General features: G+C 38.1%; 1 non-coding gene across 1 annotated transcript; it reads right to left on the bottom strand.

The window, feature by feature from the left end:
* Positions 1 to 21,653: 21,653 nt before the first annotated feature.
* On the bottom strand, positions 21,654 to 21,726 carry TRNAK-UUU (transfer RNA lysine (anticodon UUU)). The gene has a single exon. It is a non-coding gene; the product is annotated as a tRNA-Lys (tRNA).
* Between the last annotated feature and the right edge of the window lie 46,545 nt (positions 21,727 to 68,271).

Genomic DNA, 68,271 nt, shown 5'->3' with positions numbered 1-68,271 from the left:
GACTGCCACCATTTGCAACCATTCTGATTCATTTCCTGGCTTTTAAAGTTCTTTCCTGAACTAGTGCCTTCTTGGGCTGCCATCTCAGAAGCAGACCTCTCTTCCTTCTTTGGACTTACTCCAGTATCAACTACATGCAGCTCAGGCCTTTTTTGTGATGACTTGATCAACCAAGGCCCAGATCCATTTACTTTTCAGCTCTAACAGATAACCAGACAAAAGCAAGATTCCTTCTTTGGATCTCCTTTACTTTGGACTTTAAAGCATCAGTTTTTAAATTATTTTACTGACTTGTAGGGAAAACATAACTGATAGCATTGACTAAGAAGGGGAAGCATGGCAAGCACATTAATTCAGCATCGTGAGGCACTTCTGTGTCCAGTGCAGTCTCTGGTCACACATCCTGGGTCTTCTCCTTGTATCTTCCAGTAAATCCTTAATTGATTCAGAGGATTTCTGGCTTGTCTTCGTACCTCATTTCTATCCCTTGTATGAGTGAGGAAAAAATTATGGTCCCTACCATGTTTGGTAAAATAGCTATCTAGTTGTTTTGTTCTCCTTTTAAAAAATTCATCATTTGAAGATTTACTCACTATTCCTCTAAAACTTCTCAAAGTTTTAAAAATACATTTGATGTAGAGTACCAGAAGCAAAAATAATTGCAGCTATCCTATGTATCAATCTTCATTAAAACAAATTGACCTTGACTTCAAACTGCTAAGCACCTAGAAGGTTTTAGTGGAAAGAATTAATGATTTTGTTTGCTTCTTGTTTTCAGTTGGAATATAGTGACACAAAAAGTTTATTTTAAAGTTAGGGAAAATATTCATGGTTTATTTTAGTAGAAAGATTCATTTTAGAATAACTAAAGTTTGATCTATTTATGCAATATAATTACTTATATTTTTGTGCTAGTGACTGTAGAAGAACATGCTTGCATCTTATTATTATTAATATGTTTTCCCAACACATTAATGGAAACTTGATGTCCATATGGTTATGACTTTATGGTAATGATTCTTGTCCTTATGTAGGTCTTCCAAGCCTATAGAGAAAAATTCTCATTCCAAGACTACTGGTATTAACCAGCTACTATTCAGATTTGAGGTCTGGGTAAAAAGACAGAGGAGAAGAGAGAATGAGAATAGCATACAATCCAGAATGTGTAAAATATTCGTCATATAAGCAGACTGATACGTGGAACTCCTCCGAGCAAAATGATGCCTCGTGAATCTGTAGGACACTGTCGATTTTAAAAATGATTAAAGTTTCATTTCAAGGGTGGAGCACCCCACAAATAGAGGTTACAGTAGGCTGGTGGCAACGGGTGCAGTGAATTGACTCCCAAGCCTGGCTCATTGTTGGAATCTCTTGGTGTGGCCCAGCAATGCCAGAATCAGAAGTTCTATGATACATCCTGAGAATTCTATTTTAAAAGCCTTTCTAGTATGTGAGCTATCCTCCTAATGGTCAGAGAGTAGACATGGAGTCAGAGAACCAGGGTCTGAGTTTGTCAAGCCTCACTTTTCTTTCACTAAATATAGAGAAATGATACTTTTCCTGTAGAGCAGGTGTCTGCAAATCCCAATACCAGGCCATGGTCTGTTAGGAACCAGGCTGCAGAGCAGGAGGTGAGGGATGGGTGAGCCAGTGAAGCTTCATCTGTATTTGTAGCTGTTCTCCATTGCTCACATTACCACCTGAGCTCAACCATCTAGTTGCAGGAAAACAAGCTCAGGACTCCCTCTGATTCTGTATTAGTGAGCTGTGTAATTATTTCATTATATATCACAGTGTAGTAATAATATAAATAAAGTACACAATAAGTGTAATGCACTTGAATCATCTCCAAGCCACCCCTGATCCATGGAGAAATTGTCTTCCATGAAACTGATCCCTGGTGCCAAAAAGGCTGAGGACCACTGCTGTTGAGTGCTGCAATGTGAGAGTAGATCACATACAAAACACCTGCCCCAAAATTGTCTCTTAGAGGATAACCACTATTTTTAAAATTGATAATAAATGTTGTAATCCAAGGTGAAGAACTTAAACAAGGAGAACAAGATTTATTAAGTAGAACTAGAAGAGTTTGGAAGCTGAGGGTTAAGAAATAATATAACAAATTAGGAAAATGGTGCACAAGGAATTAGATGAACAATTCTGAGTGATGATGGAGCTGCTGAAGGGGAGGCATGAATAATGAAGGTCAGAACTACTGAGAAAGTAAGAACCAAGTGGTCAAATAGTGTTGAGGACTGGCCTGGAGAGGGAGCTAACCCAGAACTCATGGAGAAAGTCCCTGAACCCTAGATCAAGAACCAACACAAAAAGCCTGAACAGCAGAGATCAGAACCTTCCATGTGTGAGAATGTGGCATATGGTTCAGAGCTAAGATACTGCTAGGACAGCCTCCCTAGATTTAGGGTATAGGAACAAGGAATGAAGAGCACGTATTTATGGATCATGGGTGAGCACAGGCAGGGCTGGACCATCGTGTTTGAGGTGACAGTACAATTTTCTCCAATTGCTTTCCATTTTGTAGATATTAACAAACTGATCAAAAGACCAAGGCAGTTGACATTCTCACATTTGAACAGAATGTGAAGAAATAGATGTCTTTCATGACCATGACATGACACCAGATTATGCATTAATTATTAATTATGATAACCATCACCATCTTGTTTATTAATTAACATAGAAGATTTTTCTCTCAATGCAAAGGCCTGTTAGCTCAGATGGTAAAGAATCTGCCTGCGATGCAGGAGACCTGTGTTTGATCCCTGGGTCAGAAAGATCCTCTGGAGAAGGAAATGGCAATCCGCTCCAGTATTCTTGCCTGGAGAATTCCACAGACAGAGAAACCTGGCCAGGTTAGAGTCCATATGAGGTCACATCGGACATGACTAGGCAACTGTCACTTATCACTTGGGTCTGAGAAAGGCAAAGACTTTGCTTGTGAGAAAAATATAAACTGAGACTTGGATAAAAGAAACAGCATCCTTTCAGGGGGGAAAGTGGTCAGTCAACAGAATTACTAATAAGTTGGAAGTGTACACAATGATTGAATATAGAACAATTAGCATATTATTGCTACATTTATTTGGATGTTGTACTTAATGAAATTTTGCTACCTACTCCAGATCATAGGGTAATTTTAGATTTAAAAAAGCCAGTTTTTGTATTCTTTTTTCATATTTAATTTTGGTAAAGTCATTTTATTCCTTTGAGTTTCATGAAATTATTCACATGGTTTTAATCCTACCATTTAATTATGTAAATCCCAGACAGAACTAGAGATTAATTTCTTGCTTGAATATTGTTCACTCAAAATGTTTAACAGTGTCATTTGAATACTTTGGCTAAGGCATGACCATTTAAAAGTCTTCATAGAATCTAGGAAATTTTAGAGATCTGACTTTCTCTTATAACAAACACTAAGATGCTACCACCTTCCACACTAAATATTTATACATAATTAAATAAGTTGGGTCTCAATGCAATTGAATAGTTGATATAACATACAATTTTGTACATATGGTATTATCAGTTAATAATAATTTCAATTTATAATTTTCTTTTCATAGTTTTGAGCCCACAAAACTTTTAAAGAGTCTTAAAAATCTGCCAAGCCCAAGATGTGGTGTTTTTAAAGATTTATGGAAAAACAATTGGCTTAGGAGTAAGGATTATTTTACATATATAGGATAATTTCTTAGAAAAAGCATCTCTTAAGATTCATTACAAAGAGTCAAGAGAATGTTGATCCATTAAATATCTTATTTCTCAGAATAATAGAATTTAGTGATTAGTTTGGGGGCGGGGTTGATATATTTACATTTATGTGGCTTCTTTCCTAAAGTACTTTGTAAACTTCTTAAGGCATAGTTTTCCTTTTTAGGCCTCATTTTAGCCTCAAGATTCATCTAGTGACTTCTACTTAGTGGGAGTTTATAGATTAATTATTCCTTAAAATGTAGCCACCTCCTTTTTTTTTTTTTTAACATTGTGAGTATAGTTTCTGGCAGAAATCATGAAAATGTGTTACTAATAGATTTATTGTGCAATACTTAAGGATTTACTGTGACTTCCTATATTCTAACCAACAGAAAAAAAAAATAATGGTCAGCATTTAGGTCTTTGTATTGAAAATAACCTTCTCAAAGTTTACATCTTTGCATATTACTGAGTTAATGCCAGCACTGAACTAATACATGAGTAGAAAAAAGAATATTCATTTCACAGACTTGCTAATAAAATTGTTACAAATTAACTGGTTCATTTGCTAAGAATTTTCTAGTATGAAGAAATTTGTCTTTTTAAACAGAGTAAAATCCAATGTATATATTTATGCGAGATCTAATTTCATCTACTTTTCCTTTTCAACTGGCTGTTTAAAATCAAGTAGTGTTGAAAGGCATTGTGCCACATCTAAGTCTGAAATGCCTTAGAGCTGTAACTTGGGTGGAGGTGGGAAAACAAAACAGTTCACAGGAGGTTTATTGTGAAAAGGCCACCAGGACCACTAATTTCATGTTGTAGGGCAGATTCAGAAAGCTGCCTAAGGCTACAACACTGCCGTCTTCATATAGTCAAATCAAAAGATTGTTGTTTTTCAGTTGCTAAGTCATGTCTGACTCTTTGCAACCCTATGGACTGCAGAGTGCCAGTCTAAACTCGTGTTCATTGAGTCAGTGATGCCATCCAACCATCTCATCCTCTGTTGCCACCTTCTTTTGCCCTCAATCTTTCCCAGCATCAGGATCTTTTCTAATGAGTCATCTCTTCACATCAGGTGGCCAAAGATACAGTTGATAATATGGTGGAAGAATGGAATGAGTAACATGGGCATAAATTTCCTAAATTATTATTAAATTGTGGAACTGACTTTCATTTTGAAACTGTTTTTCTCCGTTTTTTAATTTAATAGAAAAATGATATTACTCGCTAAAACATCACTCATTTGGAAAAATACAAAAAATATACCAGATATATTATCTCTGTATGTAATTGTGAGGGAATAATTAAAAATATTATTCTACAATATGCCATTTGGGAGCAAGAAAACAATGACATCATTTAGCAGATTCTGAGTTTGTAAAAACATAATGTGACAAAAGAAGCCAACGTCTCTAGCCAACTTAAATCATCACAGATTCTTACAATATGTCTATATTCCTCGGAAAGAAACATAAACGAATGTTAGAGGATGACATATACCATCTTAGTCATAACTTTCGATATGTTTCCTTTAACAAGTTTTGGTTACATATAAATGCTTCTATATAGGAGCAAAACAACTCATTAGATTTTTGCCTGAGCATGTGCAAGAAAGTATTTATTCGCTAGAGAAAAGAGAGGGGAATGAAATAGAGTGCAAAGAGAAACAAGGAAACAGACATCTGTGTGGTGTGATAGGATAATGGGATACAGAGTCCTGAAGAGAGATCCCTATGGATTTGAGAAAAAGCTGGAACCCCTGACAAAAGCTTACTCTAAGTAAAATAAAAGCACTGCCAAATACAGAGGCCATAGATTAGGGTCCCAGAGTGTATTTACTGAACCTAATTGGATAGCTTATGATGTATTTGAATATCTGGTTCATGTTTTAAAGAAAAAGCACTGTTAAAAAAAATCTGTAGCTGCTGCTCTCCTTCCCCAAAGTTGTTACCATAGAAACCACACTCCGCTTTTAAACAAGTATGAGTGTTTTGGTCTCACATACATAGTGACACTCTTTTGGAAAAATACAAAAAATATACCAGATGTATTATCTCTGTATGTAATTGTGAGGGAATAATTAAAAATATTATTCTACAATATGCTGTTTGGGAGCAAGAAAACAGTGACATCATGTAGCAGATTTTGAGTTTGTAAAAACATAATGTGACAAAAGAAACCAACGTTTTTCTTTCCCAAACATGAAAGCCCAGATGCTGATGTAGGAGGTCCTGTGATGAAAAGACAAGGGCTCACCAACTATCCAGGATCAAAACTTAGAATTCTTCTGAGCAGAGGGGAAAGAATTTGGAACTAAGAGTTAAAGAATTTTGTTAGGCCAACAATTTCTGTTTATTTGTGTGTGGGTGCTCTGCCTGGCTAAAGAGCATTATCTCTAGCTGCAAGTTGGAATTTTCTAGTATTAGGCTGGAAAAACGATGATAGGAAAACAGGTCACATTAAAACTTTTCATGGCACTTACTTTCCAGAAGAAACTTAATTTTAGAGAACTTTTTGTTCTAAACTTTTTGTTAAGGACATCGTAATCAAGGTCTTGAAACCTTTTGTTAAATGGAGATGAAATACCTACCTTTTAGTATAGCTATGAAGATTAAGTAAAGTGATATTTTAGAACAGACTAGTATAATAATTGTGATAATAACAATAATAACAACTGTTATGATTGAACTGTGAGAAGGCAATGGCACCCCACTCCAGTACTCTTGCCTGGAAAATCCCATGGACGGAGGAGCCTGGTAGGCTGCAGTCCATGGGGTCGCTAAGAGTCGGACAGGACTAGGCAACTTCACTTTCACTTTTCACTTTCATGCATTGGAGAAGGAAATGGCAACCCACTCCAGTGTTCTTGCCTGGAGAATCCCAGGGACGGTGGAGCCTGGTAGGCTACCGTCTATGGGGTCACACAGAGTTGGACACGACTGAAGTGACTTAGCATAGCATAGCATAGCATAGCATGATTGAACTGTAGTATCTTAGAATGTGAATCTATTCAGAAATAGGGTCTTTTAAAAGGTCATTAAGTTAAAATAAGGTCAGCAGGGTGGGTCCCAATCCAGTTTGACTAATGTCCTTATAACAAGAATAAATGTGGACATGATGGAAAGACAGCAAGCATGCTCCAGAACAGAAGAGAGACCACGTGAGAACAGAGAGAGAAGGGGGCCACCTGCCAGCCCCGGAGAGAGGCCTCAGAAGAAATGAAACGTGCTGACACCTCAGTTTTGAACTTCTAGCTTGCTGTACTGTGAAAAAATGCATTTCTGTTGTTTAAGCCACTCATTCTGCAGTATTTTGTTATTGCAGACCTAGAAAACTAATATAATAACAAGGAGTGGAAACTTAGAGTGTTTAATTGTAAAAAGCGTTTACAATTAGTACTATTTCTTGGGACAGTTGCTAAATCAATGTAGAGTACAGGTGAGGCTGTGAAGGGAGTGAGCACTCCTCTGCCTTTGCCCTTCATATCCCAGCAGACCAGCTGTAGTTTAGGCAGTTAATTTTGTCTTAGTATTGCAAAAACAGAGAGAGAACCCATCTCTGACAGTACCTGACAGGGTCTATCACAGTTTATCTTTGGTGTGTCACTTAGTTCTAGATGGAATTTACCTAATTATCAGATAAAATCTGCATATTTTCTTGAAGTTTTACTCATTATTCTTCCTATGGAAATTTAAATTCATAATAGTGGCTGAGATTTTTTCCTCGCTTTCAAATTTTCTTTCTTTTAAATTTGAGCATGGAAGTAATGGAAATGAAAATCCATTCCATAGAATGTTTGCAAGGCATCCTTCATACTGGTTCAACTTGGAAGACCTATAGCTCTTTCCTCTCTCTTTAAGTATGGCCAGTTTTCTTTCTCACATTTAATATACATTTCTTTATTCTGGTGAATATGGATATGTTTATTCTTAGCAAACAGGAAGAAGTCTGAACCCCAAATCAAAACGCAAATTTAGTCTAAGTTCAAACTTGGAGGAACCACTAAATAAATGTGCCAAAGTATTATGATGCTTTGGGCTTCCCAGTGGCTTAGTGATAAAGAATCCACTTGCCAGTGCAGGAGACACGGGTTCCTTCCCTGATCTAGAAAGATCACTTTGCGTGGAGAAACTAAGCCTGTGCACCACAACTATTGAGCCTGTGCTCTGGAGCGTGGGAGCCACAGTTTTGAGCCCACATGTTGAAACTGCTGAAGCCTGTGTGCTCTAGAGCCCATGCTCTGCAACACGAGAAGCCACCACAGTGAGAAGCCCATATGCGCCTCAACTCGAGACTAGCTCCCGCACAGCAACAAAGTCCCAGCACAGCCAAAAATAAATTAATTCAAATTATTTTGTAAAAAGTATTATGATGCATTAAAAATGTTATTACAGTTTCTCTTGGTTAAGATTTCTGTATATGTGTATATTATTTATGCATATATATATGTATTATCAGTTATATATTAGAGATAACCTTTACTGTATGTTTTTCAACCCACCCATCTGTCTATTATTTTCTATCAAATTCATTTTAGCTTAGGACATATACACAGTTAATGCAGTTTTCTAGGCAGGAATACTGGAGTGGGTAGCCATTCCCTTTTCCACGGGATCTTCCCAACCCAGGGACTGAACCCAGGTCTCCTGCATTTCAGGCAGATTCTGTACTGTCTGAGTAACCAGGGAAGCCCTATATACAGATTAAGTGATAATTAAACCTTAGAAAATTAATTAAAATAGTTCTTTCTATGAGATTACACATATTTCAGGTTAATAGATACCAATCCACATGTTTTCTGTGTTGATGTTTTCCTTTAAAGACCAAATCTGATTACCATTTGTAAATTATTTTTAAGATAGTTACTTGACTAATATCTTGGTTCATTTACCTGAGAGAGAAAGCAAAATTGAGAAGATTCATTCAAAGACATATTGACTACAAATTGTGGTAATGCTAGAGTTCCTAACAAAAATCAACTATGTATGGTTTAGTTATACAAGTTACTAATTCCTTGGGGCATCTTAAATTTGCAGTATGTGTATACTAGTTTTTCTGAAATTTAATTGAATAAGGCATACTTTGTAACCGGCTTGTTTTGGTTACTGTTAGTTTATTCATGGCTCTTCAAGTTTTTATTCCATGGTCAGTTAGTTTTTCTATGTTTGTTAAAACACATGTTTAATCTCAAAATGACATCATATAAACCAAGGAACAGACGTCTTTCACAGACTATCCTAGTACTACTAAAACTGTGATAATTTTGTGTTTTCTTTGCCGTGTATTTTAAAATAAGTTTGGACAAGTCCTTACATTTATTTTTCTCTAAAACTGCATATTTGTTACTTTGAAGTAAGATAGTATTGTTTATGTACTTCGGTAAGAGAATAATTTTGGAATATTAAAGAGCAGGTGGAACGTTTAAATAGTTTTGTTTTTGCATTGGAATAACTTACTTGGAAATGTAATCAGTATAAACAAATATTTTAAGATTTCCTGGGTGCTTAATGCATAGTAGAATTCTAGTAGTTTTTGTTGTATGAATAAATGAGCAATAATAATTTTAAATGTGACTATCATAATTTAGACAAAGCCTGAATTTTTAGTTTGTATTTTTTTAAAGAATCATACCTGAGGCCTACCACTTTTATACATGTTTTAGCTAGCAGGTTCTTTTCTCAAACACTGGTTCATTTGTAGTGTGAAAGTAATGTTTTATTGAGAATAAGTTTCAATAACCCATTGATTGTAGCTGCCTCCCATACTGTGACTTGTACCCACATTCCATGTGAAAACTGATTACTGCCACTGGTACTGCAAGTACCTGCCTTTAGAACATAAAAATACCAGATACATTATTTTCCATATGTTTCTCCTGAGTCTGGCCACTGGCCAATGACAGTGCTGTGGTGGTCATAAGGAAAGGTGTGGTTTCTCTTCCACACCGTCCTCAAAAACTGAGGGCTTGCTTTCAATTACTTCTTCCCTCCATGTCCTCTTTACTCTCTCGTTCCTTCCTTTCTAGATAGTGTATATGAATATCATTTTATAGATCCATCATTGTTATAAATATGTACACAAAAATGTCTATTTATAGTAAATAATACATTGAAACCTTTCTGACCCAAGCAATTGTGTCTCATCAAGTTTTTTCTCCTACTTATATTCATTATAGGTTTTGAAATCAATAGCTTATGTTGATGGAGAAGGCAATGGCACCCCACTCCAGTACTCTTGCCTGGAAAATCCCATGGATGGAGGGGCCTGGTAGGCTGCAGACCATGTGGTCTCGAAGAGTCGGACACGACTGAGCGACTTCACTTTCACTTTTCCCTTTCCTGCATTGGAGAAGGAAATGACAACCCACTCCAGTGTTCTTCCCTGGAGAATTCCAGGGACGGGGGAGCCTGGTGGGCTGCTGTCTATGGGGTCGCACAGAGTCGGACACGACTGAAGCGACTTAGCAGCAGCTTATATTGAATATCTGGTGAATGAATGATGGGCCTGAATATCCTTCCAAGAAGCACTCCTTTATTAGCTGTGTGAGGTAATGCTTAATTTGTTTTAAATTATGCTTTCAAGTTTTAAAGCATAATCTTTTCACCCAGTATTCCAAGACAGGTGAACATACATTATAGATACCATTTGTATGTTTTTAGCAAACCTATAAACTCATATCTGGAGTCAATAAGATTAAATTTTCTCTGCTAAGAGAACTGGGCAAAGACTGAGTGGAGTTGCACAAAACTAGAATTGCTGTGTATACCCTTGAGGTTGCAATTTGAGAGAGGCGCACCCGAAGGGTAAAATGTAGTATCTGCATTCTATGAGCTTACTAAATGCTTACTAAATACTTACTAAATACCATGAAACAATAAATTACATGGGTATGAAACAGTTCTTAGACTTAGTTGATATATAGTTAAATAATCTGATAAATGGTATAGGTATTAATAGTAAGTGCCATACGAGTTCAGACACTGTGGTCTGGAGGGGTGGGAGAACAGTTTCACTGAAGGAAGTGGGACCTGAGAAAAGTTGGAAGCTGATGCAACACTATATGGTTCAAGGTCCTGGGAAGCTGCTACCACCCCGTGCTGGCATCACACTGTCTCTAGACTTGGGGGCCATTGACTATGCATGGCCTTATTAGTCCAAGTCTTGTGGGATACCTATCTAATAAGCTTCCATATCATCAAGGGTAGTGCTTTTGTACCAGATTAATAGTTCTGGTTGCCCTTCTTCCTTCAAGAGTTGAATCAATGCTGTCATATGTCATATCCCTGTTTAGCTCTATCATAACTAAAAATTTGATTACAAGAATACTCATCTTCACAAAAACTCTCACCTTTGTACCATTCTGTGCAGCACTTAATTTGATCCTCTCACTCCCAACCTATTTCCCTTTAGAGGCCTTGTTCTTGATCAGAATACTACTCTATATGTTTCAGTTCTTCTGAGAACATTCTCTTAGATTCTTGTGTTGGTGAAAACTGCCTGTGCCTTAATAGCTGTTAGCTTTAATGTGGCCCTCTCAAGTAAAAGCTGCTTGTTCTTTCTCACACTGATTAAATGAGGTATAAGATGATATAATAAAAATTCAAATTTTAAGGCAAGATAAGAATTTGAACATAAAATTTTTCTTTGCCATTTGGGCTTCCTCCCTCCCCTCCAGTGTGATTATGCATCTGCATTATGTATTAACTAGACCTTCCCAATGGCAAAAATACATGCTCAACCGTAAGGATCAATTTTTCTCTTTCTGGCACCAGCCATATAACTCCTGAGATGATAACATTCCTTAAATCCTGTAAGGGGTTGTGATGACCCAACACTCACTTTGTAGGTGCATACATCTTTTGTGAACTTTATGTATAGTGCCAATATAGCTCTTCCCTTAGAGATCGTGATTGGTGCAGAAAAGACTGGGCAGAAGACCTAGGCAGATACTGCGCTGTACCTGATGGAAGTTCTTAGATTAAACACTTATGATCTTATCAGTGTTACTAGCTGCCTTACTTGTATTCTGCCTGTTTTACAAGATTATTGTTTCTTGCATTACTAAATGTGTGATGGAGCCTCAGATAAAATTAATGATGACAAAGAAAGAAAAACAAGTATTGTATATTAACGCATATGGGATCTAGAAAAATGGCATTGATGAGCCTAGTAGAGAATGGACTTCTAGCCACAGTGGGGGAAGGTGAGGGTGGGATGAACTGAGAAAGTAACATTGACATATGTGCACTCCAATGTGTAAAATAGCTAGTTAGTGATAAGTGGCTCTGTAACCCAGGGAGCCCAGCCTGGCCCTCTGAGCTGACCTGGAAGGGTGGGATCGGGGGAGGGGAGGCTCAAGAAGGAGGGGATATATGTATAATCTGACTGATTGGCATTGTTGTATGGCAGGAAATAACATTGTAAGGCAATTTTCCACCAATTAAAAAAATTTTTTTAAAGTAATGATGATTTGAAACGATTAACTAAACATATAGTCTATAAGATCAATCAGTCACAAAATGCCTCCCAAATCTTTTTTGAAATTAAGACTGAAAAGGGAAAGGATTATAAAATGAAGACTGTTGCCCATCATCTAGCTCTACAAAAATCAAGCCATTAGCTACTACAGGCACTAGTGTATGATAGATACACCCTGAAAGGAACTGAGGGTGAGGGTCAATATGAGGCCCTTTGTGCCCTGGGAAAACTTGCAGAACTGGCCCTCAGATACTTTGAAATTTTCGGGAGAAAATTTTATGAACCCAGTTTCTTGCTCTTTCCATAATTACAAAAGCACCAAAACCAGTAACAGCAACCGTCTGCTGAGATGTGTGCTTGAATGCACACGCCTCCTTTGCCAAAATCACAGCATACTAGCTTCCCCACTTGCCTCACCAAAACAGTTCTCAGAGCTTTCTGAGAACTGTCTCTCAGGTTATAATCCTCAGGTTGACTTGAATAAAAATTTCCATTTCTTTCTCAGATTGACTGTTGATTAATTTTTCAATGACAAAAAGATTGGGTTGTTGTTTTCTTTGGTTTTTATTTCCTGTACCAGCTCTTCATTCTTTTCTTTCCTGCAGATGCCCACTACTACTTTTGAGGCTCGTGGCACTTCCATAATATCCCTCTTCCATATTTTTTGTCATAGCTGTATATTTACCTACTTATTCAAGCCCTTTTATTCAAGAATCTAGATTCCTTAATCCTGTGTATTTCTTTGTGACTTCAGAACCACGTAAATAAATCATCCAAAATGATACAGCTTTTTGGTTCTTTCTTTGGTCTTCTCATCTTTAAATTTCTCTTTATTTCTCTCGGGCAGCCTCTTTTATACAGGATCTTTTCAGAAAATATACCACTTCTGAAATCTTGGTTCTCAATAACCGAATCACCCGAATCACTGTTTTTCTAGAACATTTATTCAAGTACCTCTATTGCCAAAATTCTCCAAGCACATCAAGATTCTAACCCCTACTCACATGTTTTAGTGGTCCACTCCAAGTTTCATTTTTTCCCCTCCTATTCCACCTACTTTCTCTCTTCATTCTAATAACTTGGTTGCAATTTTTCTTCAACCCCTTGGCCCTGTGTTCTTCCATTTCAATTACCTTGCAGAATTCTGCCATTTGCTTTTGTAATTGAACTTCAGTTGGAAAACTTTGCTAGGGAAAGATCCCATGGCTCTGTGATCTAAAATCTCAAACTTCCACTCAATACCGCTCATTGACTCTGCCTTTTTCTTCTAGTGGGATCATGTTTCCACTTCAAGATAAGACTTGGCTATCTCCCCTCTTCAAGCCACCTGTAACGTCTTCTTCACTGTCACTCTCAATGGATCATTGTGCTGTTTCATTTCTTCCCCTTCCATTTTCACTGAAACCTACTATTACTAGATTTCCATACCCACCAGTCTGTGCCCAGCATTCCACTGAAATCTTAGCTGGGTCAACAATAACATACAACTGTCTGCATCTTGCTCAATTTGCCATTGATAGATAATTACTTTTTCTTCTTTTCACTCACCCTTTTCCTTTGGCTTCTGCTTCCTGACTGGTATTGATATTTTAACTTAATGGTATCATCATTGTTTCCTCTACTGGCTACTTCTCCTCTATTAGACCTTTAAATACCCAGACAGACCCACCTAGATCTTCTTTGCATCTTAAACATACTTTTTCTAAGTAATCATTTGACATAGATACTAATTCATTTTTTATTCTGATGACCTTGAAATGTTTATATTTATCCCTGAGCTCTTGACTTGTATTTCAAACTACTTATTTAAATCAAAATTGGATGCTTCCTACACTTTTCAAACATAACCTATTTTAGGAAGCAGAAATACGTGGTTTTTCCACTCTAAATCTCTTGTTTAAACTTCTCTCTTTCTTTGCCACTTTAGCAAATAACGTCAAAATCCATCTAGTTGTCTCTTCTAGAAGCAAAGAATAACTTGTTATTTCTTTCTTTTTATTGCAATACCAATCTATCAGAAAATGCTATTGATTGTGTCCCCAAATTATTCTCCAAATTTGTTTACTTCTCTTCGTCTCCACTTTCCTATATCAGATCAGATCACTATACCTTTTTTGCCTTAAATATAGATACTTCCTTTTTTTTAAAAATGTATACTATTATTCCCTTCAGATCATTCCCTACAAAGCTGTATAGTATGACTTGGAGTCTAATCATGCCATTTGTCTTCTTAAAATCCACCAATGACTTCTAATTATTCTAAGAATATAAAGCAGACTTCTTTCCATGACCTAGAGAATCACACATGCTCTGGTCTCTGCCTGCTCTTCAAATCCATTGCAAGCCACTCTCTGGATAATTTAACATGTTACTGATACTGTAGTCTTTTAAAAATTTAATTAGCCCATCAAGGTTTTTCCCATCCATATTTATTTGTAGTCCTTGCTGCATCACTGTGAAACTCTTTGCAGGCTTCAATTTTAACACCATAAAGGTTGCATCTTTGTCTTTCTCATTCCTTGTTGATTTCCCAGTGCCTAGAATGGTGCCTGTCACACAGCAGGTATTCAGTATGCATTTACTAAGTTAAATACATGAATAGATTCATCCCTAAAGGTTTAGATAGAAATTCCCCTCCTCAGATGGGCTTTTGCTAAATACTGTTTCTGAGGTAGCTCTTACCCCAAATTAAATTACATTTAATCTGTCCCTTATTACTTTAATAGTATTCCATAGCATTTTAATTTTCTTCAAAACAGTTATTTTAATCTGCAATTATCTTGCTTATTTATTTACTTGCTTGATTATTACCTGTGTCCTCTAGTAGAATATAAAATCAGCAAGGGCATTTTCTGGCTTACTTATTTATCACTGAAACTTTAGTGCCCAGCATGATATCGGCACACAATAAATCTGTACAGAAACCCCCAGTAAATACTATGAAACAAACTAATGAATAAGAGGGGCATTCCCTCATATGATATTGAATCTGTCTGCCGTGTGGGAGATCCATGTTCAATCCCTGGGTCAGGAAGATCCCCTGGAGAAGGCATCTCCAGTATTCTTGCCTGGAGAATCCCACGGACAGAGGAGCCTCGTGGGCTTCAGTCTATGGGGTCGCAAAGAGTTGGACTCGACTGAGCAACCAACACTTTCAGTGCCCAGCATGATATCTGCACACAATAAATCTGTACAAAAGCCCCCAGTAAATATTACGAAACAAACTAATGACTATGTAAAGAAACAAAAAGAGCAATGCAGAAAGATTTCTGAGGAAAAGATGAAAGACAAAGAAGGCAGACTATGGTAAACAAGTTACGTGAAAATAAATGTAAAGACTGTTGTTTACTCCCATTAAGATTACTTATAAAAATGCCACATTGCACAGGTTCTTTTATAAACTCATCCAGAGAGTACAATTTGTTCTTCCCCTTTATTTTCCTCCTTTTTCTGAGCCAATTTCTTACCCATGACAAATGTGCTCTCAACCTCTAGTCATGGTGGAAATATTTTTTTCCAGCCTTTGATGTGGAAATTTTTCAGTGGTTTTGGAAATTTAAATAGATTAGTCAGACGTAGTTTTTTCTTTTTTTTTCTTCTTTGCTAAACCAGGAACACATTCCTTCTCAGATAGGATTTTATCTGGATGTTTAGTAATCTCACTTTTTGTACATGCCTGAACTTAACTCATAGCTGTCCCAATGCTGTATTGTGGTTGTCAAGCTTTTCTACAAAAAATATTGTCTTCTGTGGTTTTGAGTTTTTAATTTAAAATATCCATTCATCAAAAAGTGCACAAAATGTGAATGTAGAACTCCACCTTCCAGATCAAGAAATAAAAAGTTGCCAGCACCACAGAAGACCTACGTCTAATGCACTCCCAATTTCTATTATTTCCCTCCTCCATTATAGTTTGGTTTGATTAAAATTCATAATTCATATAAATAGAATTATCAAATATGTATTTTTGTGCCTGGTTTATTTCATACAACATTATGTCTCAAAGATTCATTCATGCTGTTATGAATAGCAGTATTTTATTCTTTGTTATTGCTGTTTTTTGTTACACTGGACACATTATCACGATTTATCTATCAATTTCATTATTGATGGCAATTGGGCTTGTTTACAGTTTTTGGCTGTTACAACTAATGCTGAGAATTCTTCTACATGTCTCTTGAGATACATGTGTAAGCACTTCTCTAAGGGATATTCTGGTATTAGGGTTGCTATCTTATAGGGTATGTATATTATTCAGTTTTAGAGAATACTATTTAATAGATTTCCAAATTCTTGACAACAGTTGAACACTAACCAACAGAACATGAGAATTCCAGTTGTTTCATGTTTTTGCATATCTTGATACAGAAAGTCCTTTAATTTTAGCCATTGTAGTGGGTATGTGGAGAAGGCAATGGCACCCCACTCCAGTATTCTTGCCTGGAAAATCCCATGGATGGAGGAGCCTGGTGGGCTACAGTCCATGGGGTCGCTAAGAGTCGGACACGGCTGAGCGACTTCACTTTCACGTTTCACTTTCATGCACTGGGGGAGGAAATGGCAACCCACTCCAGTGTTCTTGCCTGGAGAATCCCAGGGACGGGGGAGCCTGATGGGCTGCCGTCTATGGGGTCGCCCAGAGTTGGACATGACTGAGGTGACTTAGCAGCAGCAGCAGCAGCAGTGGATATGCAGTAGTATGTAATTATGCTTTAATTTTCCCAATGACTAGTTCTGTACCACACTTTTTCATCGATTTATTGGTCATTTGGATATGTCTTTTGCCCATTTTTCTTTTGGGTTGTGTATTTCTCTGTTATGATTTTTCTAAGTATGTTTTGTTTATCCTGCTTACATGCTCCTCAGTCATATGTATAGCAATATTTTTCTCATTTTTTGGACTTGTTTTTTAACTTTCCTAATGCTATCTTTTGGTGAACACAGTTTTTACATAGTAAGGTGGTTTAATGATCTTATCTCCCCCTTATTCTTAGACCTTTTTGCTTCTTGTGTAAAAAATGAGCTACCTGGCTCAAGGTTGTGATATATGACTTTGTATTACCTTATCAAACTGTATAACTCTTTTCTTATCTAGATCTATTCTCTATCTAGAATTGTTGTTTATGCGAGAGATATGGGTAAAATTCATTTTTTTACCCATGCCTCACACATCCATATTCATTTTTCACCCATACCTCATGGATGGTGGGTATCCAATTAAACTAGCACCATTTATGGAAAAGTCCATCCTTTACTCACTGTGTTTTAGAGCTAATTTGGCATAAATCAGGTGAGTATATTTATAGTCTCTCTGTGCCGTTACATGGGTCTATTTTTCTATCCTTATGCCAACAAAACACTGCCTTCATTATTTCAACTTTATAATGTTTTGATTTTGGTAAAACAAGTCCCACCTTATTTTCCTTCAAGAGTGCTTTGGCTCTTTCTCTTTTCCTTTTTTTTTTTTGAGACTTTTTTTTTAGAGAAGTTTTAGGTTTACAAAAATATTGAGAGGAAAATACTGAGATTCTTCATATATTCTTTACCCCTATACATGCATAGCCTCTCGCATTATCAACATCACTCAGCAGAAAGGTAATTTTTTGTTTGTTTGTTTTACTAAGGATGACCTTAAAGTGACTCACCATAATCATCCCAAGTCCCTTATTTACTTAGGGTTCACTTTTGGTGTTGTACATTCCATGGGATTTAGGCAAATGTATATTGACATATAATCATCATTATTATATCATTCAAAGCATTTTCACTGCCTTAAAAATTCTCTGTGTTCTGTCTATTCACCTCTTCCTTCCCTTTTCCCCACTGGCAACAACTGATCTTTTTATCATCTCCACAGTTTTGCTTTTCAAGAATATGATATAGTTGAAATCTTACAGTATGTAGCATTCTCAGATTGGCTTCTTTAGCTTGGTAGTAAGCATTTAACATTTTTCCATGTCTTTTTATGGCTTGCGACTGATTATTTCTCTTTAACACTGAATAATATTCTATTGTCTGGATATACCAAACTTTATTTATTCATTCACCTGTTGAAGGAGGTTGCTTTTAGGTTTTGCAGTTGTGAATAAAGCTGCTATAAATATCCACGTACGGGTTTAGGTGTGGACACAAAGTTTTTCACTCCTTTCAGTAAATAGGTTCCTTCTGAGGAGAAGGAACACTGAATTGTATGGAAAGAGTGTGTTTTGTAAGAAACCATCCAACTCTTCCAAAGTGGCTGTATCATTTTGCAATCCCACTAGGAATACATAGAGAGAATTACTGTTGTCCACATTCTCACCGTCATTTGATGTTGTCTGTGTTCTGGATTTTGGTCATTCTAATTTGTGTGCAGTGATATCTTGTTTCAGTTTGCTTTACTGTAATGACATGTGATGTGGAGTATCTTTCTCATGCTTATTTGTCATCTGTATATCTTCTTTGGTGATATGTCTGTTGAGTTCTTTGGCCCATTTTTTTACTTGAGTTGTTTGAGCTTTGATTGTTCTTAAGCTTTTGTGTTTTCATATAAATTTTTGAATCAGCTTGTCTAGCTCCACAAAAGAAAACAAAGAACCTGTTGAGATTCTGATTGGGACTGCATTGATTTTATAAATCAATTATTTGGGAAAGTTAACTTCTTTATCATATTGACTCCTCCAATATATTATTACAGCATTTCATTTTTGTAGGTCTTTTAAAATTTACATGCAAGATTTATAATTTTCTATGTGGAAATGTTGCACATGTTTTGTACATTTATTTTGAGTATTGATATTCTGTGCTATGTAAATAGCATCTTTACATATATTTTAAAAATTATGTGAAAAAATCCCTTTTTTGAAAAAACAATGGTAGGCAACAGACAGACTATGTAGAATAAAGGTAATACTGAATATTTTAAAGATAAAATTCACATAGTTTTTGATGTTGCTTGTGAATCAGTCATTCATTCATTCAAACTTTAATGAATGCCTACCACTTACCAGATTCCATGAGACTCATAAGGGAGATGAAATGGTCCAAATGCAATGTAATAATTCTATAAAAGAGGCATGTATACAGAACTATATGTACATATATTCTCTCTCTACATGTACACAAGGGTATATATATAATATATATACATATTGTATATCATATAACATATTTTATACATATATACACATATAATATATACATATTGCATATTATATAATATGTACAAGTCATATGCATATATATGTATACATTATGTACATATTTTATAAATGTATTTGTAATATACATATGTAAATATATTTATATATAATTTTAAAATTTATAAATTATTTTTTCATATGTATCATCTAATTGAATCCCTTTGACAATCTTGTGAATTTAGTCTTGTTAATTATTGTGGTAGGAATAGGAACTCATACAGGTCCCACAGATTATAATTATGGGGCTGGTACTCAAACTCAGGTCTTGGACTCTGAAGGAGGAGCTCATCCCTCTGTTTCATAAACTTTCCCTGGCACTGAAGTCCTACCAACTTATAAGGTACAGGGTTCCCAGGGGAAACATTCTAATAAATAGAGATCAACGTTGAGATCAACATGCATTCTCCTGGAACGTAAACTCCATGAGAGCACATGCATAGTAAATGACATGGCAAGAGAATGCTCTGCACAAATGAAATAATTACAGACATCTCTTTGATCTTTAATGGCAAGTTTGCTTTTCTAAGTTGTTTTTTTGCAGCTTCCAAGCTAGGCTCTGAGTCATCCCACAATAAAGCAGTTGAAAGAACATTTTAGTTCAGACTTAAAGATGCTGAAAGTAATCATAACAAGTTTGAAAGCAAAGAGTGAATCGTTTTTAGATATCAGTTTATTCAAGTCATTTACTGTAACTCCTTGTAATATATGATTAGCTGGCTTATCAACTCATCTGACCCTCAATGGATTTGAGAAACTTATAAAAATATGTATTTAATCTGAAAGGAATATAGGACTGTATCCTAGTTCTCATCCACTAGTACTTTGTCAAAACCTTGGGTACATAAATTACTCTGTTTCAAATCAATGGAGTAATTTTAGAATTAAGTCTTCCCTGGTGGCTCAGTGATAAAGAACCCGACTGCCAACACAGGAGATGCAGGTTTGATCCCTGGGTTGGGAAGGTTCCCTGGAGAAGGAAATGGCAACCCACTCCAGTACTCTTGCCTGGAAAATCCCCTGGACAGAGGAGCCTGGAGGCTACAGTCCATGGGGTCACAAAAGAGTCAGACACGGCTTAGCAACTAAACAACAGCAACAACTTTAGACATAATTTACTTAATCTATTAGTTCCATATAATATGACAACAATAATCATAAATTTAATTCAGAATTTTAATTTACAAATTGTTATAGAATCATAGAAATGGATTGTTTTTCATGTGTAACTGAATTTTTCTAAGTTTTCAATTCTGTTTCCCAGGGCTGTTAATTTCCACCGCAGTGATACCAGACTACCCTCATATTTATAACTTTTTGCATTTTTAGGAATTGAGGACTTCCCTGGCGGTCCGGTAGTTTCACTGCTAGGGGCAAGGCTTTGATTTCTGGTCTGGGAGGTAGTTCTGCATCCTGTGTGGTGTGACCTCCCTCTCCTACCCCCCCCAACAAAAAAAAAGAAAAATAATTCAGGTAAAATTAACATAACATGAAATTAATAATTTTAGGACATACAAGTTACCCACATTTAGTCCATTCACAGTGTTGTGTAATCACTACCTCTATCTAGCTCCAAAACATTTTCATCATCCCCAAAGAAAATCCCATATGCATTTAATAGTTCAGTCCCAGCCCCTGTCTCTCTAGACCTTGGAACCATCAATTTGCTTTCTGCCTCTATGGATTTACCTGTTCTGTATATTTCATGTATATGGAATCATATAATAGGTGACCTTTTGTGTCTGGCTTCTTTCATTTAACTGTTTAAATGAAACTGTTTTTAAGGTTCATCCCTATTGTAGCATGTGTCAATGCTTCATTCCTTTTTATAGTTGAAAATGTTTCACTCTATGGCTATACCACATTTGTTTGGTCATTCGTTAGTTGATGGACAAGTGGATTGTTTCCACCATTTGGCTGCTGTGAAGTGCTGCTATGAATAGAATTCTCTTTAAAGGTTACTTATTTTTTTAATCTCCCACCCACTGCACTATTGCCAACATTGGTCAAATATACTCAATATGAGTCCAATGGGTTCTTTTTCTTATTTTTTAGTTGTTAAGTCTCATGAGGCTACCTCATAAAAGAAGCTATTCCAGTATTGTTGTTTAGTCACTAAGTTGTGTCTGACTCTTTTGTGACCCCATGGACTGTAGCCTGTCATTTCCTTCTCCAGGGGTTCTTCCAGATCCAGAGGTCGAACTGAAGTCTTCTGAATTGGCAGGTGGATTCTTTAGCACTGAGCCACCACCGAAGTCCTAAAACACAGAACCATAGTGTATGGATAGGGACTTGAACCCTGAACCCTCAGATTAAAAGTCTGATGCTCTACCAACTGAGCTACCCAGGCTCTATTCCAGTTTTAGTCAACAGTAATTGTTGGATAATTCTCTATATCTAGCCAAATATTTGTGTTTTCTAATTCTATTAAAATCACTGTAAAATATATATGCATATAAATCACTCAAAGAAGAAACTGAAAAAACATACTTTGCTGCATGTATTTAAAAAACAACCAATTTATCTAATATTTTTATATTTGAACTCCTTTTTGCTTTAATGAAAAATCTTTTATGTGTATGGCTCACAGCACACAGCACTGTGAACCTTGATTTCATTCACTTGGTAATTCCTATAGATTTCTTCTCAGACTATTCCCTGCATAAACAGGGGTTTTTTATTTTTGTTTTTTTACAAGAATTTTTGAAAGCTATCTTTTTACTTACAGCTGAGAATTCTGAAGTATCTTCTAAAGGATTCAGATTTGCTTGTGTGGAAAATGAGGGAGGCAGGAAGAGGGAACCAATTCTCATAATATTGCAGAAAGGCCACTGTTTAATACTCTTCTCTAAAAATGTTCCCAGCATGTTACAGGGCTTCCCTTGTGGCTCAGATGGTAAAGCGTCTGCCTACAATGCGGGAGACACGGGTTTGATCCCTGGGTCCTCTGGAGAAGGAAATGGCAACCCACTCCAGTACTCTTGCCTAGAAAATCCCATGGATGGAGGAGCCCAGTAGGCTACAGTCCATGGGGTTGCAAAGAGTCAGACAGTACTGAGCAACTTCACTTCACTTCACTTCTCTAAAAATAAATGCAAACCTCCAAACTTGCAGTTTCCCCCCCTTTAACCTTGAATGCATCACATCCCATCAGTCACTGATTGACATTATTTATCATCCTAGAATACTTTATAACAACACATACGTCTGAGCCACTTCCCCTAATAAGGGCTTTAGATGGACATGGACACGTAATAAATCTAAGCTTTATTTTCAGGAGCATTTACATTTTCTTGGGTTGAGACAAGCAGTAATTGAAGTGCAAAGCTGTCTCTTCTTTCCCTCTTTGGATATTAATGCCCATGTAAGTGTCTCTTTGCCACCTTTGTGCTATTGACAGTGTCATTAGCTCAGTCTCAACAGGGACAAAGCATTTTATACATGGAGCAGAATGCTTTTATACTGCTTGATGAGTTTTCTGGGATTTTAAACACTGCCAGTTTTATTAAAGGTGGATGCCTACACTGTGTAGGAACAGTAATTGCAGTTGGTTCAAAGCAACCATTGTGAGAAGCTTGATTTTTAAAGAATAACTATATTTTCTCTTACTAAACTTCATTATCGGAGAAGGCAATGGCACCCCACTCCAGTACTCTTGCCTGGAAAATCCCATGGATGGAGGAGCCTGGTGGGCTGCAGTCCATGGGGTCGCTAAGGGTCGGAGACGACTGAGCGACTTCACTTGTACTTTTCACTTTCATGCATTGGAGAAGGAAATGGCAACCCACTCCAGTGTTCTTGCCTGGAGAATCCCAGGGACAGGGGAGCCTGGTGGGCTGCTGTCTCTGGGGTCGCCCAGAGTCAAACACGACTGAAGCGGCTTAGCTGTAGCAAACTTCATCATGGAGGTTTCTTGCTTTATCACCATTACTTTTCTAGGGTTGTCTACATTTGCAGCCTGGCCAAAGAAAAGTTCCAAGTTGTATGCAAATATCCAACAAGCAGTGCTAAAACTATTTGCAAGATGGCCTTTTGGAAAATAGTGCTTTCTATTACAAGCTGTTTGTGTACCCCAAACTCATGTTGAAACCCTACCCTCTCTCCTCATGTCATGGTATTCCAAGGTAGGGCCTTATGGAGGCAATTAGGATTAGATGAGATCATGAGGATAGAGCCCTCATGAGTGGGATTAACACCCTTGTACAAGAGTTTACTCTCTTTTTCTGCTCTGCCATATGAGGATACCAGGAGAAGATGGCTGTCTACAGCCCAGAAGACAGTTCCCACCACAACCTGACCATGCTGTCTCCCTGATCCCAGACTTTCAGCCTCCAAGACTGCAAGAAATAAACTTGTGTTGTTCATAAATCACTCCATGTATAGTACGTTTGTTATAGCAACCTGAATGAAATAAGACTTTGCTTTCCACTTAGAGTCTCTATTTCATTATGGTTGCTAAAACAAAAAGAATGTTCTTAATAAGCCATTTAGTACATTTTGTTTTTATTTAATGTCTATTTACTGAATGTCTACAACTTAACAGGCACATGTGTTAACCTTTTTTTTTTAAAAATAAATTTATTCATTTTAATTGGAGGCTAATTACAGTATTGTATTGGTTTTGCCATACATCGACATGAATCCACCACGGGTGCACATGTGTTCCCCATCCTGAGCCTCCCTCCTACCTCCCTCCACGTCCCCTCCTTCTGGGTCATCCCAGTGCACAAGCCCCGAGTACCCTGTATCATGCATTGAACCTGGACTGGTGATTCATTTCACATATGATAATATACATGTTTCAATGCCATTCGCCCAAATCATCTCACCCTTGCCCTCTCGCACAGAGTCCAAAAGACCGTTCTATACATCTGTGTCTCTTTTGCTGTCTTGCATACAGGGTTATTGTTACCTTCTTTCTAAATTCCATATATATGCATTAATGTACTGTATTGGTGTTTTTCTTTCTGGCTTAAATCACTCTGTGTAATAGCCTCCAGTTTCATCCACCTCATTAGAACAAATTCAAATGTATTCTTTTCAATGGCTGAGTAATACTCCATTGTGTGTATGTACCACAGCTTTCTTATCCATTCATCTGCTGATGGACATCTAGGTTGCTTCCATGACTTGGCTATTATAAACAGTGCTGCGAGGAACATTGGGGTAAACGTGTCTCTTTCAATTCTGGTTTCCTCAGTGTGTATGCCTAGCAGTGGGATTCCTGGGTCATATTGCAGTTCTATTTCCAGTTTTTTTAAGGAGTTTCCACACTGTTCTCCATAGTGGCTGTACTAGTTTGCATTCCCACCAACAGTGTAAGAGGGTTCCCTTTTCTCCACACCCTCTCTAGAATTTATTGCTTGTAGACTTTTGGATAGCAGCCATTCTGACTGGCGTGAAATGGTACCTCACTGTGGTTTTGATTTGCATTTCTCTAATAATGAGTGATGTTGAGCATCTTTTCATGTGTTTGTTAGCCATCTGTATGTCTATTTGGAGAAATGTCTGTTTAGTTCTTTGGCCCATTTTTTGATTGGGTCATTTATTTTTCTGGAATTGAGCTGCAGGAGTTGCTTGTATATTTTTGAGATAAATTCTTTGTCCATTGCTTTGTTTGCTATTATTTTCTCCCATTCTGAAGGCTGTCTTTTCACCTTGCTTATAGTTTCCTTTGTTGTGCAGAAGCTTTTAATTTTAATTAGGTCCCATTTGTTTATTTTTGCTTTTATTTCCAGTATTCTGGGGGGTAGGTCATAGAGGACCCTGCTGTGATTTATGTCAGAGAGTGTTTTGCCTATGTTCTCCTCTAGGAGTTTTATAGTTTCTGGTCTTACGTTTAGATCTTTAATCCATTTTGAGTTTATTTTTGTGTATGGTGTTAGAAAGTGTTCTAGTTTCATTCTTTTACAACTGGTTGACCAATTTCCCCAGCACCACTTGCTAAAGAGATTGTCTTTTCTCCATTGTATATTCTTTCCTCCTTTGTCTAAGATAAATGTCCATAAGTGTGTGAATTTATCTCTGGGCTTTCTGTTTTGTTCCATTGATCTATAGTTCTGTCTTTGTGCCAGTACCATACTGTCTTGATGACTGTGGCTTTGTAGTAGAGCCTGAAGCCAGGCAGGTTGATTCCTCCAGTTCCATTCTTTCTCAAGATTGCTTTGGCTATTCGAGGTTTTTTGTTTTTCCATACAAGTTGTGAAATTATTTGTTCTAGCTCTGTGAAGAATACTGTTGGTAGCTTGATGGGAATTGCATTGAATCTATAGATTGCTTTGGGTAGCATACTCATTTTCACTATATTGATTCTTCTGATCCGTGAACACGGTATATTTCTCCATCTATTAGTGTCCTCTTTGATTTCTTTCACCAGTGTTTTATAGTTTTCTATATATAGGTCTTTTGTTTCTTTAGGTAGATATATTCCTAAGTATTTTATTCTTTCCGTTGCAATGGTGAATGGAATTGTTTCCTTAATTTCTCGATTTTCTCATTATTAGTGTATAGGAATGCAAAGGATTTCTGTGTGTTGATTTTATATCCTGCAACTTTGCTATATTCATTGATTAGCTCTAGTAATTTTCTGGTGGAGTCTTTAGGATTTTCTATGTAGAGGATCATGTCATCTGCAAAGAGTGAGAGTTTTACTCCTTCTTTTTGCATCTGGATTCTTTTTATTTCTTTTTCTGCTCTGATTGTTCTGGCCAAAACTTCCAAAACTATGAATAGTAATGGTGAGAGTGGTCACCCTTGTCTTGTTCCTGATTTTAGGGGAAATTCTTTCAGTTTTTCACCATTGAGGATAATGTTTGCTGTGGGTTTGTCATATATAGCTTTTATTATGTTGAGGTATGTTCCTTTTATTCCTGCTTTCTGGAGGGTTTTTTTTTTATCATAAATGAATGTTGAATTTTGTCAAAGGATTTCTCTGCATCTATTGAGATAATCATATGGTTTTTATTTTTCAATTTGTTAATGAGGTGTATTACATTGACTGATTTGCAGATATTGAAGAATCTTTGCATCCCTGGGATAAAGCCCACTTGGTCTTGATGTATGTATGATCTTTTAAATATGTTGTTGGATTCTGTTTGCTAGAACTTTGTTAAGGATTTTTCCATCTATGTTCATCAGTGATATTGGCCTATAGTTTTCTTTTTTGGGGGCATCTTTGTCAGGTGTTGGTATTAGGGTGATAGTGGCCTCATAAAATGAGTTTGGAAGTTTACCTTCCTCTGCAATTTTCTGGAAGAGTTTGAGTAGAATAGGTGTTAGCTCTTCTCTAAATTTTTGGTAGAATTCAGCTGTGAAGCCGTCTGGTCCTTTTGTTTGGTTTGTTTGCTGGAATATTTCTGATTACAGTTTCAATTTCTGTGCTTGTGATGGGTATGTTAAGATTTTCTATTTTTTCCTGGTTCCGTTTTGGAAAGTTGTACTTTTCTAAGAATTTTTCCATTTATTCCAAATTGTCCATTTTATTGGCATATAGTTGCTGATTGTAGTCTCTTATGATCCTTTGTATTTCTGTGTTGTCTGTTGTGATCTCTCCATTTTCATTTCTAATTTTATTGATTTGATTTTTCTCCCTTTGTTCCTTGATGAGTCTGGCTAATGGTTCGTCAATTTTATTTATCTCCTCAAAGAACCAGCTTTTGGCTTAGTTGATTTTTGCTATGGTCTCTTTTGTTTCTTTTGCATTTATTTCTGCCCTAATTTTTAAGATTTCTTTCCTTTTACTAACCCTGGGGTTCTTGTTTCTTCCTTTTCTAGTTGCTTTAAGTGTAGAGTTAGGTTATTTATTTGACTTTTTTTCTTGTTTCTTGAAGTATGCCTGTATTGCTGTGAACCTTCCCTTTAGCACTGATTTTACAGGTCCCACAGGTTTTGGGTTGTTGTGTTTTCATTTTCATTCATTTCTATGCATATTTTGATTTCTTCTGTGATTTATTGGTTATTCAGCAGCGTGTTGTTCAGCCTCCATATGTTGGAATTTTTAATAGTTTTTCTCCTGTAATTGAGATCTAATCTTACTGCATTGGGGTCAGAAAAGATTCTTGGAATGATTTCAGTTTTTTGAATTTACCAAGGCTGGATTTATGGCCCAGGATGTGATCTATGCTGGAGAAGGTTCCGTGTGCACTTGAGAAAAAGGTGAAATTCATTGTTTTGGGATGAAATGTCCTATAGATATCAATTACGTCTGTCTGGTCTATTGTATCATTTAAAATTTGTGTTTCCTTGTTAATTTTCTGTTTAGTTGATCTATCCATAGGTGTGAGTGGGGTATTAAAGTCTCCCACTATTATTGTGTTATTGTTAATTTCCCCTTTCATACTTGTTAGCATTTGTCTTACATATTGCGGTGCTCCCATGTTGGGTGCATATATATTTATAATTGTTATATCTTCTTGGATTGATCCTTTGATCATTATGTAGTATCCTTCTTTGTCTCTTTTCACAGCTTTTGTTTTAAAGTCTATTTTATCTGATATGAGTATTGCTACTCCTGCTTTCTTTTGATCTCTATTTGCATGGAATATCTTTTTCCAGCCCTTCACTTTCAGTCTATATGTGTCCCCTGTTTTGAGGTGGGTCTCTTAGAGACAACATATATAGTGGTCTTGTTTTTGTATCCATTCAGCCAGTCTTTGTCTTTTGGTTGGAGCATTCAACCCATTTATGTTTAAGGTAATTACTGATAAGTATGATCCCATTGGCATTTACTTTATTGTTTTGGGTTCGAGCTTATACACCCTTTCTGTGCTTCCTGTCTAGAGAAGATCCTTTAGCATTTGTTGGAGAGCTGGTTTGGTGGTGCTGAATTCTCTCAGCTTTTGCTTGTCTGTAAAGCTTTTGATTTCTCCTTCATATTTGAATGAGATCCTTGCTGGGTACAGTAATCTGGGCTGTAGGTTATTTTCTTTCATTACTTTAAGTATGTCCTGCCATTCCCTCCTGGTCTGAAGAGTTTCTATTGAAAGATCAGCTGTTATCCTTATGGGAATTCCCTTGTGTGTTATTTGTTGTTTTTCCCTTTGCTGCTTTTAATAGTTGTCTTTTGTGTTTGATCTTTGTTAATTTGATTAATATGTGTCTTGTGGTGTTTTGCCTTGGGTTTCTTGGACTTGGGTGATTATTTCCTTCCCCATTTTAGGGAAGTTTTCAAGTATTATCTCCTCAAGTATTTTCTCATGGTCTTTCTTTTTGGCGTCTTCTTCTGGGACTCCTAGGATTCGAATGTTGGGGCGTTTAACATTGTCCCAGAAATCTCTGCGATTGTCCTCATTTCTTTTAATTCATTTTTCCTTTTTCCTCTCTGATTCATTTATTTCTACGATTCTATCTTCTACCTCACTTATCCTGTCTTCTGCTTCTGTTATTCTAGTTAGTTCCCTCCAGAGTGTTTTTGATATCATTTATTGCATTATTCATTATATTTTGACTCTTTTTTTATTTCTTCTAGGTCCTTGTTAAACCTTTCTTGCATCTTCTGAATCCTTGTCTCCAGACTATTTATCTGTAACTCCATTTTGTTTTCAAGATTCTGGATCATTTTCACTATCATTATTCAGAATTCTTTATCAGGTAGATTCCCTATCTCTTCCTCTTTTGTTTGGTTGGTGGGCATTTATCATGTTCCTTTACCTGCTGGGCATTTCTCTGACTGTTCATCTTGTTTATTTTGTTGTGTTTGGGGTGGCCTTTCCGTATTCTGGCAGTTTGTGGTTCCTCTTTATTGTCGAGGTTCCTCACTGTGGGTGGGATTGGATGGGTGGCTTGTCAAGGTTTCCTGCTTAGGGAAGCTTGTGTCAGTGTTCTGGTGGGTGGAGCTGGATTTCTTCTCTCTGGAGTGCAATGAAATGTCCAGGAATGAGTTATGAGATGTCAGTGGGTTTGGTGTGACTTTGGTCAGCCTGTGTATTAGGCTCAGGGTTATGTTCCTGTGTTGCTGGATAATTTGCTTTGTATGTCTTGCCCTGGAGCTTGTTGGCCCTTGGGTGGTGCTTGGTTTCAATGTAGGTATGGAGGTGTTTGATGAGCTCCTATTGATTAATGTTACCTGGAGTCAGGAGTTGTCTCATGTTCTCAGGATTTGGACTTAATCCTCCTGCTTCTGGTTTTCAATCTTATTTTTACAGTAGTCTCAATACTTCTCCTTCTACACAGCACTGTTGATAAACATCTAGGTTAAAGATGAAAAGTTTCTCCACAGTGAGGGACACCCAGAGAGGTTCACAGAGTTACATGGAGAAGAGAAGAGGGAGGAGGGAGATAGAGGTGACCAGAAGGAAAAGAGGGGGAATCAAAAGAGGAGAGAGCAAGCTAGCCAGTAATCACTTCCTTATGTGCTCTCCACAGTCTGGACCGATCAGAGATGTTCATGGAGTTACACAAAGAAGAGAAGAGGGAGGAAAGAGACAGAGGTGGCCAGGAGGATAAAGGGGGGAATCAAAAGGAGCGAGACAGATCCAGCCAGTAATCAGTTCCTTAAGTGTTCTCCACCGTCTGGAACACACAAAGAGATTCACACAGTTGGGTAGAGAAGAGATGGGGGAGGGAGGAGATAGAGGCGACCTGGTGGAGAAAAAGGAGAGTCCAAAGTGGGAGAGAGCAGTCAAGCCAGTAATCTTGCTCCCAAGTAAAAATAGGTACTGAAGATTGGGTTCTTAAAGGTACAAAGTTGATAACAAATACCAAAAAGAAAAGATTAAAAATCTAGGGTAGAGTTTGAATTCTCAAAAATACAATATTAAAGAAAAAAACAAAGTAATAAAAATTATAAAATATATATATATATGAAGTTTGCTTTAAAAAATAGGGTCTTTTTTTTTTAGCAAAGTAATAGTAGGTTATAAAACTGAAAATTAAAGGAGTAATAGAGGACTTAAAATTTAAAAAAAAATAAAAAAAGATTTTTTTTTGTGGTAAATTTAAAAAATGATAATAGTAAAAACATATCTAGGACTTTCTCTGGTGTTGTTGTGGGCAGTGTGGGGTCAGTTCATTTTCAGATAGTTCCTTGATCCGACTTATACTTCTCAAGATCTATAGGCCCCTTCCTATGTAGTCGGTGCTAGCTGCAGGGTTTTAATCTAGTTCACCTGTCACTTCCAAAGCTGTTCCCTATGTTCTGCTTCTTCTGTTTGCTGATCTCTTCAGTTTCTAATTTCTGCCCTGACACAAGGGGGTGGTGGTGGTCACTTTTTTAGGCTCACTTGTTCAGTCGTGCTGTGGGGAGAGAGGAACTCTGCAAACAAATAACATTGGCGTGTGTGGGGAGTGTTTGCCATGTCTCGGCCACACTGGGTTTGCCCCCACTCACAGCGTATGTGCTTTCCCAGTCTATACTGCTCAGGCTCTAGGTTGCTCTGCCAGGGAACTGTCTGAGGCAGGCCCCGGTTTCATGTACTTCCCAGGTCTAAGCTGCTCAGGTTCAGGTTCTCGGGTACTCTACAGAGGCACAGACTTGGTTTGGGCCTGTGTTTTGTGCCCTTCCCAGGTCCAAGCAGCTCAGGTGACCAGGTGCTTGGCGAGCACGGTCGCTGCAACTTATTGCCTCCCCTGTCCCTGCTGCTCGGTTTTCTGGGTGTACAAACTGCGCACCTTCTCAGGTGTGCCGTGTGTCTCTTCTGGGGAGCTGATCTCTGGCTGCGACCCTCCCTGTGGATGTCGACCATCCAGAATCCCAAGAATTCTTGGTTAGCAACAAAGCCTGCTTGCAGTTTGGTGGATGATGTCTCTCTGGGGCTGTGGTTGCCCCCTTCTGGCTCTGGCTGCCCTCACCTGCCTGTCTCTGGCAGAGGATGGGCCAGTCCACAGCCGGCTAGTTCTGCTCAGTCCTTTGTTCTGTGAGTGGGCCTGGCAGTGTCTTAGGTTAGGGCTTTTCACAGGATAGCTATCCCACAGTCTGGTTTGCTATCTCAAGTTAGTTCCCTCGGATTGCCCTTGGGGCATTCAGGCCTGGTCCTTACTCTAAGCAATGCAGCCCGTGCCTCCCTGCCCAGCCCCTGCTTGCTAGTGGCAGATGCAAGCATCTGAGCTGCTTCTCCACTGGGAATTGCCTTAGGCACATAATCTGTGGGTTTTATTTATTTATTTATTTTTCCTCACAGTTATGTTGCCCTCTGAGGTTCCAAGGCTCACCACAGACCTGCCAGTGAAAGTGTTTCCTGGTGTTTGGAAACTTCTCTATTTTTTAAGACTTCCTTCCCGGGCCGGATCTCCATCCCTACTAGCTCTTTTGTCTCTTTTTATCTTTTATATTTTTTCCTACCTCCTTTCGAAGACAATGGGCTGCCTTTCTGGGTGCCTGATGTCCTCTGCCAGTATTCAGAAGTTGTTTTGTGGAATTTACTCAGCGTTCAAATGTTCTTTTGATGAATTTGTGGGGGAGAAAGTGGTCTCCCCATTCTATTCCTCTGCCATCTTAGAACCGCCCTCCATTTAGTGCATTTTAAAGAACAGAATTATTTATCTGTTTCCTCTCATGTTTGAAATTGTCTTATATCTTCTTTGGTCAACAAAAATCAAGTCAATGTTTTGTGGCCTGAGTGTAGATGTGGTGTATACCTCCTGCACACAGGATAAAGGTCTGTACGTGATGCAGAGTTTTAGAAAGAGATATGCATGAGTCCCTTCCGTCCTCATGCTGCGGATGTAAAATGAGATGAAGTGACTTGCCCGAGGTGATGAATATATTCACTGAAAATACTGGCAGGAGCATAATATCTACACATCCCAAGTGTTTTTTTTTTTTTTTTTTCCACACAGTGTTTTTGGTATGAAGCCATAAAGAATTGCACGGGGCATGGCCGGGGCAGACGACATCAATCTTGAAGTGATTCTCCACTTATGTGACAGTTGACTCCACCGAGAAATAAAGAGTGGTAGTTGTTTTACTGTTAAAAATTGTGTAAACCTGAAGTTTTAAAATAGTCTAGCTTTTTATAATCAAGTTCTTCTACCTAATATTGTAGAAAAGAAAGGTGAAAATGTACAGTAAATTATAAAATAAGCAGTGATAGAAATTTGGTAAATAGATTTTGTATTTCATCTAAGTGTTGCTCCTATAGATAATACATAACAAGAAGAGTGGAATAAACCATCTGGGTTGAAAACTGTAGAAGAAAGGCACTTAGTTGGAAGCTTGTCTATTAAATGAAAATATTTGTACTAGAAGGGTTTGATTTTTGAGTGCATGATAACAGGCAATTAATTTCTTGGCTATTCTAACTCATGTTTTTTTTTTTTTTAATTTGAAGCTAAACATTGGGCATTTGAAATAATTCTTTAAAATGCAACTTATAGATAAACCTACTTAGAATTCAGTAAACTGAGGGCATATGCCTTTTATGATGTGGAGCCCACTCTGAACTCACAACTCAAACCCGGTGTACTTTGTTCCAGAATCCAGAAAAGACCCAGCAAGCAGTGTGCCTCTCCCTTCGTGGTAAGTGATAGAAGATATAGCTAGTTTCTGTCACTTTCTAAGTAATATCCTGACATTGCCTAGTCATAGACCTCTGAAACTTCTCTAGTTTATCTTCCACCCTCTGGTGTGCATGGATCTTATTAAAGCATCTAGCTTTCTTTATTTCTAATCCCAAAATGCATGTAATACATGTGGTTGTCAGTATAACAAACAATCCAGTATAACATTCCACAGCATATAAAGATTGTAGGGACTATGTGATGAGAGAGGGCTGAAAACAAAATGGTAAAGATACACTTTGTCTCTGAGAAGCCAACTGCTTCTAATCATCTTTGTTAGATTTTCAAAATTATAGGTTAAGTTGATAGCTTTATACTAGCTATTGGGGACCACAGTGATTTTTCCTTATCCAGAACTGCAGATTAAGATTGTGATAAGGCTCAGTCATTCTCCAAGACTTATCAAGCTTTGCACCAGCCAACTAGGCTATTGAAATGGACATATGGTATGAATCAACTTCTCTGCATTAAAAAAATCTTTTATTGTGGATTTAATGTTTTCAGTTCACTGAGGCAGTGGTATCACTTTTAGATTTCTGTATTTCGAGGAAGGTGGGAGAGAAGGGGTGAGAGGAGGGGAAACTTTAGTGAAAGCAGAGAGAATAGCTGTATGGAGACGACAGCCTGACGGAAGCTGCAACATTCAGAAGCGATGGCGCCAACTCCCAACCTCCAGCAAGGACCTGAAGAATACGCAATGCCCTGAACTCATCTTTCTCTAAGACCCTCCCAAAGTGCTGGTGCCTCCTATCGGCCAAACCAGCCAGAAGGCAGAGGAGGCTGCAGCTGTCACTGCATAGCGATCAGCCTCTGGGAGAGCAAGCAAAATAAATAAAAATGGAGAGCATGATGGATGGGAGTGCTGATTACTGAAAATAACCAAAACTCAGGCCAGTCACAGTGGTAAGTACACTGATGCTAGCTGTTAAGAGGGAAATGAACAAGGCTGTAAAATTATGTTTACAGCATCTTGCAGATTTCTTTCAAGCATGAATCTTGGTCTACATTATACTGACTGTTCTTAAATGTCACTAGAAGCTCAACTGAACTTCTGTGTCCAGTTTTGAATTCTGTACTTAGGATCACCTCTTCCATCCTTCTCTTTGTTTAAAGCTGGTCATTTGACCCATTCCTTCAGAATGGCCATATTTTAAAGCATCTAGATCTGAAGATGCAAAATAAATAAAATAAAATAAATTGCTTTGGTTTCTAGAATCTGGGTAACCACCTTTCTGCCAAAGCTCTTCTCCATTAAAAATCTGCTCATATCTGTCTTTTTCCCTCAAGGTTTGACTAGGGATTATTTCTGTTTTCTCATTTGGTTGGATGAAAGTATTTGAGGATGGCACTTGGAAGTACATTAGCCATTTTTAAAATGACTGTATTTGCTTGTTACTATTTTCTGTGTCGTGTAATCAAATATTTACCTCGTCCACAGCAGCAATAGCTGTTCTTAAAACCATTTATTTGCTTCTACAATGAAGTTGTCCTGACCAATTCTTCTTTTTTTTTTTTTAATGTCCAAAGATGTATGTCTTACAGTTACATGTTGGAGGGAACTGGTGCCAACCAAGTGGTATGCAGTGGAGAAGTTTTTGTTCTGTTTTGTTCAGTTTTGTGTTTCTAGGTGGGTTTTTGAGCTAATAGATCTTGAAATACCAAAATCATATATGTGGAATCTAAGGAACAACTATTTGTGAATCATAAATAAGCTGTGAGTAGTAAACTGAGATTCCAAATACTTCAAGACATAATAAAGCAATACCTCTTTAATTATCCATTTCAGAGAAAGCCCATCACCATCAAATGTTGTTTACCTCACGTTGAACTCTAAATAGTGCAGGGGAATTGACATTCCAGAAGAAAGATACTCTGAAGACTAGCAAGAATCCTCATTCTTTTCTAGATTTATATAGGCTAGATTTTAATAGCTAAGTGAAAATTTAAAGAAAACATATTAAAACTTAGAACATATATTTTCTCTTGCATTGATTAAGGGACTTTGGACTACAAAAGAAAAAAGAAAAAAAAATAATGAACCATGATAAAACATCTGGTTGAATTTTGCTAGTTATTTATATTTTAAACATTTCAGCTTTCCTTATTTGAATGAATAATGTTTATGTGGGATAATTGTTATCGTTGATAATGCTGATCTTTCAAAAGAGAGCATTGCATTGTTTGTGGGACCTTAATAATGTGGGAAATTGTTTTTTTTCAATTCAGTTTATTTGCTCAAACTTTTTGGTGAACATTGCATACCCTAGCAGATATGGTGTGGTTTAGAAAGTTGATATTCTAGTTCTCAGTGATTCAAACTCTCTATTCAGCCAAACCCAGGGTGACAGTGTCTGTTTGAACAGAGAACTTCTTGTCCAATAAGTGCATCCCTTAAAGAAAGGAATTTGGGCAAAGTCTGGCAGAACTGTAAATAAAACACAGCGTTTACTTACATCAGGATGGGCTCCCACAAGAATTAAATGAATGCTTGTCCCCCAGGGGAAACTGCAACTACTAAAGACAAAATTTAGGGCTGTTTTTAAGCGAAGAAGAATAATGTTGTTTGATTTTATTACATACAGATTTTGCTTTTACAAAATGTGGAACAGATGGAAAAATTCAATTACCATCATAGTTGTTTTTACATATCTATTCCATTTGAAAGATAAATACAAAGATGAAGATAATTTCCAAATTACTGTTAATTTATGTGTTTTAGTGAAGATCAGCTGGTATATTATTCCTTAGATAATGAAGCATTTTAAAAGAATTTTTTATTATGGCAAATTTTAGTTGCATAAAAAATAGAACAGTATAATGAAATCCCATTACTCATCATTAAGCTTTAACAATCTTGAGCATAGAATTAATATTTTCCTAACATAATTTCAGAAAATTTGAGAACTATGAGGTCTACAAGGTATCAGTCCAACAGTATGACAGTATTTTGCAGATGTGGCTCTTGAGAGCTAAAGGAGTTGAGTGACAGCCACATAAGGGCTTAGATCCATTCCTGGAAAGTGGTAGGTCACCACTGCTATTGGTAGTAGGGAAATTTCAGCTTTGGTGAAAAATCTGTCAGAAGTAGAACTTAGGGAAATAGATGAGAAGCATAGATGTCTAAACCCCCAACTGCTGCTGCTGCTGCTAAGTCGCTTCAGTCGTGTCCGACTCTGTGCGACCCCAGAGACGGCAGCCCACCAGGCTCTCCTGTCCCTGGGATTCTCCAGGCAAGAACACTGGAGTGGGTTGCCATTTCTTTCTACAATGCATGAAAGTGAAAAGTGAAAGTCAAGTCGCTCAGTCATGTCCGACTCCTAGCCACCCCATGGACTGTAGTCTACCAGGCTCCTCCGTACACGGGATTTTCCAGGCAAGAATACTGGAGTGGGGTGCCATTGCCTTCTCTGCAAAACCCCCAAAGGAAGGTGGAAACATCAACAGTGGAACCACCAGCTCTCAGAGAGGGGCAATCTGAAGTGGCCATTGTGCAACCAAATCCCCAGATCCAATAGTTCTGTAAGCTGGACATTGCCAACAGGCTGACACTCAGGACTGGGCACTGCTCTGGTTTGTCCTAGGAGCCAGCTCCTCTGTGCTGGAATTATGGGTGGAGAAGAGCTGATATGGAGAGAGACAAATACCAAGGGGAAAGAAAAGAGAGGCAGAAGCTAAGATCAGAATCAGAGATCAGTTCTGATTTCTCTCCTACCTTTTTTAAAAAAATGCTGTCTAAAAGAATTTTGGACTTTGATGATTTCCTCCTTGTTTATGCATGAATTTTTTTCTGTAAATGTCAGGTGGTATGCAACTTCTTGTAAGCTAGCAACATTTGGAAGCCAATACCTGTGCTTGTGTAGCAGAATCTTCACTGAGGTTTTTAATCTGGGGGAGGTCCTAAAGTTCCAGTAAATAGGGCTGGCCCAAAACTCTGACATGCATGTGCCAGTCTACTTTGAATCCAAGGTGCTAGGATTGTTTATGTACCAACTTCCTTTGAAGACAAAATGAGACAAGTTAAAGTCTCATGTGTCTTTTATAGGGACCTCCAGCCTTTAAAATATTACTTTTCTCTCTAATTTTTTTTTTCTCTAAAAGTGCTCATTAGGTAATAATCTCTTAGGCATGTTTTCAGATTTCCTTTTTCAAATTATAAAAACTGGATCATTTTTGGCCATTTTCTAATTTCACAAATGAAAACATAATGTTCTAAAAATAATATCACCCTATAAAACAAAATACTTAAAATCTGGCCAAATACTTTGCTTATTTTTTCCGTTTAAACACATGTGTTTTATAAAATCTCAAATCCTGTTGTAGTCCCTGCGTATTCATAAAGAAGGTTTAATTTAGGCTACTATTTAGTCAATTGGTAGGAAACATCTTACTATTAATACAGTTTACTGTTTTAGAAACTCACACCAGTGTATTCAATTCAGTTCAGTTCAGTCGTTCAGTCGTGTCCAACTCTTTGTGACCCCATGAATTGCAGCACGCCAGGCCTCCCTGTCCATCACCAACTCTTGGAGTTTACTCAGACTCACGTCCATTGAGTCAGTGATGCCATCCAGCTATCTCATCATCTGTCATCCCCTTCTCCTCCTGCCCCCTACCCTTCCCAGCATCAGAGTCTTTTCCAATGAGTCAACTCTTCGCATGAGGTGGCCAAAGTACTGGAGTTTCAGCTTTAGCATCATTCCTTCCAAAGAAATCCCAGGGCTGATCTCCAGCAACATATAATTCAAAACTGAGTCTTTTGCAGTTTGTTGTTGTTCAGTGGCCCAGTCATGTCTAACTCTGCTACCCCATGGAATGCAGCATGCCAGGTCTCCCTGTCCTTCACCATCTCCTGAAGTTTGCCCCCAAGTTCATGTCCATTGCATCGGTGATGCCATCCAGCCATCTCATCCTCTGATGCCTTCTTCTCCTTCTGCCCTCAATTTTTCCCAGCATCAGGGACTTTTCCAATGAATTGGCTGTTTGCATTAGATGACCAAAATACTGGAGCTTCAACTTCAGCATCAGTCCAGTGAGTTTTCAGGGTTTATTTCCCTTAGGATTGACAGGTTTGATCTTGCTATCTAAGGGACTCTCAGGAGTCTTCTCCAACACCATAATTAGAAGGCATCATTCTTTGGCACTCCGCCTTCTTTATGGTTCAGCTCTCTCAACCATACATGACCACTGGCAAGAATACAGCCTTGACTACATGGACCTGTCAGCAGGGGTAATGTCCCTGCTTTTCAACACACTGTCTAGGTTTGTCGTAGCTTTGCTACCAAGAAGCAATTGTCTTCTGATTTCATGGCTGCGCTCACCATCCGCAGAGATTTTGGAGCTCAAGGAGAGGAAATTTGTCACTATTTCCACCTTTTCCCCTTCTATATGCCATGAAGTAATAGGGCTGGACGCCATGATCTTAGTCTTGTTAATATTTGGTTTAGGCTGGTTCTTTCACTCTCCTCCTTCACCCTCATCAAGAGGCTCTTTAGTTCCTCTTTGCTTTCTGCTGTTAGGGTGGTATCATCTGCACATCTGAGGCTGTTGGTTTCTCCCACTTATTTTGATTCCAGTTTGTAACTCATCCAGCCTGGCATTTCTCATGATGTGTTCAGTGTATAGATTAAGCAAACAGGGTGGCAGCAGACAGCCCTGTCACACTCCTTTCTCAGTCCTGAACCAATCATTTGTCCCATACAGGGTTCTAACTTTTGCTTCTTGAGACAGTTTAGAAGTAATTAAAATCAGACAACAGAATTTTTATGAGAGTCAGAGTATCTAAAATGAAACTTGAACACTTACCAAAAAACAAACGTTTATCTTTGTTTCTTTGTATAGTTCAACAGTTCAAAAATATGTGAAGCAGTCAGCAGACATTTGCACAGTTTTCTGGTGCAGTTTTTCTAATTAGTCCTCTCTAATTGGAGCATAACCTTAGGGAATGGCTCACAAGGTGTCACAGTTAGTTGGAGAAGACAACACATGGGTCAGGGGACATGGATTCCATCAGTGTTGTTTAGCTGTACGTTGCTCAGTGACATCTGATGAGGAAGTCATGGAGAAATACAAGTGGGTTTGGAGACAGTAAGAGAAGGTCAAAGATACGAAGTGCATGTATGGTACACAGACTTCACTTAATTTGCACTTGAGCCTTTGGCTGATTTTATTAGGATAGAACATTTCCATGATTTCCCCTGTTCCTTGATCTGCTACTGTTATAATCCAGACATTGATTCTAATGCCTTGTATGAACCTATTCTCCAAGTTTAAGTACTCTACTATTTTTCCTAAGCTTAGGGGGAACTGCAGAGAAGGCGATGGCACCTCACTCCAGTACTCTTGCCTGCAGAATCCCAGGGACGGGGAAGCCTAATGGGCTGCCGTCTATGGGGTCGCACAGAGTCAGACACGACTGAGGTGACTTAGCAGCAGTAGCAGCAGGGGGATCTGACAAACTACACAATCACACTTAAAAACTTGACTTTGTATTCTTTTGATCCAATATATCCACTTTTCTTACTCAACCTCATACCAAGATGGAATTAAAACTTTTTTTAAAAAAAGTTTCCTTCTGCTAATAAAGCTTTCCTTAGTAAGCATTGGTGTTGAGGACAGAAAGCAAATTACATCACTATTTCTGTTTATTTTGCTGCTCTGTTTCTAATGCAGGATGCTTATTCATTCAGGTACAGTAGACAGAAAAGGGAAGGGTAGTTTCAGCTGTGAAAAACAGATAATCTGAGCTTTTCTTGGACTAGAGACTGATGAGTGAATTAATATAAATGTATCTGAATATTTATGAAACTATATATTCTAGATTTTGATAGATAGTTTGATTTCTTAACTCTTAACTCTTGCTTAACTCTTTCCAAGTGACTGAGTAACCACTTGATGTATGAGAACCTTTAAAGAAAAGGGGAGCAGAAAGAGACCCAGAGTACCTTTTCTAAAAAATTGCAGTGTATGCCACCTTTGTATATTTTTCTCTACCTTATCCCCCACCCAGGTTAAAAACATTCATCAGTCATTTCTACTTTTACCAGATTAAACACTGATGAATTGCATGCCATGATTATACACTAAAATGCTATAATGTTAGATTGAATATCATATAAAAATATCTTTATTACTTAAAAACTCAACTCTTCAAATATGCAGAACGAAACTGCTGTATTTTTACATTGATAAAATTTTAAATGTGTCATATTAGAAAGTAACTAATAGTCTTAGAAAATATATCATTAGTATTTATGTCTGTCTGCCTCTAACTTGCTTCCTCTATTTGTATTTGTGTAAATATGTATACGAATGTCTATAATATATACTAAGTATGTTTTGATATTATAAATATATCAAGAAAATATAAAGATTAGTTTATGATATAAAAACAAAATGTAGCAAATATTTGAAGTGTGTTTTAACATATATGTGAATTCATTGAACCCAGAGGTGAAAAGGACTTCTCATTGTAGTAGAGTCAGTTCTGGTCTTTCTTTGTCTAATAAATAAAATGAACTGTTTCAGAGTAAGGAACATTTCTAAACTCATTCTACGAGGTCACCATCACTATGATACCAAAACCAGACAAAGAAAACACACAAAAAGAAAACTACAGGCCAATATCACTGATGAACATAGATGCAAAAATCCTCAACAAAATTTTAGCAAACAGAGTTCAGCAACACATCAAAAAGCTCCTACACCATGATCAAGTTGAGTTTATTCCAGGGATGCAAGGATTCTTCAATATACGCAAATCAGTCAATGTGATACACCATATTAACAAATTAAAAGATAAAAGCCATATGATCATCTCAGTAGATGCAGAAAAAGTCTTTGACAAATTCAGTATCCATTTATGAATAAAACTCTTCAAAAAATGGGCATAGGAGGAACCTGCCTTAACATAGTAAAGGCCATATATAAGCCTACAGCAAACATTATTCTCAACGCTGAAAGCCTGAAAGCATGCCCCCTAAGATCAGGAACAAGACAAGGGTGTCCACTTTCGCCACTGTTATTCAACATAGTTCCTAGCTACAGCAATCAGAGAAGAAAAAGAAATAAAAGGAATCCAGACTGGAAAAGAAGTAAAGTGCTCACTGTTTGCAGATGACATGAAAAACCCTAAAAATAGTATCAGAAAATTACTAGAGTTAATTAGTGAATTTAGCAAAGTTGCAGAATACAAAATCAATACACAAAAATTACTTGCATTTCTATATACGAACAATGAAAAATCAGAAAGAAAAATTAAGGAATTAATCCTATTCACCATTGCAACAAAAAGAATTAAATATCTAGGAATAAACTTACCTAAGGAGACAAAAGAACTGTACACAGAAAATTATAAGACACTAATGAAAGAAATCAAAGATAACATAAACAGATTCAGAGCTATTCCATGTTCTTGGGTAGGAAGAATCAATATTGTGAAAATGACTATACTACCAAATGCAATCTACAGGTTCAATGTGATCCCTGTCAAATTACCAGTGGCATTTTTCATAGAACTAGAACAAAAAATTTCACAATTCAAATGGAATCACAAAAGACCATGAACAGTCAAAGCAGTCTTGATAAAGAAGAATGGAGCTGGAGGAGTCAACCTTCCTGACTTCAGATTATACTACAAAGTCACAGTCATCAAGACAGCATGGTACTGACACAAAAACAGAAATATAGACCAATGGAACAAGATAGAAAGCCCAGAAATAAACCCATGCACCTATGGGTACCTTATTTTTGACAAAGGAGGCAAGAATATACAATGGGGCAAAGACACCCTCTCTAATACATGGTCCTGGGAAAACTGGACAGCTAGATGTAAAAGAATGAAATTAGAACACTTGCTAATACCATGTGCAAAGATAAACTCAAAATGGATTAAAGACCTAAATTTAAGACCAGAAAGTATAAAACTCTTAGAGGAAAACATAGGCAGAACACTCAATGACATAAATCAAAGCAAGATCCTCTATGACCCACCTCCTAGAGTAACACAAATAAAAACAAAAGTAAACAAGTGGGACCTGATTAAACTTAAAAGCTTTTGCACAGCAAAGGAAACTATAAGCAAGGTGAAAAGACAACCCTCCGAATGGGAGAAAATAATAGCAAATGAAACAACTGACAAGGGATTAATTTGTAAAATATAAAAGTAGCTCATACAACTCAATGCCAGAAAAACAAACCCAATCAAAAAGTGGGAAAAAGATAGACATTTCTCCAAAGAAGACATACAGATGGCGAAGAAACACATGAAAAGATGCTCAACATCACTCATTATTAGAGAAATGCAAGTCAAATCTACAACGAGATATCATCTCACAGCAGTCAGAATAGCCATCATCAAAAAGCCTACAAACAATAAATGCTGGAGAGGGTGTGGAGAAAAGAGAACACTCTTGCACTGTTTGTGGGAATGTAAATTGATATAGCCAGTATAGAAGACGGTATGGAGAGTCCTTAAAAAACTAGGAATAAAACCACCATATGACCCAGCAATCCCATTCCTAGACATATACCCTGGGGAAACCAAAATTGAAAGAGACACATGTATCCCATTGTTCATTTCAGCACTATTTACAATAGACTCTAGTGTTAAGCAACCTAGATGTCCATCAACAGATGAATGGATAAAGTGGTTGTGGTACATATACACAACGGAAATTACTCAGCCATAAAAATGAATGCATTCAAATCAGTTCTACAGAGGTGGATGAACCTAGAACCTATTATACAGAGTGAAGTAAATCAAAAGAAAGATAAATATTGTATTCTATGACATATATACAGAATCTAGAAAAATGGTACTGAAGAATTTATCTACAGGGCAGCAATGCAGAAACATACATAGAGAATAGACTTATGGACATGGGGAGAGGGGAGGAGAGGGTGAGATGTATGGAGAGAGTAACATGGAATCTTACATTACCGTATGTAAAATAGATCGCCAGTGGAAATTTGCTGTATGTCTCAGGAAACTCAAACAGGGGCTCTGTATCAACCTAGAGGGGTGGGATGGGAGGGAGAGAGGAGGGAGGTTCAAAAGGGAGGAGGTATATGTATATGTATGGCTGATTCATATTGAGATTTGACAGAAAACAACAAAATTCTGTAAAGCAATTATCCTTCAATTAAAAAATAAATTAAAAAAATGTACTATTTCTATGGAAACTGCATTTGGAGAAAATAATAACTAGTATTTTAGGTATTAAAATACCCATGGTATCTAAAGTCAACAGAATGGTTTCTTCTTTAATGATAGAAACACTCTAACATTTAAAATATATTGTATATTTTGAGGATAGCACGTATTTTATGGCTTAAAGCTACATTTCAAGTAGTTTCTTTTGTTATTAAAATGAATTATAAACTCAGTGCCACTCCAAACATCTACTATATGTTGATTTTAAGAAAAATGCTTGAACTATTGTGTATAATATTTAGTAATAAATTGTGAGAAAAAATCCCTTTGACTACAGTTGGTCAAAATTTGTCTCAATGGTGACACCATAAGAGAAACAAAACAAAACTATATTACTACAAAAAACAGACAATTTTTGTTGGAGTGATTTTTACAGGTAATTTTTAACAGATTAAATATGACATAGATGTTTTCATGTAATTTAATTGTGTAACATTTGGTCTTTCATTAAGCCAGATATTACCTATTCTTTGCTAAATTAATATGAACCATTTACTATAGTAATGCTCACTCAATGAAAGTCAGATTAGTATAACATGCCTTCAAAATTTTTTACCAAGAATTCTAGTTAGCTTGAACTAATTCTAGTAATTAGTTTAGCTAATTTTAGTTAGCTAAAAAATTAAACTATGATTGCAAAAATAAAAAAAGTATTTCTATACCAAGGCAAAACCTCGAAAGGAAAGGAGAAATTTTCTGCATTGAAAAAGATAGCAAATAACAAGAGAATGTGAAAGATATTCATCTTAATGCCTTTAATATAATATCAAATTTTATATACTGTAAGAAATCCAAGAATTTGACAAATCAATAACTGTAGCAGGAGCTTTGAAGAAATTCCTCTGGATTATGGCTTCTTCCCCATGTTTATATCTGCTTTTTGAGTTTCAGAGATTGGTTACTATATTGTATCTGTTGATAAATCCTGTGCTCACCTATTCTCTTCACCATTCAGTTCAGTTCAGTTCAGTTCAGTTCAGTCGCTCAGTCGTGTCTGACTCTTTGTGACCCCGTGAATCGCAGCATGCCAGGCCTCCCTGTCCATCGCCAACTTCCGGAGTTCACCCAGACTCATGTTCATCGAGTCAGTGATGCCATCCAGCCATCTCATCCTCTGTCGTCCCCTTCTCCTCTTGCCCCTAATCCCTCCCAGCATCAGGGTCTTTTCCAATGAGTCAACTCTTCACATGAGGTGGCCAAAGTATTGGAGTTTCAGCCTCAGCATCAGTCCTTCCAATGAACACCCAGGGCTGGTCTCCTTTAGGATGGACTGGTTGGATCTCCTTGCAGTCCAAGGGACTCTCAAGAGTCTTCTCCAACACTACAGTTCAAAAGCATCAATTCTTTGGTGTTCAGCCTTCTTCACAGTCCAACTCTCACTCCATACGTGACCACTGGAAAAACTGTATGTAACCTTGGATGGACCTTTGTTGGCAAAGTAAGGTCTCTGCTTTTGAATATGCTCTCTAGGTTGGTCATAACTTTCCTTCCAAGGAGTAAGCGTCTTTTAATTTCATGACTGCAGTCACCATCTGCAGTGATTTTGGAGCCCCGCAAAATAAAGTCTGAAACTGTTTCTACTGTTTCCCCATCTATTTCCCATGAAGTGATGGGACCAGATTCCATGATCCTAGTTTTCTGAATGTTGTGCTTTAAGCCAACTTTTTCACTCTCTTCTTTCTCTTTGATCAAGAGGCTTTTTAGTTCCTCTTCACTTTCTGCCATAAGGGTGGTGTCATCTGCATATCTGAGGTTAGGGGTTGTTTACTCTTTGAAAATTAGTTTTCTGCCATTTAATATTCTCTCAAGAGGGAAGAAGTCCATTATCTTGACCTAAAATTTAGAATCTTTAGGTTCCTTTATCAAAATGTTTGAAGTAGATTTGTGGTTTCTATCTGGCCAGGACTCATTGTAACCTGCTGTTTGTATTTCTATGTCACTCAGCTGCCTGATTTCAGTATTTTGCTTCAGAAGTAGATGATCATCTTTTTGAATGGGTCAGCTTTCTGTGCTCACGATGTTAATGTTTTATCTTGGTAAATATTTCTTAATATGATGATAGTGCTCTTCTCTGACTCAAAATTTTAAAATATAAAAAATTAAAGGCTATTATTGCACATAATTCTATAAAATGAAACACACTATGGTGCTATTGATACTTTTGAGTGTGAAGTTTGTGGTATATAATGATGGATAAGGCTGGTTGTCACAAATCTATTTCTCAGCACTGAAACTTATCCCACTTAAATTGTCCAAAGAAATTCGAGAATACATAATAAAACCTTTCCTGTTCATTTTTGTATGAGACGAAAGGAAAATACTGCAATAAGGATTTTTGCCAGCAAATACGTCAGAAGATCCATTATTTCTTAGTTTTTATTCTGTTACATTAGCAATGAAACAAAGCTTTAGGCAAACATTGCTTCACTAGGTTATTATATAATTTTTTGACAGTAAGTTACATTATGGGAGCTCCCTCCTCTGCAATAGGTATATTCTTAAGAGTCTTTAAGATGTTTAAAGTCTCTCTTCACAGATTGGCTACTATAAATATATAAAATTAAATGCTTTCTATAACAGTATCATGTGAACTTCCTCACCAGAAGCCTCACAAGAACCCTATAAGAATGTTAGTCATTACCCACTTCTTTCAGAGGAGGAAATTGAAGTGTCAGAGATTAAGGAGCAAGAAAGGGTACTAACCCAAACCTAACTGTCTGTGGGGCTTCCCAGGTGACTCTAGTGTTAAAGGATCCACCTGCCAACACAAGAGACTCAGGTTCGATCCCTGGTCGGGAAGATCCCTTGGAGAAGAAAATGACAACACACTCCAGTATTCTTGTGGGGGAAATACCATGGACAAAGGAGCCTACTGGGCTACAGTCCACGGGGTCACAAAGAGTGGGACAAGACTGAGTGGACATGCACATACACACCACTGTCTATCATCGTGGCCGTGGTGAGGCATGGCCCACATGCAAGTGCCCACATGGCAGGAGGAAAACACTTCTATAGAGAGGAGAAGGAAGTTGGGAGGACTATCTAGTAAACAGAATATGGCATTTCATTGCGTTCTTTCCAGGAAAGAAGCAGGGGTTCTTTCCTGTTGACTCTGTTATCCTTATAGGGCATGAAAGTTCTCCCAACTCTATTTGACTGAGATTTCTGTTTATTAATTTTTTACACCATTTGTTGTTCATCACTTAGTTGTGCTCCACTCTTTGCAACCCCATGGAATGCAGCATGCTAGGCTTCCCTGTCCTTCACCAACTCCCGGAGCTTGCTCAAACTCATGTCCATTGAGTCAGTGATGCCATCCAACTATCTCATCCTCTGTCATCCCCTTCTCTTGCCTTCAATCTTTCCCAGCCTCAGGGTCTTTTCCAATGAGTCAGTTCTTTGCATCAGGTGGGCAAAACTGAAATTTCAGCTTCAGCATCAGTCCTTCCAATGAATATTCAGGATTGATTTCCTTTAGCATTGACTGGTTTGATTTCCTTGCAGTCCAAGGGACTCTCAAGAGTCTTCTCCAACAATTTAAAAGCATCAATTCTTCAGCACTTAGCCATCTTTATAGTCCAACTCTCACATCCATACATGACTACTGAAAAAACCATAGCTTTGACTAGATGGACCTTTGTTGGCAAAGTCATGTCTCTGCTTTTTAATATGCTATCTAGGTTGGTCATACTTTTCTTCCAAGGAGTCTTTTAATTTCGAGGCTGCAATCACCGTCCATAGTGAATTTGGAGCCCAAGAAAATAAAGTGTCACTGTTGTCATTGTTTCCCAATCTATTTGCCATGAAGTGACGGGACCGGATGCCATGATCTTTGTTTTCTGAATATTGAGTTTCAAAGAACTTTTTCACTCTCCTCTTTCACTTTCATCAAGAAGCTCTTTGGTTCCTCTTCACTTTCTGCCATGAGGGTGTTGTTATCTACATATCTGAGTTTATTTACACCATTATTCAGGTTCAGGTCTCCTTTTGAAATCTTCTTTGTTGCTGCACAACCTCAAAACATGTACTGAATCCTGTTATTTAATACTTGTCTTCTCTACAAAGCAGATTTTGTGTCTTGTGAAGGAAACACCACTTTGGTCTAATGATATGTCTTGTGTCTAGGCACGTGCTTTGGCTACAAGAGTTACATAATAAACATTTGTTAGTGCAATGATTTTTTTCTTCATATTTCCTCTTTTGAACACCAAAGCAGATACAGCCTCCAAAACATTTGCAGTCACTTTACCTTGGTTGAGCTTTCAGTCTTCAGCTTCTTTCTGTTCCTCCAAATTACCAAGCACGTTGCTGCTCAGGGCCTTTGCACTTAACTGTTCACTTGGAAGAAACAGACTTCTCCCAGAGGGCCACATTTCTTACTGCCACATCTCTCTTGGATCTCTGATCAGATGTCCTCCTATCAGTGAGAATGCCTGCTTAAAACAGCAGCCCCTCTCCACCCATGACTCCCTGTCTGGTTATTGAAATTTCCATTCTTCTGTTTAAAGTTCAGCTTAATTACTTGGATATCTCAGACTGATATCAGTGGGATGAAAGTGCATGTAGGCACAGAAGTAGGGGGTCAAATCGTCCAATGCCTGAGAGATGTTTTGAGAATTATAACTTTTTCTATGAATGGGAGAAGGAGACATTGAAGGAGAGAAATGAGCAGGGAGATCAGTTAGAAGGATATTTACTACTCTAGGTGAGAGAGAGAGAGAGAGAGAGAGAGAGAGAGAGAGAGAGAGAGGTGTCTTGGAACTAGGTGTTAACAGAGGAAGATACAGATAAATATGTCAGTGAAATAGATGTAAAGCGTGAGAGAAAGAGAGGAGTCTAGAATGACCTTAAGGACTATGGCTTGAGAAATTTGAAAGGTGGATTTTTTATTTACTAGGTTGAGAAAAACTTTAGGGGAAGAGTTGTTAATGGGTGATAAAGATTTCAATTTAGGACATGTTAAGTTTGAGAAATCTATTTGATATTTAAGTTGAAGGTGACAAACAACCAAATAGAGGAATGAAGTAGACAGTTACATGTGAAATTCTGACATTTAGGGAATAAATCCAGACTTGGGACATGAATATAGGAAGTTGTCAATGTGTGTGATGTGCAAAGCCATAAGGCTGGGAGAGATCACTGAGGAGTGAGGTCAAATAGAGAAGAGCTTGAGACTGAGCCCTAGGACACTTCAGCACTTAGATAAGAAGAAACCAGCAAAGGAGACTAGGAGAAAACAATCGCTATGATGGGAAGAGAAGGAGTGGAGTGAGCTGCCTCAGAAGACAAGAGAAAGTGTTTCAAGGAGAAAGGGGAGATCAGCTGGGCCAGTACACAGTACATTTTACAAAATATTTTAGTTTTAATCTTATTTAGCAATGTTGTTGATCGTTTCATGCAGACAACAAAGGGCCTGAGCCATACACATACATGTTCTCCCCTAAACTTCCTTCCCATCTGGGCTGCCAAAAAACGTTGAGTCCCCTGTGCTATTCAGTAGGTCCTTGTGGGTTATCTATTTTAAATATAGCAGTGTGTACTGGTTGATCCCAAACTCCCTAACTATCTCTTCCCTCCATCCTTCCTCTGGCAATCATAGTTCATTCTCTAGGTCTGTGAGTCTGTTCCTGTTTTGTGAATACGTTCATTTGTATAATTTCTGATTAGATTCTGCATGTAAGGGATGTCCTACAATATTTCCTCTTCTCTGTCTGACTGACTTCCGTTTGTTTTACAATCTCTAATTCCATCCATGTTGCTGCAAATGGCATTATTTCATTCTTTTTATGGTTGAGTGATATTCCATTGTATATATGTGCCACATCTTTATCCATTCCTCTGTTGATGGACATTTAGGTTGCTTCCATGTCTTGGCTATTGTAAACAGTGCTGCAATGAACATTGGGGTGCATGCATCCTTTCAGACCATGTTTTTCTCCACATATATTATATGCCCAGGAGTGGGATTGCAGGGTTGTATGATAGCCACATAATTTTTTAAGTAACCCCCATTCTGTTCTTCAACAAAGGTCCATTTACTCAAAGCTATGGTTTTTCCAGTAGTCGTGTATGGATATGAGTGTTGGACTCTAAAGAAAGCTGAGCACTGAAGAATTGATGCTTTTGAACTGTGGTGTTGGAGAAGACTCTTGAGAGTCCCTTGGTCAGCGAAGAGATCCAACCAGTCCATCCTAAAGGAGATCAGTCCTGAATATTCATTGGAAGGACTGATGCTGAAGCTGAAACGCCAATACTTTGGCCACCTCATGCGAAGAACTGACTCATTGGAAAAGACCCTGATGATAGGAAAGACTGAAGGCAGGAGGAGAAGGGGACGACAGAGGATGAGATGGTTGGATGGCATCACCGACTTGATGGACATGAGTTTGAGTAAGCTCCAGGAGTTGGTGACAGACAAGGAAGCCTGGTGTGCTGCAGTCCATGGGGTCAAAAAGAGCTGGACACAACTGAGCAACCGAACTGAACTGAACTGAAGTGAATGCTGTTCTCCATAGTGGTTGTATCAATTTGCATTCCCACCAAGAGTGTAGAAGTTTTCTCTTCACAGCCTTTCCAGCATTGTTTATTGATGATGAATCATGTAAGGTTTGGATTGAGAAAAATAGAGGTCTTTTCCAGTCTTTAAAAGGATAGTTTTAATGGAGGTGACAAAATCCGGTGTTCGAAGGATCTGACAGGAGGTAATCCGAGAAAAGAAAATATATACACAGAGGACGAGAGTGTGAGATAGATTTTGGAGACAAGTACTTCCCTTTCTAAATAAGAATGAGCAGTTCCTTGCCATTGACAACTCATTACTTGGCATACATGTGGGATGCATGTAAGTATGCATATTTATGTGTGTGTGTGTGTATGAATATAGGCCAAAGTTTAAGAGTAGGACAGTAACATGTCCAAAATTATGTTTTAAAAAATTATGGTAGAATCAGTATCAGCAATGAATTTAGAAGACATAATGATCTCTCTAAGGCAATAGTGAACTGAATTTTAAAAACTAAAGTTGAATTCAGCTTAACATTTCTCATGTTTCTTTAGATTTTTATTCAAACAAGCAGAGTTGACAGAAAACAGTCTTGAGAAACATGGGTAGTGAAATAATTGAAAGTACATGTTTTAAGCATGAAATTAAGGAAAATCAGATTACAGGCTTAGATTTAATGTTTGGGTGTTTTATAAAATCTGAAAAATATATAGAAAACAGTCATTTTGAAATTCTTGAGAAAATTATACTTCATAATTTATGGCAAAGATGTTTACTAGTTCACATAATATAAAAGTAAATGTTTAACTATTTCTATTTCTGCTTTATTGACTATACCGAAGCCTTTGACTGTGTGGATCACCACAAACTGTGGAAAATTCTGAAAGAGATGGGAATACCAGACCACCTGACCTGCCTCTTGAGAAACCTGTATGCAGGTCAGGAAGAAACAGAACTAGGCATGGAACAACAGACTGGTTCCAAATAGGAAGAGGAATACGTCAAGGCTGTATATGTCACCCTGCTTATTTAACTTCTTTGCAGAGTACATCATGAGAAACGCTGGGCTGGAAGAAGCACAAGCTGGAATCAAGATTGCCAGGAGAAATATCAATAACCTCAGATATGCAGATGACACCACCCTTATGGCAGAAAGTGAAGAGGAACTAAAGAGCCTCTTGATGAAAGTGAAAGAGGAGAGTGAAAAAGTTGGCTTAAAGTTCAACCTTCAGAAAACGAAGATCATGGCATCCGGTCCCATCACTTCATGGCAAATAGATGGGGAAACAATGGAAACAGTGAGAGACTTTATTTTTTTGGACTCCATAATCACTGCAGATGGTGACTGCAGCCATGAAATTAAAAGATGTTTACTCCTTGGAAGAAAAGTTATGACCAAACTAGACAGGATATTAAAAAGCAGAGACATTACTTTCCCAACAGAGGTCCATCCAGTCAAAGCTATGGTTTTTCCAGTACTCATGTATGGATGTGAGAGTTGGACTATAAAAAAGGCTAAGTGCTGAAGAACTGATGCTTTTAAATTGTTGGAGAAGACTCTTGAGAGTCCATTGGACTGCAAGGAGATCCAACCAGTCCATCCTAAAGGAAATCCTGAATATTCATTGGAAGGACTGGTGTTGAAGCTGATACTCCAATATTCTGGCCACCTGATGTGAAGAACTGACTCATTGGAAAAGGCCCTGATACTGGGAAAGATTGAAGACAGGAGGAGAAGGGGGCGACAGAGGATGAGATGGTTGGATGGCATCACCGACTCGATGGACATGAGTTTGAGTAAACTCTGGGAGTTGGTGATGGACAAGGTGGCCTGGCATGCTGCAATCCATGGGGTCGCAAAGAGTCAGACACGACTGAGCGACTGAACTGAACTGACTGAAATGTTTAATGACAAAAAAGTGTTTCATATGTGGTCTGGTGAAATTGCTGTGAAGTGATCACTCCCTAAAATATGGTTGTGTTTGTATTTTAATGGTCCATGAATCACTAATATAAAGCAGATTTTTAACAGACCTTGTGCATTGGACACCACTGTCATGGGACAATGCATCCATATATGATCAGTGGTATAATCATTTGCTGTACATGTTAATGTTTAGTAACTTATACCCAAAAACTAGTGATATTATAAACTGGTTTTCCAAAATCATGATATAGTGATTGGAACATTGGATTAACTGTCAGGAAAATTATATCTGGTTAACAACTCTGGACCTCAGTTTCATTATCTCAGAAAAATTGTATTTACCTTGTCTACATTTTAAGATTGGAAGGATGGATCAAAGAAAAAAGATACAGCCTCTTTCAATGTGTCATTAATATTTCTTAATATTTCAATCCTAATTTACATTAATATACATTAATTTCTATTATTTATCAGTATTGTAAATTGTGCTAAAGTGTGCATATTACAATGTGAATGTATATGTATGTGTGTTTAAAAAAGAAATATCAGTGGAACAAGAAAGGATATTTTGGTATCTCAATTTTATTTGTTTCAGCAGAGGTATTAGATTTTAAAATAGTAATATGAAACTCAAGCTAGAATTGAGTTGCTGAAATATTTTAAAAAGTATCTTATTACAACCAAAATCAGAGGTCAAGTGTCACTTAGCTTTAGAAAACAAGCTGTTTATTAAAAGAAAACCAATCCATTGCTCTTTCATAATGCTAATGAGAAGCCCATGTTATTTTTCCTCATATGTTTGCTAGATTTCTTTTCCCACCCTATATGTCATGTCTTAAATTCTGTCATTTATGCCACATTTGCAGCCAGATCTTCACTCCCTCACCTGGTCAGAATGCCTATTGTTTGCCTGCTAATCTCTTTCACACATTCATTTTTTCACCTATTCTTGAGCTCCAATCCTTCTTGATTCATATACACATATCCTTAGCACACTCTAGACACACTGGAGAGAATTTATCCTTTTGGCCCTTGATGAGTGTCCTTTCCTAAGAAGACTTATGAATACATACATTTCATAAATAAAAGTAATAAAAAAGACAGATTATCTTTAAGAAGAAAAAAAGCATAGGTGGGTGTTGGTGTCAACCCAACTCTCTATGGTCTCCTGTATTATCTGCATGTCTTGTGAGCCTTGGAAGATAGACATAGTGTCTCCCTCTTGAATGAAAGGCAGTAAAAGTCTCCCTCTTGCTCATTATAAAAAGTTCTAAAACTGAACTAAAAGTTTCTTTCCTATAATGCAACCCATATACAGGTGTCACCTAGCCCTACTTTCATCATCCTGTGGGAACTAGGGCTTAAGGAAGCTACATATATGCAGGGTACTTATTGCATGCCATAGATTGTATGTTTGTGTCCCCCTAAATTCATATGTCAAAATTTAATCCCCAAAGATGTCCTTTTCATTATTGGGGACTGGAATGCAAAAGTAGGAAGTCAAGAAACACCTGGAGGTGTAACAGGCAAATTTGGCCTTGGAGTACAGAATGAAGCAGAGCAAAGGCTAATAGAGTTCTGCCAAGAGAATGCACTGGTCATAGCAAACACCCTCTTCCAACAAAACAAGAGAAGACTCTACACATGGTCATCACCAGATGGTCAACACCAAAATCAGATTGATTATATTCTCTGCAGTCAACAATGGAGAAGTTCTATACAGTCAACAAAAACAAGACCAGGAGCTGACTGTGGCTCAGATCATGAACTCCTTATTGCCAAATTCAGATTTAAATTGAAGAAAGTAGGGAAAACCTCTAGACCATTCAGGTATGACCTAAATCAAATCCCTTATGATTATACACTGGAAGTGAGAAATAGATTTAAGGGACTAGATCTGATAGATAGAGTGCCTGATGAACTATGGACGGAGGTTCATGACATTGTACAGGAGACAGGGATCAAGACCATCCCCATGGAAAAGAAATGCACAAAAGCAAAATGGCTGTCTGGGGAGGCCTTACAAATAGCTGTGAAAAGAAGAGAAGTGAAAAGCAAAGGAGAAAAGGAAAGATATAAGCATCTGAATGCAGAGTTCCAAAGAATAGCAAGGAGAGAAAAGAAAGCCTTCCTCAGCGATCAATGCAAAGAAATAGAGGAAAACAATAGAATGAGAAAGACTAGAGATCTCTTCAAGAAAATTAGAGATACCAAGGGAACATTTCATGCAAAGATGGGCTCGATAAAGGACAGAAATGGTAGGGACCTAACAGGAGCAGAAGATATTAAGAAGAGGTGGCAAGAATACACAGAAGAACTATACAAAAAAGATCTTCACGACCCAGATAATCACAATGGTGTGATCACTCACCTAGAGCCAGACATCCTGGAATGTGAAATTAAGTGGGCTTTAGGAAGCATCACTACGAACAAAGCTAGTGAAGGTGATGGAATTCCAGTAGAGCTCTTTGAAATCCTGAAAGATGATGCTGTGAAAGTGTTGCACTCAATATGTCAGCAAATTTGGAAAACTCAGCAGTGGCCACAAGACTGGAAAAGGTCAGTTTTCATTCCAATCCCAAAGAAAGGCAATGCCAAAGAATGCTCAAACTACCATACAATTGCACTCATCTCACATGCTAGTAAAGTAATGCTCAAAATTCTCCAAGCCAGGCTTCAGCAATACTTCCAGATGTTCAAGCTGGTTTTAGAAAAGGCAGAGGAACCAGAGATCAAATTACCAACATCCGCTGGATCATTGAAAAAGCAAGAGAATTCCAGAAAAACATCTATTTCTGCTTTATTGACTATGCCAAAGCCTTTGACTGTGTGGATCACGATCAACTGTGGAAAATTCTGAAAGAGATGGGAATACCAGACCACCTGACTTGCCTCTTGAGAAACCTGTATGCAGGTCAGGAAGCAACAGTTAGAACTGGACATGGAACAACAGACTGGTTCCAAATAGGAAAAGGAGTACGTCAAGGCTGTATATTGTCACCCTGTTTATTTAACTTATATGCAGAGTACATCATCAGAAATGCTGGGCTGGAAGAAGCACAAGCTGGAATCAAGATTGCTGGGAGAAATATCAATAACGTCAGATATGCAGATGACACCACCCTTATGGCAGAAAGTGAAGAGGAACTAAAACGCCTCTTAATGAAAATGAAAGAGGAGAGTGAAAAAGTTGGCTTAAAACTCAACATTCAGAAAACTAAGATCTTGGCATCCAGTCCCATCACTTCATGGTAAATAGATGGGGAAACAGTGGAAACAGTGTCATACTTTATTTTCTTGGACTCTAAAATCACTGCAGATGGTCAATGCAGCCATGAAATTAAAAGACATTTACTCCTTGGAAGGAAAGCTATGACCAACCTAGACAGCATATTAAAAAGCAGAGACATTACTTTATCAACAAATGTCCCTCTAGTCAAGGCTATGGTTTTTCCAGTGGTCATGTATGGATGTGAGAACTGGACTATAAAGAAAGCTGAGTGCCGAAGAATTGATGCTTTTGAACTGTGGTGTTGGAGAAGACTCTAGAGAGTCCCTTGGACTGCAAGGAGATCCAAGCAGTCCATCCTAAAGGAGATCAGTCCTGGGTGTTCATTGGAAGGACTGATGTTGAAGCTGAAACTCCAATAATTTGGCCACCTGATGTGAAGAGCTGACTCATTTGAAAAGACCCTGATTCTGGGAAAGATTGAAGGCAAGAGGAGAAGGGGATGACAGAGGGTGAGATGGTTGGATGGCATCACTGACTCAATGGACATGGGTTTGAGTAGACTCCAGGAGTTGGTGATGGACAGGGAGGCGGGTGTGCTGCAGTTCATGGGGTCGCAAAGAGTCAGACACAGCTGAGCGACTGAACTGAACTGAACTGAATGATGATATTTGGAGGTGGGGATTAGTGTACTTATAAAAGAAACCCTTTTATACAGAAGGAAAAACTGCTCCCTTGCTGCTCCTTGCATGTGAGGACACAGAGAGATGACCATCTATGAAATAGGAAGTGAGTCCCCGCCAGGCTGATGTCTGCCTCTGGAGCCCTTCTCTGAGTATGATGGGGAGCTTCAGAAATGGGAGGGACTCAAAGTTTTATAGAATTGTTGGACACAGGCAATCTAATGTTATTCTACTCTGTCCCATATTGGGTGTGTATGTGTGTGCTCATTTTCTCAGTTGTGTCTGACTCTCTCTGTGACCTCATGGATTGCAGCCCACTAGGCTCCTCTGTCCGTGGGATTTTCTGCACAAGAATATTGGAGTGGGCCGCCATTTCCTCCTCCAGAGATCTTCCCAGCTCAGAGATCGAAACCGTGTCTTCTGCATCTCGTCTTGGCAAGTGGATACTTTACCACTGTGCCACCTTGGAAGCCTCCCATGTTGGTGAAAGTGAAAGTGTAGTTTCTCAGTCATGTCCAACTCTTTGTGACCCCAGTGGACTGTAGACCACCAGGCTCCTCTGTCCATGGAATTCTCTAGGCAAGAATACTGGAGTGGGTTGCCATTCCCTTCTCCCAGGGAACTTCCTGACCCAGGGATCGAACCCAGGTCTCCCGCATTGCAGGCAGCTTCTTTACCATCTGAGCTACCAGGGAAGCCCTCATGTTGGTAGGCGCATCCAACTTGAATTGATGGGGTCTGGGCAAGTTCCACAGTCATGATAGGAAGATAATGTAACCTCATGGGACTTATTCCATGGTAGTGATAGAAAGCCAGTGTAATCTCATGGGACTTGTTTTATTAGCCAATTCAGTGTTCCACTGTTGCAGATTCTGATCTGAATGTATAGTAGTAATTAATGTAGCATATGCCTGTGTATCTCTGTGTCATGAGTGCTGGAGAGGAGCCTGCCAATCAGCAACAGCTGTGTGTGGAGAAATGCTGATAATAACTTTGGGGCTCTATAACCTAGTGATCCTTTTGAGCTAAATGTTTCTGTGACTGATTATTTTGATGGTTTGCCCCTGGCAATGGGAGCCAGCCTTCATTCAGAGGCATCCTTTGGGTTTTATATTTGTCATCTCCATGACACAGCCACCAGGCAACCTTTCAAAATGCAACAGTTAGCTTGCTCCAGTGGTCTTATAGAAGTTGAATGCCTGATCCCAGGAGTCCTTGTCACTCTCTGGTCTGATAGTCTCATTTTGGGATTGAAGAAATTAGACTCTAACTTCAGGTATGGGAAGGGCCCAGTACTCCCCTTTGTCAAGTGAGAATGGAGTATCCAAGAGCATAACCGAGCTGGCCCCAGTCGCATCGCAGCTTTTTATTATAAAGTGATAATTACTCCCATAGGAGAAACCTTATCCTTACAAAGACTCTTGAAATAAAGTTGCTGACTCAATATGGCCGTCAGTTAATAGAGATTCCTCTAAATGTGTGAGCCTAGCTAGAATGGTATTATTTAATTTACTTCTTCAAATACTGGTTCAAAACCTATTCTGATTTTTACCTTTTTTGTATGTGTGTTTTAGTCCCTAAGTTGTGTCTGACTCTCTGCGCCCCCATGAATGGTAGCCCGCTAGGCTCCCCATCCATGGAATTTCCCAGGCAAGAATACTGGAGTGGGTTTCCATTTCCTTTTCCAGGGGATCTTCCTGACCCAGGGATTGAACCCTCATCTCTTGCATTGGCAGGTGAATTCTTTACCACTGAGCTGCCTGTGATGCCTTTTACCTCTTATATTCTTGATACACTGGCTGAAAAACTATTCTGCTTTTTTACCTCTTACCTCCTCCTGGTCCCCACTGGTCCATCTGTAACTCTGTTTTGTCACTGAATGTGGCTGTCCCTAGAAAGGTATTATTTTTTCTTGTATGTTCCCTGGGCATGCTGAGTTGCTTTAGTCATGTCTGATTCTTTGTGACCTCATGGACTGCAGCCCACCAGGCTCCTCTGTGGGATGGGATTCTCCAGGCAAGAATACTGGAGTGGGTTGCCATGCCCTCCTCTAGGGGATACTCAGTTGAATTGTATTTCCTAAACATGTCATGCCTTTAGTCATGTCTATCTGGAACCTTAGGATGTGAACTTATTAGGAAAAAATTGGTCTTTGCACATATAATTTTGAATCTTAAGATAAAATCATCCTATAATTAGAGTGGGTACTAAATTCAATGACTGGTGTTTTTATTAGAAGGTTTGGACACAGAGAACATAGAGAGCTTCACACTGAGGAGGGCCCTGTGAAGTTGGATGCAGAAATTGGAGTTGTGCTGTCAAAAGCCAAGTAATACCGGGAGCCAACAGAAGTTAGAAGAGGCAAGGAAGGATTCTTTTCTAGATTTTTCAGAGGGAGCATGACCCTGCTTGATTTTAGACATTTAATATCCAGAGCTGTGAGAGAATAAATTTCTGCTGTTTTCAACCACCAAGTTTGTGATCATTAGTTATGGTAACCTTAGGGAACTAAGGCTGAGATATGATCCAGGACAGGGTGGTGGTTCTAAAGCCAATTTTGAAAACTTGGGACTCCAACCTGGCCTTTTCTGGACATGATGCTCCTTTCTTTACCTTAATTGCAACCCCAGGTCGGCCTGATTTGTACATTTTCCAGGTACAGCATAGCCAAAAGAGGGGCTACTATATTCAAACGTAATGCTGGTTCAGCCATCTACATTCTCCTGCGGAATTGACATGGTCCTTGGTCATAATTGGAATGACCATTCGGCTGAGTATACCTGCTGGCCGAGTTCTCCTCCACAGTCTCATGAGGGCCAAAGCAGGGACATAATGGGTCTCTGTAAATTCTTTAGGAATGCTCTTGTCCCTGTTTGGCCTAACTCTTATAGATGAAAAGTCTAGGCATGATTGGGAGAAGGTAAACTTAGAACTACTGGAATGAAACACATTGATTTTGTGGCAGTAGAGGGAAAACAGTAATTTTGACATCTGGAAATGGAATTGCTCAGACTCTCCATGATGCAGGAGAGGACAGACACTAATAATCATATTTCTTTTATTTTTTAAAATATAAATTTATTTATTTTAATTGGAGGCTAATTACTTTAAAATATTGTATTGGTTTTGCCATACATTAACATGAATCTGCCATGCGTGTACACGTGCTCCCCATCCTGAACCCCCTTCTCACCTCCCTCCCCATCCCATCCTTCTGGGTCATCCCAGTGCACCAGCCCCAAGCATCCTGTATCATGCATCGAACCTGGACTGGCTATTTGTTTCATATATGATATTATACATGTTTCAATGCCGTTCTCCATATTTCTTTTAGAATCAGCCCTGGAGACTTTCTCACAAAGGAGAAATGACCTGGTGTTGTTTTCCTAAATGGTTGAAATAATATTGAACTTGTTTGTGGATCTGCCAGACAGCTCTCAGTATAATTTGACCTTGAGATTAACTCCTCTTAATCTTACTAAGAAGCTTATTAGAAACAGCAGGGGATGGTCCAGTTTTTGTATCTTCCATGCAAAACATCTATCACCACCCATGAGTGTCTGCCCAAGCCCCATTCCTGTACCTGTTACCCAGTCAATTCTATGAGGCACACAAATTCCCTCACCTTGGTGGTAAAGGGCAAAATGACGGATTGAGCTGGCTGCCTTTACACAATAACTACAAAATGAAGGTCTGGACTTAGTTATGGAACTGAACTGTGAACCCTAAGGTCCATCAGCTAGAGATGAGGCCACCTTGGAGGCACTATCAATCTGTGCTCCTCAAACTAATATAGGGCCAACAACTGTAAACAGCATTTCCTTTCCGAGCTTCTGGTGTGGAAGTCAGGCATTAATTTGCCTCCTTCCTGCAAATACAGCTACGCTTACCTTTGAGGTTATCATCTGAGACCTTCTAGTGTTTAAAGAAGCGTCAGTAGATCAGGTGGTCCTCAGACGGCTGTGGTGGTCTCTCCTGTCACTTTCTCTGTGCAGCTTCCTGGAGAGATAGCTGACTCATTATCTACATGTACCCTGATGGCAGTTATCCTTGTGGTGTGAGTCATCCAGTTAGAAAAAGTACTGAGATTCCACCCATCACTGATATCATATAGTATTTGCCTTTCTCTTTCTGACTTACTTCACTTAGCACGATGCCCTCAAGATCCAGGTCCATCCATGTTGCCACGAGTGTCAGGATTTCCTTCTTTCTCATCTCTAAATTTTCTTTCATCCATTCATCCACTGATGAGCACTTACATTGTTCCATATCTTGCCTATTGTGAATAATGCTGCAGTAAACATAGAAGTATAGACATCTCTTCAAATTCGTTTTCTTTGTTTACATACCCATGGATGGAATTGCTGGATCCCGTGGTAGTTTTAGCTTTAATTTTTCAAGGAACTTCCATAATGTTGTCCATAGTGACTGTACCACTTTACATTCTGACCAATAGTACTTAAGGATTCCCTTTCCTCCACGTCCTTGCCAACACTTGTTATTTCTTGTCTTTAGAACAGAGAGTAGAATGGTGGTTACCAGAGCCTGAGAGGTGGGGGAAATGGGGAGATTTTGATCAAAGAGTAAAAACTTCCAATTATAAGATGAATAATTTCTGGGGAGCTTATGTATGGCATGGTGATTATAGTTAGCCATAATGTATTATATATATATAAAAGTTGTTAGATAGTAAATCTTTAAAGTTATCATCCCCAAAAGAAATGGTAATTGTGTGACATGATGGAGACATTAGCTAACACTATGGCGGCAATCATTTTATAATCTGTTAAGTGTGTCAAATCAACCAGTTGTGTACCTTAAACCTATGCAGTGTTATATATCAATTATATCTCAGTAATGCTGGGGGTAAAAAGAAAAAAAATCGTGGAGAAATTTGTCCCTCACTTTAGCTGAAGCCCTGGAAGGCATTTGTATTAGTATTGTATTAGGCATTGTATTCTAGGCATTGACCAGAATTGCCATAGATGATAGAATTATCCTTATGCACCAGCACAGAGTCTGTGATCACTAATACTAATTACCACCAGTAGGTCATTCACTAATCATCCTGCTGTATCTGGATTAAGGCCTCTGGACAAGTGGAAAGATCAATACCTAAAATTAAGGGGAAATCTACCTTATTTTCTGTCATGGGCTGAGTTGTGTTCTCACCACCTTCCCCAGTCTAGTTCATAGGTTGAAGTCCTAAGCCCCAGTGCTGCATGACGTGACTGTATTTTGAAATAAAAATTTAAAGATCTCTGAGTTAAAATGAGGTGGGGCTCTAATACAATATTACTGGTGTCTTTTCAAGAAGAGGGAGAGACACCAGGGATAAAAATACACAGAGGAAAGGCCATGTGAAAAGTTGGCCATCTGCCAGCCTAGCAGAGAAGCCTCAGGAGAAACCAAACCTACTGACACCTGGATCTTGGACATCTAGCCTCCGGAAATGTGAGAAAATAAATTTCTGTTGCTTAAGCCATGAGGTCTGTGGTAAAAGACATACTTCATTGTATTGCACTTTGCAGACATGTTTTTTACAGATGGAAAGTTTGTGGCAACCCATATTAACCAAATCTGTCAACACCATTTTCCCAATAGCATTTGCTCACTTCATGTCTCTGCGTGACATTTTGATAACTCTTACAATAGTTCAAATGTTTCACTATTAGTATATTTGTTATGGTGGTCTGTGATTGATCAGTGATCTTTGATGTTACTGCTATAATGTGAAAGTCGCTCAGTCATGTCTGAATAGTCTATGGAATTCTCCAGGCCAGAATACTAGAGTGGATAACCATTCCCTTCTCCAGGGGATCTTCTCAACCCAGGGATAGAACCCAGATTTCTGGCATTGCAGGTGGATTCTTTGTCAGCTGAGCCACCAGGGAAGCCCAAGAATAGTGGAGTGGGTAACCTGTTCCTTCTCCAGTGGATCCTCCCAACCCAGGAATCAAACTGGGGTCTCCTTCATTGCAGGCAGATTCTTTACCAGCTGAGCTACCAGGGAAGTCCTAAGTCTATTTATACCAACAGAGCATTTTAGAATTATGGTATGTACATTTCTTTTAGACATACTGCTATCACACACTTAAAAGACTGCAGCATAGAACACGACTTTTTATAAGCACTGGGAAACCAAAAGATTCCTGAGACTCACTTTATTGCAACATTTGCTTTATTGTGGTCGTCTGGAACTGAACCTACAATATCTCAGAGTTATGCCTGTACTTTGTGATGGCAGCCCAACTGACTCATACACTTTGTAAGACAGACCTTAGAAATCTGTGGTATTTGTTAAGCTGTTTGGTTGCAGGACCCAAGGAGCCTGGTTGAGGTCAGTACCACCAGTTTTTCTCATCCTGCCCCAGGAGCTCTAATGAGATGTTTTATGGAACAAATCAAATGGATCTGGTTCCAGTCCTTGTGGTCAGATTAATCAGAGTGGGTGATGGAATGGCTCACTCATGAAAAATTTCACCAGATGAGGAACGGTTATTGTTGGGAAATACTATGGTTGTCTCATGTTTCTGAAGATCTTGTGAGCAGAGGCACTGACTTGCCATTTTTGCTCACTGTCTGTGCTTGGATGTTTGTATAGGAATAGCCTCGAAAGACAGATAATGTCTCCCTCTGACACAGAAGGCAGGCTTACTTACTGGTCATAACAAAAGATTTGAATTCCCTTAGCTCAGGTTTCTTTCCTGTGTTGTAACCCACCACATGTGCAGTTGTTATTCAGCCTTTGTGTGGCCCTCTGGAAACTGGGACTCTAGAAACTGCTATAAAATATGCTAATGCTCACACTGCTTGCAGTGTCTTGAGTAACTAAATCTTTGTTATTGACCCAGGAGGTTTGTGTCTTTGGCCGAGCATTCATGAAACATTTAGCTTCTAAACAGTGTAAACTCTTAGACCCTTCACAATATTTGACAGCTGGAGGAAAATTCTGCTGCTTATTGAAAGGGAAAAAACGCAGGAAACAATTGAAGTCTATTTCAAATAATCTATTGGTCAGTTGGGGGCCAAAGTCCCCTTAATATCTGGGAAAATTTAAGGGTTTTTAGTTATCCCTTCCATTTTCTGCTCATTCCTAGATCAGTTGCAATGGATGCCTCTGGACTCCTACATAAACTTGATTCATTCTCTGAATGTGTTACTTATCTTTATTGTTAAGATGCTTTTGTGGGCACATACACATATCAAAACTCCTAAAACTGTACACTTTATATATATGCAGTTTTTGTGTGGCAGTTACACCTCAATAAAACTGTAAAAGAAAAGTAAAGTTTTTTTGTGTATGTGTGTTTTTTGTGACTATCCTGTTGGATTACACATCTCAAAACCCACTCATACTTAGATTTTCAATAAAGTAAAATATATGTAAAAATAATTTTGAATACATATATATATATACATATATTTTTGAGCTGAAGAATGGGACAAATATGGCAGAGAAGGTAAATTCAGAAGGTACCTTCAAAAATTCAGAAGGTAAATCAGGTTATTCATGAGACTAGAAAATCACAATCCAACTTTTTTGCCAGTTTTTAATACTGTGTATTTTCCTTCTCCATATGGTTCTAAACCACTAAATATGTTATTACTTTTCTTTAAATTTTTAAATTATTTTTTAAAAGGCAATAAAAATAAATTTAAAAGCCTTTTACATTTACTCACATTTTTACCATTTCTTCTGTTATACATTCCTCAGCAATCAAACCTCCATCTACCTATCATTTTCTTGATGCCTGAAGGACTTTATATAGAAATAAATTTCAATATATATTAATATTAAGTTATAAAATATGTACAATACATTATTTATTGTGTAAATTATATGTCATATTATAGTTCAGATCTACCATTAAGCTTTTGTACATCTGGGAATGTTTTTATTTTATATGTTTTGGAAATTATTTTTACCAAATATAGAATTTCGGTTGCCATTTTCTTTTCTTTCAGTATATGGAAGATGTTGCTTTCCTATTTCTGCCTTGCTGCATTCTGACATGAAATCTTCAATTATTTGTCTCTCTGTAAATGATGTGGTTTCCCCCTGCCCCCTGGCTGCTTTTAAGATTTATTTTTACATATATTTTTAAGCAATTTAATTTTGATATGCTTGGTATAATTTTATTCACATTTGGCACTTGAGATTTATTGGGCTTCTTAAGAGCTGTGGCTTATGCTTTCATTTAATTTCAACAAGTAATTTGGCCATTACTTTTTGTCCTATTTCCACCCTACCCCTTTCTTTTGGGGACTTGAATTACATGTACATTTGGTCACTTTGGCCACCTGGTGTGAAGAACTGATTCACTGGAAAAAGACCCCGATGCTGGGAAAGATTGAAGGCGGGAGGAGAAGGGGACGGCAGAGGATGAGATGATTGGATGGCATCACCGACTCGATGGACATGAGTTTGAGCAAGCTCTGGGAGTTGGCGATGGACAGGGAAGCCTGGCGTGCTGCAGTCCATGGGGTTGCAAAGAGTCAGACACGATGGAGCGAACAAACTGATACTGAGAGGTCACTTGAAGTTGGCCAGCAGGTCACTATTCTTTTCTTTTTTCTTCAGTCTTTTTCTCTCTCCATTTCATCTTGGATAGTTTCTATTGCTATGTGTTAAAGTTTACTAATCATTTCTTCTTTAGTGTCTCATCTGATACTGATCTCATGCAGGGTGCCTTGGGGTCCTAAGTGGGAGTGGGTAGCAGAGAGGGGACCCAGAAGCTGGTATAATCAAACATGGCTACCTGTGGGGTGGAAGCTAGTGAAGCTGCAGAAGGTCCCTGGCCACTTTGCTAGCCTTTTGTTGCTGCTTCAGTGGTGAAAACTGCTGGGTTTATCTGTTCAAGCCGTTCACTGTTACTGGGTAGTGTGTCTGTTGTGCTGTGTGACTTTTACAGGTAGTCTCTGCTTTTCTTCCTTGTTTCTATGATTCCCTGTATGTCTTGGCTTTGCTGGTCTGGATGCGGTAATAACCAAGTGGGACCTTCCTGCCCTGGAAGACTGGGGAAGCTGATTAATTACCTGACTTGTTCTCCCTTTTCAAGGAAGAATAACTCTTTCTAGCTGGGGATATCCCTCTTGGCTCTGAGAAGTTTGGAAAAGGGGATGATGCAGCTGAAATGAAGCTGTCTTCTCTTTCTGTGTGGTTTTTCTCAGGTTTTTGTTCTACTATGTTGGTGAAGTTTTTGTTGATCTTCATATGAAGATGGTGGGGGGGATGTTTTGGTCTCTTGGTTTCTTGGCCATCTTGGTCTAAAGTCTTCTAGAAAATAGGTGTTTATGAGAGGAAACTTATTGGATCAGATTGTTAATCAATTTAAATTATTTAACCATGTCTTTTTAAACACTTCATCTAAGGAAACTACTAAACCATTTTCTGGTTATTACTATTGACTGTAGTTCAAAGTTAGCATTAAAGACCAGTATGTAGCAATGTAAAACTCAGATTGTGTGTTGTTTTTAACCACAGTCACATAAATTAAAATCATTAGTTCCTAAATTTGAAACATATTCTTTTATACCATATTCAGCATGAATATGTCTTTGATATAGCACTGAGATCACTTATTTATTATTTATTGAATTTTTACTCTTTTTATTATCTTTAATTTAAAACCTCTTCCTATAATCTCCATGGTTGATAAAGAGTATTTAGGAAGAATGCATTCTTTACTCAGAATAAGGCAGCAGGCAAAATCTTACTGAATCTTAATGTATGTGAAGCATTTTACACAGGCTCCCACACTTAGTTCTCATGAACAAGCAAAATAGATATGACCACTTCCTGTTTATAGATAAGAAATTGGATTAAATGAGTCATACAGTATCATGCACTGGTTATAGCAAACACCTCTTCCAACAACATAAGATGACTCTACACATGGACCTCACTAGATGGTGAATACCAAAATCAGATTGATTATATTCTTTGCATCCAAAGATGGAGAAGCTCTATACAGTCAACAAAAACAAGACCAGGAGCTAACTGTGGCTCAGATCAGGAAGAACTCCTTATTGCAAAGTTCAGACTTAAATTGAATAAAGTAGGGAGAACTACTAGACCATTCAGGTATGACCTAAACCAAATCCCTTATGATTGTACAGTGGAAGTGACAAATAGATTTAAGGCATTAAATCTGATGGAGTGCCTGAAGAACTATGGATGGAGGTTCATGACGTTGTACAGGAACCTACGATCAAAACCATCTGCAAGAAAGCAATGCAAAAAGGCAAAATGATTGTCCAAGGAGGTCTTACAAATAGCTGAGAAAAGAAAAGCAAAAGGCAAAGGAGAAAAGGAAAGATATATCCATCTGAATGCAGAATTCCAAAAAATAACAAGGAGAGATAAGAAAGCCTTCCTAAATAATCAGTGAAAATAAATACAGGAAAATAATAGAATGGGAAAGACTAGAGCGCTCTTCAAGAAAATTAGAGATACCAAGAGAATATTTCATGCAAAGATGGGCACAATAAAAGAAACGGTATGGGCCTAACAGAAGCAGAAGATAATAAGAAGAGGTGGCAAGAATACACAGAAGAACTAGACAAGAAAGATCTTCATGACCCAGATAACCACAATGGTGTGATCACTTTCCTAGAGCCAGACATTCTGAAGTGTGAGGTTAAGTGGGCCTTAGGAAGAATCACTATGAAAAAACCTAGTGGAGGTGATGGGATTCCAGATGAGCTATTTCAAATCCTAAAAGATGATGCTGTGAAAGTGCTGCACTCAATATGCCAGCAAATTTGGAAAATTCAGCAGTGGCCACAGGACTGGAAAAGGTCAGTTTTCATTCCAATCCCAAAGAAAGGCAATGCCAAAGAATGCTCAAACTACCACACAATTGCACTCATTTCACACGCTAGTAAAGTAATGCTCAAAATTCTCCAAGTTAGGCTTCAACAGTATGTGAACCAAGAACTTCAGATGTTCAAGCTGGATTAAGAAAAGGTAGAGGAACCAGAGATCACATTGCCAACATCCGTTGGATCATAGATAAAGCAAGCGAATTCCAGAAAAACATCTACTTCTGCTTCATTGGCTATACTAAGTGTTTGACTGTGTGGATCACAACAAACTATGGAAAATTTTTCAAGAGATGGAAATTCCAGACCACCTTACCTGCCTCCTGAGAAATCTGTGTGCAGGTCAAGAAGCAACAGATAAAATCGGACATGGAACAACGAACTGGTTCCAAATTGGGAAAAGAATACGTCGAGGCTATATATTGTCACCCTGCTTATTTAACTTATCTGCAGAGTACATCATGAGAAATGCTGGGCTGGAAGAATCACAAGCTGGAATCAAGATTGCCGGGAGAAATATCAATAACGTCAGATATGCAGATGACACCACCCTTATGGCAGAAAGTGAAGAGGAACTAAAAAGCCTCTTGATGAAAGTGATAGACGAGAGTGAAAAAGTTGGCTTCAAGCTCAACATTCAGAAAACTAAGATCATGGCATCTGGTCCCATCACTTCATGGGAAATAGATGGGGAAACAGTGGAAACAGTGTCAGACTTTATTTTTGGGGGCTCCAAAATCACTACAGATGGTGACTGCAGCCATGAAATGAAAAGACACTTGCCCCTTGGAAGAAAATCTGTGACCAAGCCTAGACAGCGTTTTTTTTTTTCCCCCAACATTTTTTTAGGTTATTTTTTAAAATTAATTTATTTTTTATTGAAGGATAATTGAAAGCAGAGACATTATTTTGCTGACAAACATCTGTCTAGTCAAAGCTGTGGTTTTTCCAGTAGTCATGTATGGATGTGACAGTTGAACCATGAAGAAAGCTGAGCACCAAAGAATTGATGCTTTTGAACTGTGGTATTGGAGAAGACTCTTGAGAGTCCCTTGGACTGCAAGGAAATCTAACCAGTCCATCTTAAAGGAGATCAGTCCTGAATATGCATTGGAGGGACCGCTGAAGCAGAAGCTCCAATACTTGGCCACCTGATACGAACTGACTCATTGGAAAAGACCCCGATGCTGGGAAAGATTGAAGGCGGGAGGAGAAGGGGACGACAGAGGATGAGATGGTTGGATGGCATCACCGACTCAGTGGACATGAGTTTGAGCAAGCTCCAGGAGTTGGTGATGGACAGCGAAGCCTGGTATGCTGCAGTCCATTGGGTTGCAGAGTCAGACTCAACTGAGCCCTTAACTGAAGAAACTGGCAGTGTCATATAGGTAGAAAAAACAAACTCTATTTTTTTATACTTGAATCAATAAATATTTGTTTCTTTTATTTAGAGAGGGTGTTATAAGTTTTTTTAAATTGGTTCTCAAAAGCCAGTCTTTACTCATGATGATGTACACTACTTTAGTTTTTCAGAAATATTGCGAAAACCAATCTTTGTATAAGAATTGTTTTAAACTAGATGTGATATTTTTCATTAATATATTACTACTGAATTTTTTTCCAAGAGTCTGAAAAGAATGGTAATTGTTAGGGTAAAGCATACTGAACAAAAAGCATAATCAATTAAATAATGGAAGAGGGAATTTTTCAGTGTATAATAGCATTTTAGAGTTGATATCATAAAAGAGTTTTTTAGACGAAATGTAGACACTGACAGCTTCCTTATTAAATAATTTCTTTAAACTTAAAGGTTTTGGAGACATGTTCTGAAAAGTCCCTCAGAAGTCATCTAATTTTTCCATACTTGACTTTGGGGAGTTGTAATTTGCTGTAAATTGCCATGTTGTCTATGAGCCATTTTCATACATCTTTTTTGCTGTCTTTCCCCGTAACTCTCTCAGTGGCTCTTCCTTAACAGCTGTCTGTTGTCCCAGATCTCATACAAGCTCAACAGCTCCCCAGG

The sequence above is a fragment of the Bos javanicus genome, chromosome 6 (assembly GCF_032452875.1).
Source record: "Bos javanicus breed banteng chromosome 6, ARS-OSU_banteng_1.0, whole genome shotgun sequence".
In the NCBI taxonomy this organism is placed as follows: Eukaryota; Metazoa; Chordata; class Mammalia; order Artiodactyla; family Bovidae; genus Bos; species Bos javanicus.
This window is presented reverse-complemented; position numbering and strand designations above follow the sequence as displayed.